General features: G+C 38.9%; 5 protein-coding genes across 5 annotated transcripts in view; 2 read left to right on the plus strand and 3 right to left on the minus strand.

Moving 5' to 3' along the window:
* The window catches only part of LOC145391024 (TWiK family of potassium channels protein 18-like), a 246046-nt gene extending 244890 nt beyond the window's left edge, over positions 1-1156 (plus strand). The window contains exon 5 of the mRNA XM_080265757.1: positions 63-1156. Within this exon, the coding sequence (XP_080121883.1) occupies positions 63-497 (435 nt within the window). The 3' untranslated portion in view covers positions 498-1156. The remainder of the gene's footprint in view (positions 1-62) is intronic.
* Positions 1157-17840: 16684 nt separating this feature from the next.
* Positions 17841-25752, minus strand: LOC145390917 (transmembrane protein 185B). Its single transcript, XM_080265649.1, has 7 exons — positions 25715-25752; positions 25022-25198; positions 22636-22843; positions 21849-21932; positions 20579-20755; positions 19850-19973; positions 17841-18073 (listed from the first exon to the last, which is right to left on the minus strand). Exons 1-7 carry the CDS (start codon positions 25750-25752, stop codon positions 17841-17843), a joined length of 1041 nt encoding a protein of 346 aa, XP_080121775.1.
* Positions 25753-31759: 6007 nt separating this feature from the next.
* PPP1R15 (Protein phosphatase 1 regulatory subunit 15) lies at positions 31760-34297 on the plus strand. Its single transcript, XM_080265650.1, has one exon. It carries the CDS (start codon positions 31816-31818, stop codon positions 34129-34131), a length of 2316 nt encoding a protein of 771 aa, XP_080121776.1. The 5' UTR covers positions 31760-31815; the 3' UTR covers positions 34132-34297.
* Positions 34298-40204: 5907 nt separating this feature from the next.
* Positions 40205-48537, minus strand: T3dh (Type III alcohol dehydrogenase). The gene is made up of 10 exons (XM_080265651.1): positions 48468-48537; positions 47335-47425; positions 45931-46139; positions 44654-44850; positions 43795-43963; positions 43170-43337; positions 42654-42812; positions 42226-42377; positions 41742-41863; positions 40205-40354 (listed from the first exon to the last, which is right to left on the minus strand). Exons 1-10 carry the CDS (start codon positions 48518-48520, stop codon positions 40271-40273), a joined length of 1404 nt encoding a protein of 467 aa, XP_080121777.1. The 5' UTR covers positions 48521-48537; the 3' UTR covers positions 40205-40270.
* A 12282-nt stretch (positions 48538-60819) lies between these two features.
* Sulf1 (Extracellular sulfatase Sulf1) overlaps positions 60820-72089 on the minus strand; it is a 44239-nt gene continuing 32969 nt past the window's right edge. Inside the window, exons 17-23 of the mRNA XM_080265758.1 lie at positions 69822-70089; positions 68858-69137; positions 66866-67083; positions 66484-66615; positions 63206-63333; positions 61824-62163; positions 60820-61056 (exon numbers count right to left, since the gene is read on the minus strand). Coding sequence (XP_080121884.1) covers positions 60866-61056; positions 61824-62163; positions 63206-63333; positions 66484-66615; positions 66866-67083; positions 68858-69137; positions 69822-70089 — 1557 coding nt within the window. The 3' untranslated portion in view covers positions 60820-60865. The remainder of the gene's footprint in view (positions 61057-61823; positions 62164-63205; positions 63334-66483; positions 66616-66865; positions 67084-68857; positions 69138-69821; positions 70090-72089) is intronic.

Here is a 72089-nt window from a genome sequence, read left to right on the forward strand (position 1 = left end):
AGTTAAATCATATACAGTATGCTTATGATAATACCGTACTGACTTTCAACATACCATTTCAGAGGAAGTGGGGTGGTGAATGTGGCGATGGGAGCAGCACAGGGGATGAATATGGGGATGGGGAAGGAGGGGCAGTACCAGTCACCCTTTGTCTCCTACTCATGGTCTCCTACATATGCGGTGGAGCTGCGGCTTTTGCATATGCCCACGACTGGTCTTTCCTCCAGGCCGTTTATTTCTGCTTCTCCTCCCTCACCACCATCGGATTTGGAGACCTCGTCCCAAACACCACACCAAATGTCAACACTGGAGTACAGGTCGCTCTTCTCGGTGCCGCATTTTACCTCCTGGTTGGAATGGCATTGATTGCGACTTGCTTTAACTTGATGCAGGAACAGATGACTAACCGCGGATATGGGCTTGGCAGACGTTTGGGGAATCTCATGGCTCCTAATAGCACTGGATCAAATCACCGCTTCCACCTTGATGATACCTGACATATGGAAACGATGGCCTTGTTCAGTTATGGGACTGGATGCACACCAAAGCATGCTGGTAACAAGCACCCACCGCCCCTCACTCAGCCATGCTTGGTCAATGCTGGATGTGGTCTTGCTAACAATACCTCTGTACGGGGAAACGCCACCCTTACCAACACCATCTACAAAGTCACACCCACCCTGGACGACGACAAGTTAATACCAAACAACACTCTTGTAGCAAATCCACGTGGAAGCCCCCTACACTCCCCTGCAGACATGGCCACAAGCCCTGCCAAAGTTATGAATGGTGATAAATGTGAAACGATTTACGGAACCCTACGCAAGGAAGTCCCAACCCTAAAAGCAGTTCCCCCACCAACTATCCCCCCCAGCTCGATCACCCCCACTCAGACCCCAATGCTCTCGATGCGCACAAAGAAAACAGTGACCATCTGTGACTCGGCCGATAAAGGAAGAGCCATAAGTCCATTATCGCCCGAAAGAATCTGACACGAGAATTAAAAGGCACCTAATCGTATGGGTCCGGACCCCCATTCACAATCTTTTTATGAGCCTATGATGTGTTTGTTTATGTTTTATCCTGACTCATGAGGCTACCAAACATTTCCGTCAGTGAATGATACACTAATGTGAAAAAAAATAAAAATGACTGATTCTTGGTCATATTTCACTGCTGTGGAGATTTGCTCTGTACATCATTAGAACTGGGTGCTACAGACTCTTGTTTATCATAAGAATTGGTTGCTATGCAGACCTGTTTATCACGAGACTTTGTATATCATAAGAAATGGCTACTAAAGACTTGTTTATTATAAGAACCTGTATATGTATATCTTAAAAATTGGTTTTATGGAGTCTTGCTTATTGTAAGAGCTTGTTTACAGCAAGAACTGGCTGTTACAGAGATTTGTTTATCATTAGAACTTGGTTACTGTAGGAATGAGTCGCTATGAAGATTGGTTTATCATGTGAAATTGTATGACGTATGGTTTGGCTTAGAATCTTTGTGAACGTGGGTCCTGATCACTTAGACATAGATGGTGGCTCAATCCAGCTTCAACTCTACCTGAAAACCAAAATAAACATTCTTAAGGTGTCCAGGAAAACATGCTTCAAGTTCAAGGATCATAAGTACGGGACACTGAGTTAGGAATGAGGCGCCACTGAAACTAAATACAGAAAATTACCTGTGTTTCACCAAATCACACGTACAATCACTATAGCTAAATGTTGTGTCTAAAATGGGCGATGATGCAGACTAAAGACTGTATTGAATTTTATGCGATATGAGCAGGAAAATGACTGTATATATGCGAGTGCTTTTGTATCATAATTCCAAACAATATTCCAAACTAAATAGAGACTAGCATTTCTACTAATTCAAAAGATGCATCCATTTTGGAGCAGACACTTGAGTGGAATACAGTGTTTGTATATCTAGTAATGGTGATGGTGGTCCTCCAGACTATAAAAAAAAAATATATATATATATATATATATATAAAAATCCATACATAAAAAAAATAACTAAATGTCTGAATTGCTAAGCCAAGTGTCCATAAATCAGAATTGGGGATGTTATGGGTTGTATTATGAAAACTGAGTACACATAGGAGTTGTCTGGCCCCTGATTTATTCATTTTGATACGCCTGTGAGCATAAGAATGGTTAGACTGAATGCAACTTTATGGAACGCAGCCAGCAAGGAGGTGGAAAAGTCAAGCTTAATTTGTTTTTCATAAAGTGTTTCAAAAATGATGCTTAATGACACGGAAAGGTCAAACTTCTTTTGCTTTCCATCATATGTTGCAATAATGATGCTTAATGAAGTAAAACGCTAAAACTGCTTTTGTTTTTCGGCATGTTTCCATGATGATGTTTAATGAGGAACAAATGTCAAGCTTCTTTTGTCTTCCATCATTTGTTTCAGTCATGCTGTAAAAAACTGTGGGTTTCACTTCCCCTTTGTGATCTCAAATTTCACAATACAGCCATAACTATTACCCAACATGTGTACTGTCTCTCATTCATGTTGCTCGGTGTTTTCCCCAACATTGTAAAATATATCTTGTATTATTTTTACACTGCTGTGAGAGTGAGTGGCTGGAGAAAGAGGATGCAAGTTGAGTGTTGACTTATATTACCTATGACAGTACGTTGTGTATGATGTATTAAGAGCATACATTACCTGTGGATGTATGTTTTTGTATAAGATCAGCGTGTGTGTCTGGAATAAACATTATCTGCAGCTGTCTCTATGTTTTGGATGAAATAAATGTATGTCTCAGTCAGAACATACATTACTTGTGACTGTATATTTTGTATGAGATATGTCTAGAACATACATCTCATGTGACTGTCTGATGCTCTATATGAGAAATGTGTGCTTAAACATACATTACCATTGACTATAGGTTCGGTATAAGGTAAATGTATGTTTAAAGCATGCATTACCTGTCTGTATGCTATGTATGAGATTAATGTGTGTCTATAAGAATGAAGACGCTGTATAATACTCTATACTGATTGTAAAAATATAAAAATGACTTGCAAAGCAGTTGGTGATGCTGTTGAGTGGAGTACCAGAAAGTGAAAGAAGTGTATAGATATTTTCACATTCTTTTGCCATGTCAGTTTTTTAAGATATGTATTAGGAAAACAGTGACCTGATAATGCTGTATAACTCATAACATTGTGTAACAGACAGAATGTTTATGACTCTGAATGGCGAAAAACAACACTAAATAACAATGCATTAAAGAAAGAACATAATATATGAGTATGAATAGTGCAAAAGTGCCGGAAAAAATAACATATACAAAAACCAATGAATGATGATATAGTTTCTTTAAAAATTAACCCCTTCAAACAGATGCTGTATTTTGTATTTACTGTATTCTTGCAACTTTCAGATAATTATATTTACCGTAGGAAACGCTTCTCATGTTCAAAGGATTCATATCGTTTATGATATCGTATTGTATTGTTTATAAAGACTCCAACATGCTGAAAAGGTTTGTTTACAGATACCACACACAGATTAAGAAGACTATATCTAACCCTTCCAGTATGAACTATCCCTCTTAAGCTGTGACAATTCATCGACAAATGGCAAGAATAAAATATATGTCATCATACTGAAGGGGTAAGACATCTCTCCGTGGGAAACAAAACTGAACAGATAACACACTTCCCAGCTTCAGTCAATCAACCTGACCATCTTGCAGTACTTTTTTCCAAGTCATCTCAAAAGTTTATATGCCAACTCATAATACTAGGAGACTTTAAAGACCTACTGCTAAAAAGAAGCTGCTGTAAAAAGATTATCAACCTAACGTCTAAAAATTTCTACGCTGCAAAACCTACTCATTCTCTTTTTAACCCTTTCCATCCAATAGTATATTTATTAGCTTATTTTACCTATCTTCAGAAGGTTTGTATTCAACTTATGGTGGATTTTTAAAAACTGGATGGGTTAGATATACCCCTCATTAACACCTTCACAAGGATCATTCCTAAGTTGAATACACTCATCTGATGGTCTATCTATCTATCTATCTATAGCCCGACGCCCTAATCCCGCAGAGGGTGGCCGCAGACAAAACGCCTCCAAGTCACTCTGTCACCCACCATTTGACTCCCCTCCTCCCAACTCACCCCCCCCTCCCTCATATACCTCTCAACTCCATCCCTCCACCTCATCCTCGGTCTACCCCTCCCTCTCCCTCCCTCCACCTCACCTACATACACCCTCTTAGTCAGTCTTTCATTCTCCATTCTCTCCACATGTCCAAACCACCTCAGTGTATTTCTCCTAATCTTTTCAACCACATCCACATCTACCCCACAACGTTCCTTCACTTCTTCATTCGTCAACCTGTCCCTCCACGTCACTCCACATGCTCCTCTCAAGTAACTCATTTCCACTGCTCTCACTCTTGACTTGTTACCCTCTTGCAAGGTCCACGCCTCGCTTCCATACGTCAGGGTAGGGATCACAATACCATCATGCAGTGACTTCTTAACTTCCATACTCACCTCCCTATTTCTCATCACTGCTTTCAGTGTACCAACAACCTTTCTTCCCTGCTGTACCCTTCCACGTACTTCATCCCCCAAAGTTCCATCCTTACGCATCACACTGGTACCAACAATAAAATTTACAGCACATCACTGGATTGGAGAGGTTAATGAAGTTACATACAGTTGTGTGTAGGTGATTAACAACATCACTATGATGAGGAAGCATTTTATATTCTATTCTCCCAATCTTTAGGTGTTTTTATTCAGCTCACAAAGAACGTTTTTAAACTGGATGAATTAGATACAGGTGTCAGCAACTCCTCCTCTACAAGGATGCTCTCCTCTACCAAATAAAATAACCTTCCAGAATTCCATCTCCACTATGGAGTTTTCCTAAGATGCATATGATGATCTGGGTATGGCAAGAATATAAAAATCATGTCATCATTGTGAAGGGATTACACCCTACACACTGCTTGCTTCGTCCTTTTTACTGACAGTATTACCAGTAATTAAACAATGAAAAATCAAAGCACTCAATAACAATCAGTAACTGTCCTTTTTATGAACAAAATTACCATCAGTTAAATAATAAAAACCTCAAGGTCAATAACAATCAGCTACTACCCTTTACAGGTGTGCAGTGCCATACGACCCAGTATATTACAAAAATAACACTCGTTGCAAAGCAGAACCACCCCTTCTGACAGACTTGTAAACAAGTCACTGCTATATATGTGCATGAAATGGGACCACAGGGAACTTAATGTAGAGATGTTATTGAATACTGAGATCCCTAAAATGAATAATATTTTGAAACACCAAAATTTTGAGAGATTATAAATATGATGTTTATAAATTAGTGTGGAACTCATCATTAACAGGAATAGCATTCCAATACTAACTACATGTGGTTTGTTTAAGTCATTACAGATATTTTCATAGCTAGGGATCCTGGTTCTGAATTACTCAGCATTACAGAACGGACAGGTGAGAATTTACTAATCATTATTCATTATTTACCCATTCATTACAATGCTGTATTTTTCATTTTATTCTTGGGACCACCAGATGATCGTATTCAAGTTACCAAGCACCTCTGATAGTGAAGGGGTTAATGAAGACCATAAGTGGCCCCATCTATTTTTTTAAAATCTATCATAAGGTGAATAAAACAGATATTATTCAAGTTCCAAAGCAACTATGATAGAGAAGGTGTTAATGAAAGCTATATCTAACCCTTCCAATTCAAAATGCCTACCTTAAGGTGAATAAAAGCATCTGGAGGTAGCAAGAATAAAATAAAAAGTAAAAGGATACAGGGAGTAAATCTTGTTCACAGTGAGGGCATTGACTTACAGAGGGGTTCCCAGGATGTAGGGTATTTAAGGCACTGTCACTGTATCTATTTCCCTGGCAATTTTTTTTCTGGCAACTCAATCTTGGTGACATTCTCGTGGCAACTTTTAACCTCTGGAATCCAGACAATGTCATTTATAGGTTATTCATCCTGCTATAAGATGACTTTATTCAACTCAGGAAAGTTCATGTACTGAAGGGGGTTATTTAGGCTACATAACTAACCCCTCAAGTTTGAAGAGTCTATCCTAACTGGAATAAAATCAGGAAAAAGGAAAAATAAATGAAAAAGCATTTCCTGACTCAGTATTACAGCAACGCTGTAAAACGAGCCTTTGCAGTCACCAACTTCGAGTTGCCTGGGAAATGTTGTCACAGAAACTGCTCATGTGACACTGCCTTTATAGGGAAAAGTTGTGATTGTTTCAGTGTTAAAAATGCATATTAACCTTTCTGTACATGACACTGCAAAAATTAGTCTAAATAAATACTTGAATTTTTCAGTTATCTTTACTTCCTGTTTTATGTGCATTACACCATATCTCCATCATATCTTAGGATAATAAAATATCTGAAAACCATCCAGACACAGATAATCACAGTGACAAAGTAATATGCTTGCTCAAGCTGGCCACCCACTTTAACCAACACAAACATAGATAAGCTTAAAAAAATACACACACACACACACACACACACACACACACACACACACACACACACACACACACACACACACACACAAAATAAAGCCTATAAATATCAATGGGATACAAAAATGGCTATAAATACAGATTACCTACATCAAGGAACAAAAATATTTCCAATCAAATATCACATGAATTTGTCAGGTACACAATTCATCACTTCAGTTAAAGACCCAACTCACTCCTGTAATTTTATGTCACATCCTCCTCCTCTACAGATAGATAAAAAACAAACAATCATATAACAGGAGTATTTCAATAACATAAACAAAGCCACCAAACCCATCCAAAACTTCCAACCAAACAACTCCTTCATGAACCATCACCAGACATCCACCCCTCTGAAACTACCCTACACTTCCCAGAGAGACATAAGAATACCCAGCCAGATTATAATGCTGCCATCATCCTTCCCTGCCCCCGTTCCAACACCAAATACTATAATGAAAAAATCCACTCTGTTCAGCCCCCCATACAACAAGCTTACCACGTGCATTTCACTGTCACAACATGGAACAACTTATACTCAACAAAAGATCTCTGGTAGCATTAACTTGATGCCAGTTTCCTGTAGTTTGCCAAGTTCATATCCAGATGAGCCTGGGGTACCAACAACAATCCAATGACAAACTTTCTAATATACTTTCAAGCTCCTCCCAAATAATTTTGTTAACCTTAGGGCACACTGCTCGTAGCACAGGAGTTCAGTACTAATTCCTCCAGTTCAAAGTGTCTCCACATCTGAATAAAGTTACCTTGAGATACAGTAATAAGAATAAATATAGAAACATACAATTGGAAAGACGTGGTTAATATAACTGAACAGGTACAGTCATGAGCAAAAGTCTACCAACATACCTCGGCCAGCACTGTGTCCTGCCCCCCATATTTCTCATTCTCGTCCACATGACAGAGAGCATCCTTCCTTTTCATTTTCATTGTTGTGTGGTTCATACTGTTAGCACATAAAAATAGCTCACATAACACCTTCCATTGCCTTAGGTGGCAGGTAACTGTTAACAAACTTTTGGCTCTACCATCCATCCATGATCCAATCATTTCTTGCACCATCAGGAGCATAGTGGTCCAGGGAGCTAAGCTACTCAGTCTAGACATTTACAGTGAAACTGAGCAGTCACTTCCCTATGTTGCATTCCGTGAGCAGTAAACCCAAGGGCTGCCATCAATATCCAGGAAGTCAATGGAACTTGACAATGGTTTCTGTCGAGTATCTGCACTGAAATGTGGCAGAATAATTTATTCATACCCTAAAATGCATACACACTTACAGGATTAGCTAAAAATGACAATTAACCCCATGAATTGGAAGCATTGTTAAAATTTCACAGCTACAAACTGCTCATGGGGCTGCAATCTTTGTTCTTGTCTTTTCTGGGAACACGTGCATGTGCAGCCAGCAACAGGAAAAAAAAAAAAAAAAAAAAAAGTTAAGCTTAACAGTGTGACTCATACTCAGCCACAAGTTCACAACATCCACTTTTTACTAATACAAGGCGGGTTACACCAAGAGTGCAGACTTGTACATGCAGCAAAATAATCAGAGCAAGCAGTTTTAGACAGTTCTTATCACCTACAACATAAAACAGAGTAAAAACCACCAGATATATAAGTGCAAAACGATCTATAATTACCCATCCTTTGTAAGTTCTGAAATATACTGAATAACTGATAAAACTGAAATACTTACAAAATTTTGACAGCCCATTAATAATAAACTCCAATATCCCTTACATTTAAACCTTCATCAACCACATCTAGTTGGAGACTATAACCCACTAGACCACCTGGCGTATCCTTCTGAAGGCATTATACTGAAAAACTTTTATTTGGGTTTTATATACATCTCTGATTATCATACATAACTTATTTATTATTCACCACAATTACATGTCAGCTTGGTCTGTTCTTTTGAACTACATTAAACCAGTACTTCTGAGTACAAGTAAAAAAACAGTACAGTACTGTTATGGTAGGTTACTACAAACTAATGCTTAGATAAACATTATATTCTGAAATGGTCAATACCACAGTCAGAATCAGCTAACTGCATCAACATGAGACAGGTACATAGAATATGCAGAAATCAAAAACTCAACAAGTGTCATGTTACATATTACAGTTAAACCCCCTCAGTGCCATGAAGTACTTGGTGTCTTGTTCTGAAAACTCCCTGAATGAAGGTTTACAGCATATACATTCATCCCTTCAGAATGACGTGTACACTCTGTATTCCTTCTGGCTGATACCAAACGACTTCATCCAACTTAAGAGACCTCTCAAACTAAATGGATTTAGACAAAGAATTTGGGAGCCAGGGAAAAATTAAAGCTTTAAATATACATCTTACTGCTTACATCAGTGAGTGTATATGCATTATTTTGCACTACTCCATACAATACAGTACATCTGAACCTGTAATGCTGCATACTTATTGTATATGAAAATGGAAATGCACAGACTACAGCACTGGATGCAGTCTTAATGTCCTCTAGATCACAGATGTAACACAGTCCTAATGACACAAGGCATGTAGCAATGATTTTTGTGTCATTATTTAAATTAAATTTGTGCTTCTGTGGGCTAACAAAGTTAGCAGAGAATATTATGATAAGCTACAGACTGACAAGCAAATGTGACTGCTGGATACATTACATATATTCAAATGTTTCACTTTAAAAAAATGTGTGACAGTCGAAACAGATCTGATGATGAGATGGAAGAGGAACAGAGACCAAGTCCTTCTAAACAACCCTTAGATGCTGAAGAGGGACACTTTCATATGATGGCACCAATATCACCAGGTAGTGGAGTTGCCTGGTTATTCAAACATCCCTTGATCCCCTCCATATGCCCCTAATAGAAGGATGATGGATTACTGAAAAAGGGAAAGTTTGGTCTGCGGTCCACCAAATTCATGTTCAAATGAGTCTAGGGTTGTAATTACTACCATTACTTCTGCATATCCCATCAGTACCAAACTTCCCTGTGACCCAGCACCCTCCAACACACACCAGATGACACCACACATCTTCACAAGTCACCATTTGGGCACCATACCCATCATCTATACCGAATACATGGTAGGATTGTCTCATTCAGGACTGGTGTGTTGGTATTATTAGGGATGTTTTTATGACATGGTGGGTCTCGCACAAGATTAATTTGGGATGTTTTAAAATTCAAAACCCCAAACTGTTCCCTGCCCCAGCCCAGGATCAACTATGGTTTCTTTTAGTTAGCAGTCCACTACCCTACTGCCTCACCACACCTCACAGGTATCAGGATACAATGGAATATGAGTCTACAGGAATATACTTTAACAGAATTAAGGCCAAAAAATAAATAAACAAATAAATAAATAAATAAAATGTAACAAAAGTAATGGTCAATCCCATGCCATCCCCTTTGCAGTGTATGGGTCTGAGGCTAAACTACCATATTCCAGATGATTTAAGGATACATGACCAGCCTACTCCCCTAAGTGGCATAACCAAAAAAATTCTCCTGTGGATCAAACCTATGCAATGCCATCACTCCAGCTGGGGCACTCTAACCACTAGGCCACCAGACACCTTTTAGTAAATAAATTTCTAAGTGTAAAGAGGCTACTGTATGCAACTATATATGACTTACTGATATGAAACATGCACATATTCTGTGTATGTATGTATGTACAGCAGGAAAAAGGGAGATTCAGTGAGATTCGCTGCTACATGAGAAACACATTCCTCCAACTCTAATTATATTTTGTTTAACCTAGAATGTGAATTTTTCTTCATTAAAAATGTCAGCCATAAGACAAACTAAAATAAAAGAGTCCAGAAATCAATAGTGCTTACTAATAAACATGATAAAAATGCAGTGCAGTCAGTTCTCGTCTTTTGCAGTACTTGACTATGCCAGCTTTTCTTTTTTTTTTCTTCTTTTTTTGGGGGGAAGGGGGGTGAGTAAGCCATCACAAAATGCACAAATCTAAGATGTACTTTTGGTTAACTTAATAAAAGGCTTTCATAAATAATCCTAAAATACACTTAGCAGATACAGTAGCTTCTCATGTCTGGTGGTGTTTGGGGGCATTACGAAGGGTTCTTAGGTTATTACTTTACATACTTAAATTATGGCCAAGGGAGCCCTTTCTTAAGGGTTTCATTACTACATGTAAATTTGTTTCCTGCAGATGTCCATTTAACATAACCCCACAAATGACAATGACTTAATATTCAGACAGCCCTCAACAGAAGTCACAATGAATGCATAAAAGGTACAGTATATATATGATTTTTACCCCAACTGACGTCTAAGACTACTACACCACCAAGCAACTACACTTACACTTCACTTAACTTTGTCTCATTCAAAGTTCTTTCATTTTTAGGGTGTTGACGAATCAACACCTTTTCTTAAATTGCTAATGATTCTTTGTAAAATTTTTGACATTCGAAATGAGTGTATTTAATAATAATTATTATTAAGCAACGTTGGGTCTGGTTAGAACTTGGATGAGTGACCACCTGGGAACACCAGATGCTGTTGGCATAATGTTCTCCCTACGTGTGTGGGGTTGGTGGAGGATTAGTGCCCCTCCCTGTAAAACAATTAACTCTAAGCCCTTGGCCACCCCGTTTGGGATACATGGCGTCTGGCAATGAATGAATGAATGAATGATTACGGTATTATTATTATTATTATTATCATTATAAAAATAACTACTATAATAATAATCCATTCTTCCGTTTCTCTTTTGCACCTTCAACCCTTCAACCATTAACCAGAAGCATATCTGATGCGAGAGGGATGTCTGTTGAGCAAGGAAGAGTGGCTGTGCATGACAGAAATAAATGGAGAGAAATTGTGAATGAATAAATGATGACGCAGCACTGAGGGGATATTCTCCCGCATTTGGTCTGATTAGCTAGTCAGGTCGGATGCAAGTAAGGGGATGGGTCTATTATGATGTGGCAGGGGTAAACCAGCTCTGCTGTCGGGCCCTGCTGCAGATGTCACTGATTGCACTGCGCAGTTGACCCATGTGTGGTGTGGTGCGGTGAGGATCTGCCCCTTCTCCCCTTTGGGGCTAAGATGCGAATGACTGTGTTTGAATGGATGAGTAAATGGGGAGTGTGTCGTCCTGTCTCGCCTACCTCCCTTTCCATGGGGGAAGCAGCCTGGGTATATAGATAGATAGATATCTGATTTAATGCTGTTCATGTATAGCTGCATTTCTGAAACTTTAGGTGAGAACTTAATATACTAGGTGAGCGTGCATATTGGTAATATCGGTGACAGACAAAACACACAATAAAAGCAGCAGGAAAAAGAAAATACAGTACAGTAATATAAAAATGACACCATACTTCCTCATATGGCCATAGTACAGCTGATGTTTTCTATGGACTACAAGCTAAACCAAGTGACAAAACCAGTTAATTATTTCTCTACAGTTAGTGGAAGCTGTTGGCAAAAAAAAAAAAAATATGAGAGTGTAATAAGATCTATAACAATGTGAGATGTCAACTTGGCCTCTGACTCTACATAAAGTCACTCAGAAAAAAAGATCTCTAGGTGAATGTACTGTGGTTGAATATTTCCTGCCGAAGGACGATGACTGAGTGGCTAATTACCAAGCTTGTAGCCACACTTCCTTCTCATGGGTCAATGGTAGCCATGTAGAGAAAATACATAGAGAAATATAAGTGCCAGAAGAATACATTGGTAGCCATATAGTGTAAATACATCAATAAAAATATAAGCAACAGGAAAATACATTAACTGATATAGATGTAAGTAAACATTAATTTCCCTATACCCAGAATATATTAGTCATGGCAATAACCTGAAAATTAGACATATTAACCCGTTCACTTTGATGGTATTTATCCTATTCTTACCACCATGTGGAGAGGATGGAGAGCCTGACTAGGAAAGTTTGTGAGTGAGGTGGAGAAGGAGAGAGGGAGGGGAAGGCCAAGGATGTGCTGAAGGGATGGAGTGCAGAGGTATATTAGATACAGGGTGTAAGCTGAAGGGAGGACAAGGCAACATGGAGGCAATATGTTTGTGACCACTCATTATGGAACTAAGACATCTGGCAATACGTCAATAGACAGATTACTACTCGATGCTCAGAACACACTTTTCAAAATGGAGGGGTCAGATATAGCCTTGATTAACCACTTGATCACTAAGGGTGCTGAAGACGGATGCCTTCATATGGTGGCATTGATATAACTAGGAGAATCAACTACACTACCTCTCTTCCATTTACTCTACTTCCCATCTATCCATCCATCCATCATCCAATCCTACGTTGCCCCAGGAGGAGCATAGAAGCCCAGGGCTAAGCAAATTGGTCCTGACATTTAAGATGAAAATGACCTGCCTCACTCATCCCTGCGTGGCAGTATGTGAGCAATAAACCCCAACCACCCCTTGGATATAAACTTTCACTGGCTCAATCCGACTGGAGCACCGTAATTCCCACTAAACCACCAGGTGCCAAAATTTGGTAATATGGTTACCACCCAGCAAAGTAAATGGTTTCCTGGTGTACAGGACACCATTTGGCTTGTCACTCAGTGCAGAGTCACCCACAGGCAAAAGGAAGAGGAAAGAATGAAGGAAAGAAAGACAGAGGAGGGAGCATAAAGTCACCCGGAGGCAGAAGGATGAGAAAGAAAGAAGGAAAGAAAAACAGAAGAGGATGAAAGGAAAGAAGGATGGAGGAGAGCAAAAGGCAGACACCTATTTCCCAAAATGAGGATGGTGGACTGCATGAGAAGAGGAACTTAAGCCTCCAGTCCATTAGGTTCAAATCCAATGAACCTGGCCTTGCAATTACTACAACCTGTGCTACTACTGCTGCTAAGAGATTCTCCTAAAAATGTTATATCAAGCCATCTAACAGCAACAAGAACAATACAAATAAGACACAAACCATCTACTGGCAGCAAGAATAACATAAATACGACATACTCAGGCTCCAGGTGTTACGATAAACAGAGGTAAGCATTGTATTAGTTATGTCATAACATGAAAATAAGAGATATACTATAATTCATCCATCCATCCATCATCCAGTCCTACATTGCCCCATGAGGAGCGTAGGAGCCCGGCGCTAGGCAGTTGGTCCTGACATTTAAGATGAGAGTGACCAGCCTCACTCATCCCTGAGTGGCATTTCATGAGCAATCAGTCCCAACCACCCCTTGGATATAAACCTACACCAGCTCAATCCGACTGGAGTGCAATAATTACCCACTAAACCACCAGGGGTCAAAATTTGGTTAAATGGTTACCACCCAGCATAGTAAATGGTTTCCTGGTGTGCAGGAAACCATTTGGCTTGTCACTCAGTGTAGAGTCACCCACAGGCAAAAGGAAAAGGAAAGAATGAAGGAAAGAAAGACAGAAGAGGGAGTGTAAAGTCACCTGTAGGCAGAAGGGCAAGGAAAGAATGAAGGAAAGATACTTCAAGAAATTCAGTAACAGGTTTGTTTTGCTGATAAAAGTACCAAAATTACCACAATCTGATAATTAGGAATACAATAAAGGATTACACAGACCAGAAAAGACATTAAAACTCAAAATAAAACAGCAAAGTCAATCTATCATGGAAGATATGGGTAGGAGTACAGTAAATAAAACTTGCAAAAACAGTAGACAGACAGATAAATAGATATAAATACAGACAGATACAGATAGACAGATAGATAAATAGATGGAGATAGACAAATAGACAGACAGAGAGACAGAGAAAGATACACAGATAGATACATAGATAGGGTGGCCCGTAAATAGCATTCCACGCACTCAGCAGCACCTTAAGTGTTGCAGGGATGCCTCAGTTTGCTGGTGTGGGTGTGGGTGTTGCAGTGGGTGTAGGATATGAATAAATGATGCAGGACAGACACTGATAATGCTGACTAAACTGTCCCTGCATAACACAAGGAAATGCATGGTGGAGCGGAAGAGGAATGTTATAAATGGACAACCCTATACATTTCCTACCTACTTTTCACAATGCCCGGAAAACAGCATCATAACTGCATACAATATTAATGAAAAAATAAACAGGTGTGACAACAATGTTCACTTTTGAAATCAGATCTTAGAACTTCTGAACAAAATAAAAAAAGCAAAAAAGATGAGGGACGTTATGATGCGTAATACTGCCCTACTTTAGAAAGCATATATATTATTACAGCATCATATGTTTGTACTTTAAGCATGGTTATGTGACCAGTATGTTAATGACATGTTAATTCACCCCCTTCAGCAGAATGACATATTCTTCTATTTTATTCCTACTGCTTCCAGAGTATTTTATTCAACTTGAGGAAGATCTGCTATACTGAACTGGTTAATAAGGCTGTATGTATCTCTTCCAGTTCAAAAAAATTTCTCCTAAGCTGAATAAAGTTGTCTGAAAGAGGCAATACTAAAATTTACAAGACATCATCAGACTGAGGGAGTTAATTCAAAATGAATGCATCCAGAATTTCCTTACAATGAATTGTCCTGAGGTTACAATGTGAATCAGTCTATCTGTATATACATATAAACTCTAGTCCACTCCAGATTAGAACTACACTTAGCTATGACTCACATCCCTCAACACTTGCCCAGTCTCCTTCACTCAAATGCCATCACCAGTAAATATAATTCTACAGTCTATCACATTCCTCCCAAACAACCATATCCAAGACCAAAAATAAGAGCAAATTTACATACAGCTGGAGGTGTGCTTTAGTGATTTAATAAAGTAACTCTGGTAAGTGAAGAACATTTACCACAACCTCATAATCTTTTCATTCACCAGGTAAAATCACACTGTCAGCCACTGAGAAGTGAGCCTTAATAACAGAACACAGGGCTACTTTTTAGGTGGCACTGGAGGCTTCATACCAGCTCTTCTTTAGTAACTTGTATGGCCCAGTACACCTTACCATTCTCTTGCATATTTAAATTATTTTTATATATTGTTCATGTGGTGAGGCTGGAGAATGAGAGATTGACTACAAGAGTGCAAATGTGAGTGAGGTGGAGGGGTAGAGGGGTGAGGAGAAGACCAAGAATGAGACTGAGGGATGGAGTGGAGAGATATATGAGAGAAGGTGTTGTAAGTTGGAGGAAGAGCAGCCAAATGGTGAAGAACAGAGCAATGTAGAGACAAAGTGTGGCCACCTCATAACACTTATGGGATTAAGGTATTTGGCTATGGGCAGATATATATTAACACAGTCTGCACCAATAACAGAGATAAGGATACAGGAATATAATGTGCAAACTAACTCGAAGGAAGATGTGTTATGAAATCTGCAACCACTCACAATGAAATCCATACAAATGTGCAGCCATTCCAGTTGATTCAGAAGTTTTTACAACACTCCTTTTTTGACTAATCTGCACTTTACAGTTTAATATCCTTTAGCATGCTACTAATACAAAGCCAGCCAATACTGACAAAATATAAACACCATTACCAAAGAATATTTAGAATCATAAAATAAATAAAACAATTAAGGAAGAGGTAATATAAAACTTCCCAAGTATAAGTAACAATTAATCCCATTTTACCCCCTTCAAGGTGCAGATGTCCAGTACACATAGGGATAAATGTACAGTCTACTTCCTTTGGTGGGACTACATGATCGAAATACTTCCAGTCACCTCTTGGGGATCCAACCTAAACAAGTCTGTCTCCACAACTACGGCATTCTAACCACTAAACCACCAGGAATGACTCAATATAATATGCAGAGATGGCTTCAAATACTTCTCTCTCCAAAACAACAGTGCCATGGATTAGTGATGGTATTAACTTTTCATATAAACAATTACCATACCATTATCATCATACACAACTCAATATGAAGAGGCCATCATTGGAAAATTTAAATATACTAAAATAAAGAAAACAACACGCTCACTTAGCAATGTTTCTTAACTCTATCCCAAGACACCACAGTTCTGTATGATATGAGATTAAGTCTAGGTCAGTTATTTAGAATGTTCCTGCAAATGATGACAAACTTGATGATGTTATTTTAAATCTAATTCTGAGTAAAAATACTGTATCAACATGGGTTGAATTTTTGGATGTTACGAAGCTACAGTTGCTGATAAATTTAGTGGTGAATTGTGAGGGAGACTTTTTACCAATACAGTCATCAGTTAATTGTAGAACATCAGTGGCTGTGACTTAAACCTACTGTATACTGACATATTATATGATGCTTAAAATTAGCCCAAAATAATCTCTTTAAGTTACTCACACATTTCCTGGTGGAGCAAATACTATGCAGGGCTATTCATACTATAAATCAGAATATTCTAAATATGGCAACTGTGGTTTTCATAAAGAGCTAAATTTTACTCTGAAATTATATAATGCTCTAACCTTACTCCTGAATAATAAAAGTTCCATCTACATACTACCACTAAGGTATTATTTACATTTCAACCCTGTACACAGGCATGCATATAACTGCTGCTTTTAAGGCTTAATCAGATATGTTAAGCCAATAGAGTTTGAAGTCACTAGTTAGAGACTGGATTCTGTACATTTGGAATGAAGCTGTAATAGAGTAAACCTTTTTTTTACATTGCCCTTTTTTTCATGTCCTATTCCTAATTCCTAAACAGTACATTAAAAATATATATATATACTGTATACAGGGAAATTTGTAAATCGGTTTCACAGAACAGATAACAGCGACATCCAGGGTAACTGGTATTCAGTTCAGAGATGAAATGAGAAGAGGCAGATGGAAGGTAAGATGGTAAGATGAGATTCTGATTTTTGCTGGAACTGGGTGGAACAGGCCAACACCCAATAGGTCAGAGTGGAAAAAAAATGGGAGAAGCCTTTGTCCTGCAGTGGACTGTCTCAGGCTGATGATGATGATGAGTAAATTAGCTTTAAAGAAACCCATGGAACTTTAATAGGGAATCTTTCTGTAATCTGCTGTAAACTTAACAGCAGAAAAGGACATGAAAAAGGCATCAGATAAAGAGGACTTACTATACAGAAGAAAGCAAATATTGGTATTCCACAACAGATAAAGCCATAAGCCAAAGAAGTCTCACCTTCCACTTATAAGCCCATCATCTCACTGTGAACATGTCCTCACTCTTACCCTCTTTTGGAGTCTTTTCACCCATACTGACCCATGTTTTAGTCTGCTGGGAGGGATACTAAGTACCGCTAATGAGTGTACATATCAAATTAATCGGGCACATCCAAGCTAAGAGCCGGCACTACCACCCTGTGTTCCAGTCGGCGGGAAGTAGATGCTGCATCCCTCTTTTCCCCCACAGCCAGCCCAGCCTCAGCAGCAGCTGGAGTGCGAGTGGCCCGGGGGTCTTGTGGCAGGCTGTACGAGATGTTAGCATACTCCTGCAATAGTGGACACACACCCAGGAGAAACTGGCATATGTCCTTCCGCAGTCCAAACCACCCTGAACAATATACAAGTCCTCATTATAAACAGTCTTTTTTTTTGGTTATCAAGTCCTTATATACACATACTGTGTATATATATATACCGGTATATATATATACAGTGGGTTCTCGATTTTCGATGGGAATGGGTACCTAAAAATCACTGCGAAATTCAAATCATCAAAATTTAAACTGAACTTCTTATGGAAAAAATTAGTTTGGGTCTGGGGCCTCTGAACCTAACTACGTAAAATCATGATTTTTTGCCCACACCCCCTGTAAACTTTATGAACTATAATTGTGGTTAAGTAACTGTAGTTCTGCATTGCATTGCCATACTGTCAACAAGCATATACTTGGTGTATTTCTGCCCTTTCCTGTATTGCCATTTCTCCTTTAGCTCCGAAGATTTAGAGGTGCCAGGCTGCTCTTGTCCATTACCAGTGCTACCCAAAGAACCACTCTTGCTTGGTAAGTTGCGATGAAAATACAAAGAAAATACATACAACTAAATTGCAGTGAAATGCATGTCCACACATGGAAGGTACAGGCTACTTTGCTGTAGATGGCTGGCTGCTGGCAGGACAGTCACACGATGGCCGCCGACAACTGAACATCACCTTGCACATGGCTTGTTGTTGTTGGTGCCTACTCCCATCCGGGAGCTCTTGTTCTTAAACAACATGACCTTTTTTTTTTTTTTTTTCTCAGTCTCCATTGTTTATTTTTATGTTGCTCCTTATATTCATAATTACTGTACTTCTCTTTGTTTCAGTATTCTGCCTACTGTATTTGCTACCACCTGTAATTCATTTTGTTTTAGTATTTCTATTATTGATTCTTCTCCTTTAATTCCTCTTGTTTATTAAAGTATTGATTAATTAATAATACTGTAAGTATATTTATAGAATGATGGGGAATAGTCCAGGGTGTAAATTGTCCTGACAGGAAATCGTCCACGTTTTGACGGGGAATTATCTGACGGCGAATTGACTTGATGGTGAATTGTCTCGGAACCTTATCATCATGAGTTCCACATATGAATAAATGATGTTGATTTTCATTCTCCTCTTAACACGTCACATACGATATTAGGTTAGGCTCATACTTTTCCTGATAATTTTCCTTTGTTTCTAGCATTTTGGTTTACATCAAAAATTTTATCTTTGCTTGTTTAGGTAGGGGTCTGGCCCTGAGAGCACATGTCACATACGATATTAGGTTAGGCTCATACTTTTTCTTATAATTTTCCTTCACTTCTAGCCTTCTGGTTTGCAAAAAAAAAAATATTATCTTTGCTTGTTTTGATTGGAGTCTGGCCCTGAGAGCATCGAAATAAGCGACTTTGCATCGAAAAGTGACATAGGCAGACCACTCCAAAATGCATCAAAATTTATTGATCGAATCTAATCTGTCGAAATTCGAGAATCCACTATATATATATATATACTGTATATACAGTATATATACTGTATATACAGTATATATACTGTATATATATATGTGTATATATATATATATATATATATATATATACACATATATATAAAATACAGTACACAATTAAGTTTAGTAGCTGCAGTACTGGTAGCCTCAGGTTTATCTAAAATATGAACCCAGTGGACCCCAGGCTAAAGTTGCCCTTCTCCCACAGACCACCCTTCTCTTGGGAGGACAGTGAGGCAGGTGAGGAATATTTGTATAACCAGGTAGCTCCACCACCTTGTTATATCAGAGCCACCACATGAAGGCATCCCCATCCACGACCAAATAATTACAAACTATGAACTTACACTGGTTTGCACGCTTGGTGGTGAAGGACATGAGTATTAGTGTGGTGTAGGAGATGTAGAGCGGCGACACAACTGATGTGTAGGTGGCACTGGTGTTGCCATTCATTTTGCTGGCCAGGGTTATCTGCAGAAATCATCATTATCATCATTCCAACCTCTTTTCCCACCCAAAGATGGAGTAAAGCATGGTTCAAAAAGCAAGAAAAGAGAAAAATATGGCCAAATGAAATGGGTCACACACTTATGCAATCACTATTCAAACCTCAAGAATCCTGACACAACCATCCACATATACTGTAATCACTCCTTCATTGTATTACTAAATTCTTTACAAACAATAATATTTTTTGCTCAATGAAACTGTGCTTAGTTTTAAATTTATTATATTATATTTATTTATTTACTTAGGACTGCTATCACTGAACAAATTTACTGAAATGATGAGGGAATTTTCAAAATGAAGGACTAAGATTATAGCAATCATTAATTCCTTAACTACTACAGGTCCCCTCAAAGCCCAACAGAGTTATATGGTGCTACCAAGAATAACATTGAAAAAGCAAAAATATGACGGCAATAATAATGAAGGATGGGAGTACTCACGTACAGCATTCCTACTTTTCCAACATCCACATACTGTATAGTTAAAAATGCTCAATGGCATTTTTTATTTATCATTATTATAACATAAGAAACCTGACAAGATAACTAAACAAAGAGAAAACTAACCAAAAATATTAAAAGTGGAGCAACAAGGCAGGTGTAGCCAATAGCAGAGTTCATGGATGTCCGTCTGCGATCTGGGTTGACATCATGCATGCGGAGCAGCAGCCCAGCAAAGATGATAGAGTACAACACCGCCACCACCGACACACACAGCAGGATCCACGCTGGCACCAGCACAATCTGAAATTTGGGGAACAAACTTACAATCAATTCCATCTCATAACTTTAATTTGTTTTTGTATGCAAAGCAAAATACTGAATTCCCCTTCCCATGTCCTTCCTGCAAAAAGATGATGGAGTAATGTACCAGCACCACTAACACAGCAGGAGCCATGCCAGCACCAGCACAATCTGAAATTGGCAAAACTATACTGAACTGTAACACTAAACACTGACATTTAGAGGCCACTGACCATAAGGATGTTCTTTTCATCAAATGGCTGCTCTCCATTTGTTGACATCTTGAGCCACATCCCTGCATAATCTACTAACCCAGAGGTCTCCACATAGCACCTCACCCCACATCTTTCTCGGGTCTCATTCACACCAAATGCTTGTTGGCATGGGTGGGGTTTTTGCATCACTGTAACTCATTCATGCAGCTCCAGTGGATGTGGGTGGATGTAAAAGGGAATTTCTATAGAGTGCAATGATGGAGAATTCCAAACACAAAGGCCTGTACCAGCAAGCATTTGGTGTGGATATGGCTTCAGTCTGCCTCTGGGCACTCTTCCTTCCACATTCATATCTGTGGCCCACCTTAGTCAGTCATCCTCCTCCATCCTCGCAATATATCTAAACCACTTCAACTTCCAGGTTTACCTTACTTTCTCTGATAATTCTTATGCCAAATCTCTCTCACAGAAAGAGAGACCCTACTTATCCACCTCAACATTTCATTTCTATGCATTCCAGTCTTCAAGCATCCTCCTTATTCACTGTCAGGGCAACTCTAGTACTGTACAATATTCCAATTCAGCTAGCGTTTGATGATTTTTTGCAGCTAAGAGTATATCAGAGAAGCCTGAGAGCATAAAAGTCAACAGTAGCCCTCTCATAGCTGGAACAAGTCTAGCATTCCATTCCAGATAATTCTAGATGATTTCATTTAACTTAGCAAGTATATGAACCTCAGCGTTAATAAAACAATCATTAACTCTCTTATGACTGGGTTCAATCTAGTTGGCTATTCCCTTCCAGTTAGCACCACTTGATTTTATTCTACTAAGTGAGCCATAGCAGCCTGAGAATTCATATTATCATCCAACCTCACCTCCCAAGGCCACCTGATGTATTCATCCAACCGCAGAGCAATGAAGATGAACTGCAGCAGGTTGACTGAACAGAAAAGCTCCAGCTGAAAATGAAAATAGCAAATAATGTCCTGGAAAGCCTTATCATGTCAGAGATGTGTTCTTATATATCTACCTAATCTACCTAATATTTTTTTGCCCAATCAGGAGTGTCAGGGTCCAGGGCATGGCTACTTAGCCCCAACACATAAGGCAAGGATAACCTGCCTCATTAGCCCCTGAGTGGCATTATGTAGGCAATAAACTGCAACCATTCCTTGGATGTAGACCCTTATGAACCCCATCCAGTTGGAGTGCCATAGCACACAAGACCCACAGACATTACATGGTTACCACCCAGCATAGATATGTGTCCAAAAATATCAAAACATCTTCCTTTCAACTAGTTCTGTAAACTGGGTGGGAAATGGAAAGGGATGCTTTCATGTAGTGGCATTCATGTAACTGGGCAGTGGAGATGCCGTTTTATAAAAAGAAAAAAAGAAAAGAAAAAAGACACACAGAGAGCTTGGAGAAAGTGACCAATTTACCATTCAAGCCTTTATTGCTCTCTAAGGAGTATAGGGACCCCAGGTTAAGATACTTGGATGAGACAGTTGAGGTGAGGGTGACCAGTTGCTTTCCTTGAGTGCCATAATATGAGCAACAAACAACAACCACCCCATTGATGAAGACCATTATGGGCCATATACAGCCAAGTGCCATGGACCATTAGACCACAAAGTATTTAAACAAGAAAATACTAACCTCAAATGAGCGATCGTGTTTAACAGCCCAGATACAGGCAGCTATAGACACGATGGATATGAGGATGAGTGGGGCAAAAACCGAGACCCACGCATGCCGATGGTTCTCTAACTTGTCAGCAGCCAAGACCTCGAACATGAGCAGGAAGAGGTGCAGTCCCAGGGAGATGAGGAGAGCACGGTACTGGATATATGACTGTCCCTCCAACCTGGTAAGTGGGAGGAAATACAATGCAGTACATCGTCATCATCATTATCATCACCATCATCATAACACAGAACAGTACTATATATGACTGACCCTCCAACCTGGCAAATAGGAGGAAATACAGTATGATATACCATAACCATACTGCATCATCTGAAGGAAAAAACTTGGTACATGGTCATTCAACAAGCAATCACACAATATACAGTATTAATATCACTAACTACTCCAGCCCAATGACATCTTATACATAATATTCATGCCCTCCATGCAATTATCTCCACATTATGAGAGATACGGTATTTTCAACTGGAAGGTTAAATGATAGCCTTCACTAACCCTTTCAGTACAGGAGGTCTTTCCTAATTTGAATGATATTGCTTGGTGGTTGACTGATTATAATGAATGTATCAGTGTAGTAAAGTAACTGGTAACCAACAAATTACCTATCACTGTAATGGAAAAAAAAAAAAAAAAATAGTATCATTAGGCTACTGTCTTAAGTTTGTCCCCCCAAAAAGGAGGGGGGGGAGGTCCATGAATGTAGGCTACAGCTTATCTTTTCATTTCTAAAAAATACTTCCTCAGCTAAATAAATTCAACCGGATAGAAAAATAAAATACTGGTGTAAAAGAAACCCTCAAGTAACACGGGTAAAATCCCAACAATAAGTCCCCTGAAAACCCTGGGATCTGACCCTGTTATCAGCATTATAAGATAAGTATTATGACCATGAGGCTATCATTATCAGACTGTTGTATATCTTTCTCACATGAAAATTACAAGTATTCAGAACTTTCTCTGGTTTACTGTTTTACCTTTAGAGGGTTGTACAGTATATCTTTATTAGATGGTTGCTAATCTTAATCAAATGCAATAACTCAAAATATCTTTTACATTACTGCATAACTTTATCAGATATAAGAGCCATGTACCTGTTTCCTTATCATATGCATTTGCTATGCTCAAAACATTCTCTGTTTTACCAGATATCCTTATCAGACAGTTGTATATTCACAAACGCAATCAAATAAATCATTCCAAACATTACAGTACTGCATATCTTTATCAGATAGAATTGCAGGTACTCATAATGTGTGTGTGTGTGTGTGTGTGTGTGTGTGTGTGTGTACAGTACAGTGATACATTCATAATCACCCTTTCCTTTCTGCCATCACAGACTGCCATTTGTTTTTCATAGTTTATCACTTCAATATCCACTCTAATTTGTTACTGAAGTGTTGGTAGCTATACAAGTGAAAACACACAGATACATGCAATTTCACACATACAGTAATCTAGGATTAGGAAGGTTTATAAGTAGAGATCAAAGGCCATCTGGTCCCTTGTGATAGGGATTAATTTACTTAATTGTATTATTTTTTTTTTTTGGGGGGGGGGGTTGATCCTTGGTTCAATCACTGTCTCCCTATTATCCTCCTCGACACAGGTAATAGAGGAGCAGTAATTTTCCCAACTAAACCCAGGAATAAGTTTTATTTTTAAACATCCAAGTGTTATGATATATGTACAGTATTTAATTGTCTTTATTTTTTGTATTCTGTTATTCAGTCTTTAAAATACAACACTGCAATATTATAGTACACTAATAATAATAATAAAAATAATAATATCATCACCATCATCATCATCATGTAATTTTCCCCATGAGGAGTGCAGGAGCCCAGGGCTAGGCAAGTTGGTCCTGACATTTCAGATAACAATGACCAGCCTCACTCATCCCTGAGTGGTATTACGTGCACAATAAACCCCTACCACCCCTTGGATATAAACCTGCACAGGCTCAATCTGACTGGAGTGCCTTAATTACCCACTAAACCACCAGGTGCCATAATTTGGCTATATGGTTATCACCCAGCATAGTAAATGGTTTCCTGGTGTACAGGAAACCATTTGGCTTGTCACTCAATGCAAAGTCATCCATACACAGAAGGAAGAGGAAAGAATGAAGGAAAGACAGAAAAGGAAAGATGGAAAAAGGAAGAGAGGAAAGGGCAGTCACCAGGGAGCTGCACATCTGTACATTGAGTGAGTGAATGGTGAGTGTCCCCACCTACCACTAATAATAATAATACCAATAATAATAATAATACCAATAATAATAATAATAATAATAATAATAACAACAACAATAGCAATAATAATAATGAAACCATACCGATACTGAGGGTTTTTCCACCAGACGATATTTCCAACCAGTGCCCCGAGGACAACCAAGCCTTTCCAGACCCATATGGGGGAGAACACAGCCCAGTAACTCCACTCCAGCTCCCCATCCAGTCTTAGGGCCAGCAGTGCAGTGAAGGTCCCCAGGCATACCCACACAATTAACTTCCTGAAAGACAAATTAAGTACCAATATCATGAGTGACAGTAATAAAGTGGGGCTGTCAAAAACTGTATAAGTGTTGCAGTTGCTTGAATAACAAATGAAGAAAAAATGGCTTGGAGCGAATAGTACAACAGAAAGAATGTAGAAAGGAAGAGACTAAGATGCTTTGGATACAGCTAGCTATTAAGAGGATGGGCTGGGAAGCATGGTGATTACAGAAGTACAGTAAACAGTTATGGGGCTACCGGACAGAAACATAAGAAAGAGATGGGACAAACTGTTGTAATGGGAAATCAGATTCTGAGGTCTTACTAGAGAACTGATACTACACACAGCAAGGTGGAGTGCATGAAGCATATGATGAAGCTACAATGGGTTTATATAACATTATTTTGTTGACAGCACTCTGAAATATGGGATGCAGGTTAATCCAATCTAATACACATAAATGTCTGTCAGAAACTGGGAGCCAGCCTTCCTCTTGACAATCTAAGTTTCCAGATTATGGTACAGTGCTTACCCTGGATTGAAGTCTCGAAACATTGATTGCAGATTCATCTCACTCGCACGCCAACATCTCAGGAAACCCCTCTCACAGGCACCTCTGGATTAACACGACACTTGCCCTCTTGACATTCTGCCTTTCTGTTAACTCTTCACAAATTTTCTGTTCCTTATTAATCCATCAGACATAATGTCAGGACAAGTAGATGTATTTTTTGGGTCTTCAATGTACTGTATATTTCTCTGTCTTCACAATTTTTCTTTTATTCTAAAGTACTTCATCAAGTATGTGTATTTTTTGGTCTTCAAAGTTTATTTCTGTGTTTATAATTTTTTTGTATACTAATTCATCAGTAATGACATAGGTAATTACTTTTCAGTTGTATACACTTCAATGACTCTAATAATGAGTTGATATATCCGTAAAAACAAGCAACAAAATTTCAATGCATATATAACTCAAAAAGATGGTATTTTTCCACAGACATGTCTATTACTGCAACTGCAACTCTTGGAAACATTTAGAGTAACTTCACCATCATGTTCAATCTGTAAATAAATCATGTATCATTCTACTGTAATAAAGTTTTAAATTCCTTATATAACTACTTCATACAGCACTATCTACCTCACCCAGCAACAGCCTTCACTATATTCCCTTCAGGAGTCCACCAAGAGTTCTCCTTTCAGGGGATGGGGACATTTGGGTAACTGGGCAATTCCACCAACAGGTTCCATCAATTACCATGTGACGTATCCCTCTCCAGTACCCATACTAAATGGAGTTCATTTTTGTAGCAACAATGTCTTACAAAGCATTGGTAAAAATGAATTGAAATATTTATTGTCGTAATGGATACACTGTACTTAATGACACAAAGGGAAACTGAAAATGAACAGTCACAAGCAGACAACTCATTCATCTGAGGTCTATTCAACGATGAGTATAAGGCACCGAACTGAGTATAAAAGACATCTCAACGAAAGGATATTGGGATAACAGTAGACTACTTCTTTGCAACAATTATGTAGCAGAAAGGTTTTGGCTTCAGCCGTATCTACATGGCTCCTTTTCAGTACTTTGTGCAATATGCACATTTTTCTTCTTTATAAACCCCACAGCGTCTTAAAATACAATATTTATTTACCCTTCGTCACGGGAGTCCACTGGTAAACAAAACAAGAATCAGCTGAGAGGAGTTTATTAGCGCGACCGTTCTGTATTCTCATCATGTACCGTAGCAGCGTAGCTTAATTTTGGTAGGAGTTCCTTCTGAGACTAGTTCTAGCCGTCAGATTAGTTCCGACCGCGAAATTAATCAAAGGCGACATTGCCTTGTGACCCTGACCTTTAATATATTGGTTTAAAAAACGGAGTTTTCGTCATGGGCTACCTCTCAACCCTACCATCAACTTCCGGGAAAACAGAATAAAAACTATTTCAATCTATCTACGATTCTCACGGGCGATCCTCCCATGAGCATTGGTCGTACGAGGCGGGGGCACAACCCTTGCCCTTTTTGTTGTAGCCTACCTCCCAAATGACATGTTGAGGTGTGTGGTATGTAGGACTGCTGGGCCTTGATAGCAGGCTGTGAAGCCTATGCCCGGAGTCGGACAAAAAATAAATAAATAAATAAATACATAAACAATAAGTGAAATGCTTTCCCGTACGATCTTGCCCGTGTGAATCATTCCGGACATGGTTTTTGTCGTATTCCTCAAGGAGAAATCCCCCTTCCCTTAAAATACCCTTGATTTACTAGGAAAGCAACTGGTTCAAGTCCGCGAAGGAAGAGTCAAGACATTTGGGCGCATTCGACGGGGTGCGTGAAGATTTTCAAAATAAAAAGTGAAAGTTACTACGTGAAGTGGACTTGATGAGCTGTGCTTTCATTAACAGATCGAAACAGTGAGTGAAGGTGCTCTAACTTGATATGAAAATCAGAAGGATATACATGCAAGGAAAAGATGTGGTTTTTATTCATACATACAGTACCTGCATTTCCGTGCTGTCATTTGACCGGGCACAACCAGTATCGACCGGTCTCAGGCTACCCAAGGCCAATAAGACTCTTATTGGCCTTGAGACTACCACTCAACGGAAGCGACCGATGGTTGACGTAGCACTCTGCGTTCCGTGATAAGGGAATAAAAGATTGGATGGTTGAAAAATAAAGTTTACCAAATGCAAAACGTTCCCCCAAATATTGATTGATTGACTGAAATGTTTGTTGGTGTAAATGCAGAGAACATATACCAAAAGAGGTAGTTGGTCTTGCCACACACCCCTTCAGCAGTAGTAGCATACATTTAGTAGGTAGCCTATAGTACAGAGGTATTAGCATGGCAGCACTTGCCATAGCCTGGGATGAGGACGTGACACTCGTATGGGGTCAGTGAAAGATGCAAAACAATCCCACGGGAAATATATAATGCGTCACAGGGTAAATTTTCCGTACGTGCAGCTCATGATTCCCGCGTAGGATTAACTGCGTTTTCCAAATGATACAAGTTATACGTGAAGTACCAAACTAAGAAAACTATGCCCATATATGGGATATTCATAAATATATGAGATATGGAAATGCACGCATTACTCATCGGAGTATTTTTTGTTTCTCATGACTCACGAGAATACTCCAGTTCGTACCAGGGGATACCACGGTATTCTCCGTTTTTCTACCATCTTAAGAGACTGTGTCAATTTATTATAATCTCTTGTTTTATTTGTCAATCTTATCTGACTCTGTTTCGCTCATATTTTATATTATTTCATTTATAAGGACGTGCAGTAAATGGATGACGATCATTCCAAACAAGGCGAAATTTTCCCAGCAGAGAGTATGGGCTGATGCAATTTTGTATTCATCCGCACCAGTGGATGGTGCTGTATTAGGGGTATCCAAAGAAATTTATTAATCAATTGTTACTCATATAAAAATTACAAAGCATAAACAACGTTGACCTCTAATCATACAACAATAAAAGCAATGTCGGTGGTAATGTGAAAAAGGAGACTACTTTTTAGGGAGGGCGGAAGACTATGCAGTAGCATAGCAAAGTTGCCAAGTTAACTCCATTCGCTTGATCTGGAGTTATTTCCCTCCGTTTAGCGATCACTTTAAAGGTTTTTTAACAAGAAATTTGGCACTATTATAGAGTTTTTGATAAAATATTGGCAATATTCTGGGGACTTGGGCACTTAACCTTAAGATATCCTGTAGTATTTATATTTTACCAAAAATCTAGCGACTTTCGAAAGAAAGTTTAGCAAAATTTGTGGGATTTTATTGGCAACTCTTACCCAAACACTATTTACGTCAGGACTCGAAGAAAGATGGACGCAGTTATGTTACTCTGAGATCTAAAATGGAGCAAAACCTCGACAGTCTTACCTTTGCCAGTGACTACATGATGTCTAACGGTGCCGTTGAATGTGCTTTCGAAAATAAGTGTTTGCGAGAGGCGAAGTATCTTGATTTTAATAGAAAAGAAGTGAAGATAGGTGTGGTGGTGGGTGGACACACTTTGGGGAAGCCCGATATTTTCCTCCATTGCTGCAACACACATTCCTGGACGAAGAGATAAGGATTATACATCTACCAACACATCACTTTAAGGTATGACTATCTTTTGGAAGTTGTATGTATGAGGAAATAAGACAAATATGTAACCAGCTATCGTACAAAATTTCCCCGTGTTCATGCTTGCGTTGGTCAAGGTTGTCCATACTCTTATTTATTTATTGACTTCCTTATTTTTGCTGTGTTTCGTACGTCACCAGAAAGCAGATTTGATACGTATATTTTGGGAATATTACCAGTATGGCGTTTTAGTTCTCCCCAAACCCGGATAAATTCGTTTGACGCAGCAGGACGTACAGGGTTATATAATTACTCACCCCTTAGCGGAACGAGAATAGTCATGATCCGTTTACTTCTTTGCCTGCTTTCCTTACACAAAGAGTTATGAGTTCAGCAACATTGTTGTGAGTTTGACACATCCTAAGTCATGGATGAGAACATTAGACACGGAAATTTTTATAAGGTAACTGTCGTCTGTTTTCCATAGAATATTGAGGAAAAATCTAGGATATGTCACAGGTATTGTAAAGTATATGACTGGGATTTTCATCATAGAGTATTTTGTATTATTCCCAAATTCTGTAGATATAGTCAATAGCTTGGGGCCTATATCAAGGTTAGCATTGATTCCTGATAGGCTTTGTGTACTGGAAAAGTTGGTGGTTCTGTAATTAAAGACTTGGAAATATGCATTTTACAGTTTTTAAGCTGATGGCTGATAGTTTTGAAGTTTTTTTGGTATTGATTATTAATTTATATAAACATAATTTAAACTTGTAGCAAGTATGCACGTTATGGCTTGTTACCTTGTTGACTTAGAAAGCTCGGAGTGCATTTTTTTCTTTTCCCCCACAATGTGCATTGAATTTAAATTAGCATAATTTGTAGTACGGTACAGAGTTTTGGAGAATGAAAAACCCGATAAAAAACTATTACGGGTACTGATATTGTCACCAATTCATATGAATGTTTCATACACTTCGGTTGTGTTTACTGCTTGTTTCTTACTCTTGGTGGTTTGTAAATTGAATGCATTTATACTGTCTTGCAGAAGTGAGCATGAACCTCTTCCAAGCCTGCCAGCCTGGGAGTTGGCCAAGCAGCAGCAAGATGAACCGTGGAGGCAACAAGGAGCGGGTCCAGCCTGTGATACTGGACATGCATTCCAACCCACCCATACTGGACACATCCCTCTTGGACCAGACACATCTTAAGACACACACAACACAGAGTAAGGCAGTTTTTTTTTTTTTTTTTTTTTTTTTTTTTTTTTATAAAGTACATTACCCAGTATATATTTCTTGTGTAGGGAAGTGACAATAAAATAGTAATGGAAGACAACTGGGTGGTGGTACAAGTAGTCAAGAAGACAGCTGCTATCCTAACATAACAAATTAGTTTTTTGTAAGCTCTTGGCATGGCATAAATGCAGGGGTCTTGCACTTTAATCAGATTGTGTGGCAGCAGCCAGGCTAAAATTCGTAAGCAGTAGTTAATGTTACCAGGGGAAGTAGATTGGTTGGTCATCCGTCCTTCAAAAAGCAACAGGAGACCCAGAAGCAGAAGTGCACTGGGTTTGCAAGAAAAATAGAGGATGTGATGATGTATGTAGAAATCAATATTAAGGTTGATATGTGCACGAATTTAGCAGCTACAGGGTTTTGAAATTTTTTGCTGTATATTGTGGCTTAGGAGTGTGGGGTGGGGTGGCAGCCGAAGAGGGAAGGTGGATAGGGTGAGGGGTCGCAGTGGAGGAGAGGGGTAATGGGGGGAGGGTGTGGGGTTGTTGGTAAGGTGGCATTGAGACATCAGTTGCAGTCTGCCTTATTGTGGTTCAAGATGTGAGTGGCAGGTAGTTCAAAGGATAGAAGCAATCTGCAATTATCTCTCTAGCCTGAGGACATCTTTTATTCTTCCTTTTGTACTGAGTGATTTGTGCAGTATAGGCAGCCTCTGTTAATGGAGGGAATATGATACTCTATCAGTTCCTAAATCTCTTAAGTTGAATAAAGTTCTGGAGATGGAATAAAGTGGACACTACTTCATATCATTTGCCATACATCCATCTAGGTTCAGCCAATTTATTTTAGATCTAGTTGGGCAACTTTTAAGTCCAGCTATACCAGATCAGGCTCATTTTTTGTCTGATATAAAGTACTGGGCCATTGTGTTTAATGAATGATGAGGCATATGGTGAATTTTGCATATTTTAATAACATTGGTTGACATTGGAACATCAGGTACTAAGGATAAAATTTCTAATGCTTATGTAGCCGCTTAATTCTTTGTCCCATCTCAAGATTTTGCAATCATAATAGTATCTTATAGTAATAGTATTATCAGTATGTTTTGTGTAGGATGAACTCATCGTAAGGTCATGTTTCGACTGTATAATATTCTTTAGTGAATAAGGCATGATGTCAGAGTTTTCAAGTATATATAAATGTTTCTTAACTTAGGAAAGCCCCCGAGTGAAGTGGGTGGACTGCTGTGGAGACAACTGAATACTGTGTATCAGACTTTCCATAAGATGTGGGCAGCACCTGTCACATGGGTCAACCCAGAGGTGATGGTTGACCCTCAGCTGCACCCTCTACAACACCTCAACTCTCAGCCTTACTACCCACCCATTACCAAGGCACTCAATCCTGACGCTCCCCTCTGGTTCCCAGCAGAACCAGGAGGGTCTCATCTAGATTTCATTGACCCCCTGATGTACCCTTACATGGATCCTCTTAATCTGATGCAGGAAAAAGGATTATACCCCTACCACATGGATCCCTCTAGTCTGAAGCAGTGCAAAGGCCCATACTCATACCAGACCTCTCACCACACACAACCAGGCAAGTTCACCAGTGTTAAAGTTGATAAGCCTCTTAATCCTGAAGCCAAGGAGTGGGTTCCCAATAATTACTCTTGCAGTTCACAAGCACCTGTTAGTAGTTTAACAAATTCCCACATGAATGAGAAAAGAATGGAAACCTCAGACATGAATGGGATCGGCACTTCTAATCCTGGAGAGATTCCTATCATTCCAAATGGCCTGAATTGTTCTGTTGTTCCAGAAGTATTAAATGATTTCTGTGAGATAACAGAGAATGAAATAAATGCTGTTCGTCGAAATTCCAGCACATATCCCATTGTCACTTCGAAAGATAAGGAGGAGTACAAAGTTGATGAGGAGAGTGAAATGGAATCCACAGACTTGGAAGAATCTTCACCAAAGGATAACCAAAGTAGTGAGAAGCATAACATATCTGAATCAGTGCCTTCTCAGAGTGACAAATTTACATCTCTCAGTCCTCCAGGAAGTACAAGCCAGCGAGTGAGAGAGGAAACAATGGATGATAGTGTTAGAACTGCAGTGGCAGTGAAGAATATGAGTTCAGATGGAGGCAGAGCTGTAGCTGTAATGAAGAATGAAAGTTTAAATGGTGGTACTACTGCAGCTGTAGAAAAGAGTGAAAGTTTAGACAACACAACTGCACGTGGAAAGAAGAATGAAAGGTTAAGAGACAGAACTGCTGCTGTAAAGAAGAATGAAAGTTTAAATGGAGACATTTCACTTCCAGTATCCAAGGACACAACAGTCTGTACTTCCGATAATTCGGTAAATGACAGCTCTTCCTTAAGTTATGCCAAGATTGTGGGCAGAGCTCCTCCCTCTCCACCACCTTCTCCAGAAAGCCCTGACAAATCTCAAGATAGCTCAGCAAAGTATGAGAAGGTGGTCCAACCTCTTCCTAAAATATTTATGAAGGATAAGGTATACCCCAAAGAGAAGGCACCTCCTGCAGTAGATAATAAGTGCAAGGCATCAGGGCTGTTTAAGACTGCAACCAAAACTCAGAAAGCCACTTCAAAGAACTTCCTAAAAGAGCTAAAAAGTTCAGTAAAGGCTAATGAGAATGGGATCAATGTAGACCTTATATGTATAGAATTGCCAGAATCACCACCTCTAACCTCCTCACCTAAAGAAGAAACTACACTACCTCTCCATTGCTCCTTTTCTATTTCCCAGAAAGCACATAATAACAGTGAGTGCAGTTCCTATGACTCAAGAATTCGCAGTGTCAGTGAGTCGAGCACCACTAGTGTTGATAGTCTTGATGTTGATTTTGTAGATGAAGTAGATAATTTTAAAGAATGTAAGATGCTAACATCTGACACTGTAGATGATTTAGATAAGGCAGTTGCTAAAGATAATTTCAAGGCATGTAAAAAGCCATCACCATCTAGTCCAAAGTTTAGTAATGTCCTTGCTTGCATTCTTGGTTATGATGAAAGTGAAAGTGATGAGTCAGAGGATGAGGATGAAGATGAAGATTTTGATGATGACTGGGACAAAGTGTGTGGTGAGAATGGACCCATTGATGACACATGGGAGACTTTTGAGTTTGGACTTATCATTTCAGGGGGTTCTGGAAAATTCCCTTGCACTCAGGTAGCTGTGAACCAATGTAACAAAAATATTTCCAAGAACCAGCATTGTGATAATATTCCTGAAAGTGTAGTCTGTGATAGTGCCAGTGATGAGGAGGATGTCCCAGTTTCGGATGTTTCGTTGGAGGAGATAAACAGAAAGTGGGAAGAGGAGATAGAGAAGGATGTGTTGGGTCAGAGTGAAAGGCGGGTTCGTTTTGGTGGAACAAGCATTCACCCCATGGTCACCTGGAATTTCGCACGCAGGGAGGCAAGAAGAGGACCGTGGGAGCAGTATGCCCGAGACCGAGCCAGGTTCTGCCAGCGTATTGCCAGCCTTGAACCCACCCTCTCCTTGGTCCTGAACCATGAGCATAGAGACTGTGTGTATAAGAAGATGCAACAGAACTCTTGGCCAAGCTAACAGTACCTTACTTCTAGTCCTTTGAGTTAGTTTCTTTTTCCCATTTTAAACTAGAGATAAGGTAAACACAGTCTGTGATGTTTTAAAGGAAGTCCTGTATGATTATTTGGGAGTTTTTATTTTCTTTGTCAGTTTATTTTTGCAGAGACCTTTCAGCCTTGCAGTATTTTGGGCATTCCATTACTCCATCAATGGGATCAACAAAATCATAGCTATATTGAAGTTTTCTGCATGGTGTAGTACAGTATATATGCATACCGTATGCTTGGTGTTAATGAACTTTGGCAGCCTGAATTGAAGAAAACTACGAGAGCTTGGAAATAACCCCCCCCCCACACACACACACACATTATTTTAGCATACAGTTTATTTCAAGCTCAGTTTACATTTAATTATTTCTTTGCCTGACAGAAATTTAGAAGTTAATCCTCATACTTTTTACGTTGGGTACAAGTAATGGCTATTTCCTTTTGGCTTTTATTTAACAGACATGAGAATACAGGATTGTAGGTACTTCCTTTAGTGTTAATATGCTTTTGTATTGTGAGTAATGTTTCAATGTGTGTTGTTGCTCTTAGACTATATGTGCATTAGTAGCACTGTTGTTTAAATATGTAAGTAATTTTTATTGTAGATACCATATTTATGTCAGATACTGTACTGTAAAAAATGAGAGAAGATATAGCCAGTTTATATTTTTATGTCAGTGATAAAGTTTTGTACTACCATAGTGGATCACTTGGCATTGTATTCCACATTTCCATTCTTAATCTTAACTCTTTCAGTATGATACGTGTTTTACTGCACTCTTGCCAGGTGCAGATGTTTTTGTTCGGGTACCGGTAAGTGGAAACCTTGTTGTGTCAGGATTAATAAAGGCTAAATCAAACCTCTTGTCTCCCGAGTAAAATAAAATTGCCTGGAGATAGCAACAGTAAAGCAATAAAAAATCAATAAGGATATCCTGGATTGAAGAGGTTTATGAATAATACATCTCACCCCTCAGGCTTTTAAAATGTCTTGTAAACTGAGTAAAATTGTCAGGTTTGTAGTAAAGTGAAAGATGTCACCATGCTGAAAGGGTTGATCTTAATGGGTCCAGACATTAAGTGGGCAGCGGGTTCAGGCTGTATGCAAGATGATATATCCATTTATTTTTATCAGCCATACGAGGCAGTTAAAATGGCATTGACTTGTCGTGATATGATGATTATAGATGATCATGCCTTAATATTGGGAGACCTCTCTGTATTGGAGTAAATGATGAATGACCACCAGTTTCACAAGTTGCACAAAGGCTGAATAAAACTATACGAAGGTACCAAGAGGACTTTTGAAAGACTTCACTGTATTCAGGGGATTAAAAACAGTCCATATGCTTTTGATGAAGTAGGTGTCAAGAAACAGGAAAAATAATATGAAAGAAAAATATGGTGCTTGAGAGAATGTGATGGGTTGACAGGTCACTGCCATTTTGAAGGTTTCATGCAAGTTTCCTTTATTCCATCCTCCAGAATTGTACTATTATACAGTATACAGTTCTTAGAACCGTTTGTAGATTGTTCTTGGGCTTGGATGTGCTTTCATACAGTAAACTTCTGATTGACAGGTATTATATGTGTTTCAGTTATTAGCGTGAGTTCTGAGAAGTAGGGTGGAATTTCATTTATAGTCTTTGCCTTTCAGTGGATTTATTGAGTATATTAAATCTTAAATATAATTTTGTAGAGCGAATGATTCAGTCAAACTGGGAAGTGTAAGTTGGGAGAGAGATTGTGACGCTGTCTTATTACTCTGTATTGTTTTAAAACATTTGTACCTAATAGAGAAGTTTGATGCATGGTACCAAATTCAAGCTGTTATATCATCATCGTTATCCTCTCTCCTTTTCTGTTGTAAGATGGAGTGAGTATGCTTAGTATTTTATGTAAAGATGTTTGGGATTATCTTATCTGTCATGTGGAGTATCATCTGATACAGCCTCTCCTTGAACCTACAGGTATTTCGCAATGGGAGCTTTCCCTTATAGCAGTAACAGTTACAGGGGTGTTTCATTTGTTCATTACTCCTTGTTAAGCTAATAAATATTGACATGCAATACAGTATGATTGCTATCCATGCAGAGTTGCCTTGGAAGTAAACAGCTAGATCCATGGTAATTAGCATGAACCACACTGTACTAGGTTAGGTGTTTCAGAGATGTTTCCTTTATAAAGCATGGTATTGGCCCTTTCCAGAATTGTCACATGCACATTTCTCACATCAACACCACCCCATGATCCTAAAACAGTGCTAATATTTACTCAATTGATGATACAAAAACTGCAAAAGCTGGAGCATCAGACCTTTGAAGTTACTCCAGAATTATACTAATTAAAAGTTGACAACTTATTTCAAGAATTTAGACTTGTAACAATAAATATCAATGAAACATTTGACCTAGTACTAAAATATATTGCCATTAACAGTATCTTGAACACATTTATTATAATGAAAAGAATGAATGAAAAAAAAAGTTACTGACTTGCAAACTTTTTTCACGTAAACCCAAATATTTTACCAGAATCAAAGATCTAATTTCAGAATTCTTCCTGATTGCATCCCACGGGATTCTGTTAAGAAAATAACAGACTTATATGATGTACTGTATATACGGTTGAGAGTAACATGTAATTTTGTATACTGTGCTGTATATAAGAATTGTCTCTCACAAGCAGAGGTATGTTTTTAATCAGTGTCATTTGTATAACCTGTCAGCTACACTGCTACCCAAGTCTGTTGTGTGTACAACTGGGTCTTTCTGAGACTGAATCTGTTTTAACATATTGCTGTTGTTGACATCAGTGATGGGTCACTAATTTTCCAGGCCAGATGTAGCAGGCTAGCAGAACTTAGCTCATCTCATGTATAGACAGACTTCTGAAATTTCAAGGAGTCACAGTGTATGCATTGCCTTTGTTTAACATCATCAATGCCAGGATCACTCTTAAGCTGAGGGCTATGAAAGCATATGCAGTCACAACATAATGACTGATAGGAAGAAACATTTCATCTGCATATCTGGACATTGCTACTCCTCACCCTGCCCTAGGGTGAGAAAGGAGGTCTGGATGATGATGATATCTAATTTTGCTGGCCCAAGTTGGACTTCCATATCAGCCATAAACATGGATAACAAAAGTCTTGCGAATACCAAGATGTATTAAATATGATTCATAGATCAAGTGGGGTTGGTGGAGGATTAGTGCCCCTCCCTATAAAACAATTAACTCTAAGCCCTTGGCCACCCCGTGTGGGATACATGGCGTCTGGCAATGAATGAATGATGAGATCACCCTCACTTAATAACAAAACATTCAGTCAAGGATCACTTAAGCTGAGAAGCACATAGTTTCTTGTTTCAGGATGAGATACACCTCAGCCCCTACGTTTATGCTTTACCACTTCCCACCGCAAAGAAGCAAATGATAACTTCTGTGCACTGTAAATATCCCCATCCCAAAGCCAACACTCTTGATATAATCTCTTTGAATATTAGTACTAAGGAGACAATGCTGTTATAAATATTTTGAATGAGAAATATTAAAACATCTTTATCATTTCATTACAAGATATTATATACAGTATGAGCTGCTGAGGTGGCATTGTTTCACAGTAATGTTAAACTAGCTACTGCACCTGACTACAGTATTCACTTTATCGTCAAATTGTCTACTTAAATTACAAAGCTAGTTGAACTGTCCTAAAGAAATGTAGCTAAAATTTGTTTATGTTGGATGGCAGCTCAGCAATTGAAAGATTTGTGTGTTATCCTAACCATGGTATACTCTGTTCAGTATGGTTTCTGGATCCTTTCTTTGTTATACAAGACAATAACACTGCATTGATTTAAAAATGTAAGTGACTGATAACATCAACCATTTTTGAAACTGCTGCTGCATATGGAGTTTAGTCTAATAAGTACCGTACTGTACATTCTATTTCTGTGTACTACTCAGGAAATAAAAGTATAAACTCTTCCCATTGTACTGTATGGAGAATTAGAATTTGTTAATAAACTTTGGATCTTTTACTGGTACTATAATTACATACCCTCTGATACATTCTTAAAATAACCTGCTAAAATTGAGCACATTCTACACTTTAACCTTTGCATGCAGTACAAAATTTATTGCAAGAGCCTGTTCATGATCTTTAAGTCATGAACTTGCACCTGTGGCTTCTTAAGAACTTTAATTTGTATACTAGACAACACAGATACGTACTCGGCTCACTCTTAAGTCAGGGATGTGTTCCAAAGTATAACCTTTCATTCAATAGTAGTTTAAAATGAAGGAAATTGGCAAGTCATCTTTACAGGTAGCCTAATAATGGATCTCTTATTAGTTGCGTCAAAAACGTGATTTATAACAGACTTAAATCATCTTAATAAAAACAGCCCTCAATAGGCAGAGGGAAAGTATGAGACATATTATAAAAGATTAATCCAACTACAGTATTACACTATGGTATTGGTATACACACAAACATTTAAATATTATCAACAAAATAATTACACAACCCACATTTATTATCACTTTAACCCCTTCCACATCAAGATTATTTTTTAAATTTACAGATATCTCTAGGTAAGTTTATTCAGTTTTGGAGACAAGCTGGAGGGGTTAGACAACTTCTTACTCCCTTCACTACAGGGGAGTGCTAAGCAGAACAAAACTAAGAGACCCTTGTGATGAAGGGATTATACGCAGTATTACATGTACTGTAATTACTGGATATACAGGATCATTAGCACCAAAATTGTTACGATAATTATGGCAGAGACTCGTACAGTACATAATCTTCCAATGTGTCTACAATGCCTACAAAAAGTATCTTTGCCCAAGTAGGGTATTTGATGGTATTGCAATGAGTGTAAATGCTGTTCACTTTTTATTTTTATTTATTTATTTATTTTTAAGGCAAATGTTTAGAAATACTGTACTATGAATTTCACATTACAGTTTCATCATATTCTCTGTTAACAGAAATAGCAAGAATACACACACCAGAGGTTTGGGGATAATATTTCTGAATTAAAACTTGGGAAATTAGAACATTTTCTGGATGCACTGTACAGCTGTGGAGAAAATGTTCGCCAAATATTTCACCTTGTCTCCTTATTTTCCTCTTCTGGCTAAACACACAATCTGGAAGAGGACTGATATGTCTCTCTGCCCAAAGGTGACAAATTGTTAGCCAAATATTTCATCTCATTTTCTTCCGGGCAAACACTCCAAGGCTGTGTAGGACTGATTTCTTGGCCCATAGATGGTTATGATATGATCCATCAGGAGGAAAGTGAAAGTCATACCTTAAGTGCGATGTAAATATAATGGAACAGTAGATGAAGTCATATCTGATTTACTAGCCTAAATCGCTGTTTACTTCACGCACTTAGTCAAAGTTGTAACGACTCTCTTGCAGCCATGTTCATACCAGTTAAGGAAGCTCCCTGGCATCTCATTCCTACCAGTTTATTTCTGTATGTGCTATGTTAATATCTTTGTCTAGGATACTTATACATTCTGTGTCAAACATCCTCATCATCATCATCCACTCCTACGCTGCCCCATGAGAAGCAGAGAAGCCCGGAGCTAGGCAAGTTGGTCCTGACATTTAAGATGAGAGTGACCAGCCTCAATCATCCCTGCGTGGCATTACATTAGTAATAAACCCCAACCATCCCTTAGATATAAACCTGCACCAGCTCAATCCGATTGGAGCGCCTTAATTACCCACTAAACCACCAGGAGCCATTAGTCGGTTATATGGTTACCATTCAGCATAGAAAATGGTTTCCTGGTGTAAAGGAAACCATTTGGCTTGTCAGTGTAGTCACCCATAGGCAGAAAGAAGAGGAAAGAAAGACAGAAGAGGGAGTGTTACGTCACCCGTAGGCAGAAGGACGAGGAAAGAATGAAGTAAAGAAAGACAGATGCGGAAGGAAGGAAATAAGGAAGGACAATACTGTACATCAAAAATATAGGCATACAAGAGAAAACAAAGGTGTATCATGAAAATACCTGTATATCACTAAGGAAGAGGTACTAAAAGCTCTCCAAAGTTGATGAGAATACAGAATTACCATGAAGACTGCTCATAACACAGTCATGGAATTTTCAAACATTGCAGCCAGATCCTCTTCACTCTGCTCACGAGATGCCAACTTGGTAACACGATGCTGGAGAAGGGAAGGTAAGTCCTTGTTATAATTATGAAGCCTTTATTATTATTATTATTATTATTCATCTTAAATGTCAGGACCAACTGCCTAGCCCCGGGCTCCTACGCTCCTCATGGGGCAACGTAGGATTGGATGATGGATGGATGGATGGATTATTATCCATCCATCCATCATCCAATCTTATGTTGCCCCAGGAAGAGCATAGGAGCCCGGGACTAGGCAGTTGGTCCTGAAATTTAAGATGAGAGTGACCAGCCTCACTCATCCCTGAGTGGCATTACGTGCACAATAAACCCCTACCACCCCTTGGATATAAACCTTCACCGGCTCAATGCAACTGGAGTGCCGTAATTACCCACTTAACCACCAGGCGCCATAATTTGGTTACATGGTTACCACCCAGCGTAATAAATGGTTTCCTGGTGTACAGGAAACCATTTTGCTTGTCACTCAGTGTAGAGTCACCCACAGGCAGAAAGAAGAGGAAAGAAAGACAGAAGAGGGAGTGTAAAGTCACCGGTAGGCAGAAGGATGAGGAAAGAATGAAGTAAAGAAAGACAGAAGAGGAAGTAAATAAGGAAGCAGGAGAGGAAAAAGCAGACACCTGAAAGCAGCACTACATCGTGTGAGTGGATGGTGGGCGCCCCCATTATTATTGTTAATAGTAGTAGTAGTATATCTTTCCTCTTCCTTCAGCCTGTGGGTGACTCTACAGTACGTGACAAGCCAAATGTTTTCGTGTACACCAGGAAACCATTTCCTATGCTGGGTGATAACCATAAAACCAAATTTTGGCGCCTGGTGGTTTAGTGGGCAATTACAGTGCTCCAATTGGATTGAGCCTGTGCAGGTTTATATCCAAGGGGTGGGCGGGGTTTATTACTCACGTAATGCTACTCAGGGATGAGTGAGGCTGGTCGCTCTCATCTTAAATTTCAGGACCAACTTGCCTAGCCCCGGGCTCCTACGCTCCTCAGGGGACAACATAGGATTGGATGATGGATGGGTGGATGGATTATTATTACTGTACTCACTGCTGGAAGTGGCAATTACGTAAGTACTCATGAGCTACGTGTCACTTTTTTTTTTTTTTTTAATGGATAATCCTTCACAGCTAATAAGTTGCTGATAAATTAACACATTTCTTCACTTAAAATTGTTTTTTTTTTTCCCTCCATCCAAGGATAGAGTGATGTAGAGTTCAAAACACAAGGCGAGATGCATAACAGCGGGTGAATTAAAAACAAAAATGGGGAAAATAAAAAATCCATCTATCCATCATCCAACTCAGTATTGTCTCATCAGGAACACAGGCCCAGGGCTAGGCTACTCAGTCCAAACATTTAAGGTAAGTGGAATAAAATAAACAGTACTACAAACTTACCTGGGGTAATGTTCCCTTCACCAATTCTGGTATATCGTCCTTTGTGAATCCTAAGGCACTAAGTCCATTGTCAACATTCATATCAGACATATATTTTCGCAACATGTCTGCTAGTATCAGGCCTGAGGGACAAAGGAGAGATTAATAGCACCTTCTCTCTCTCAGTATGTTCTGGTGTGATACAAAATACTGTACTGTACACATATTCCAAAGCATACATACATACTGCATGACTATAATTTTTCTTAGGTTACTACTGTTGTCTGTTTATAAGTACTTCTGAAAACTCTCAACATTTTCATTACAAATTGAAAAGTCATCAAAATGGAATACAGTATTAGTAACAAAAAGTGTTAAGGAAATGACAGAGGCACAGTACTATCATATGCTGCCAGAGCTAAAGCAAAAAGGCCAAAAAAAGATAAAAATCATATTAAGGTAGGCAAACTACAGTACTCAACTAAAAAAACCTAATATGTCTGACCTGCATCCTCCCTCTTGGCCTTGGACACATCAGCCCCCAAGAGCCGTGCTCCTTCAAGGTGACGGTCGGGGCAGGCTGGGGCGGTGAATGTAAACACTGCGGGAGCTGTCATTACCACTGATAGGCCATGTGGGATTATGGCATGGTCCACTCTGAAAATGAAACAGACAATAACTCTTAGTAAGTCTGTCTGCCTGGCTGACTATAGCTTTCACCAGTACTGACAACCCACAAAGGATGACAATAAGCTTGACTCTGAAAGAAGACAGGGACTAAAAGTGGAATTAAGTGTCAGGATTAGTTATACTGGTAGTTTCAGCCCACTATCTATCAGGTTTATTTGAAATTCAAATGAGCCAGGGGCTATGACAATAACAAGAGGAATAGAAAACATGACAGATGTATAGTGAACGAAAACTGCAACTTACTGATAATCATTTGGCTTAAAAGTCTTGACACATCCAGCAATGGGATATGACATGCCATGACACAGGTGCACCCCAGCATTACCAAACCCAACACCTGCAATCGTGCTGGCCAGGTGAATCTGTGACCGAGCCTCAACATCATCTGGGTTGTAGACTGACCTGTGTGTGGCATGACAGAATAAACTGAGGTGACGGCACCACATTATAAAAACACAAAACTTTATGTGACTGAGTTTTTATGGGATACAATATTGGGATTAATTCTGTTACCATTAAAAAAAAAAAAAAAATGACATACCAGGTACCATCAGTTTTACCCACTTAATGTTACTCCATAATTTCCATCATTTATGCACATTCAGTATCATTTTTATTGCCTCAAGTGGGGTTGTTATCTACCTAACACGTTTATTTCAAGTCAAGGCATACTGTACTGTATATAGAGTATACTGTATACGAGGCTGTACCAAGAAACATTTCCTTCCAAAAGAACAGAAAGTTTGGCACCAAACTGACCTCTTGAAATACTTGGCCAGAGATGCAAGGGCATGTGTGGCCCATACATCAGATATGGGGTTGGATCCCTGGTAAGCTGGGCGCAACTGCGGATGTTCAGGGCGAGGGGATCGCTTGGTGTAAGGGATTGCAGTGTAGGATTCCAGTGCATGACACAGTACATCAAAACTGGGGATAAGCCAACCCACTGTCATACTTTAGTAGTTTCCTAAGTTTCTGTTGATACTTGATTCATTTTTACATTTTCAATAATTCAGTCACATACAATGTATTTCCAAAGCATAACACAGCACATCAAAACTGGAGAGAGGAAAGCCCTCTGTAAATATTTCAGAATAATAGAAGTAGACATTAAGTGGCACAGAAGATGAATGTGGAGCAGTATACTGTACTGGTGTGCCAGATGGAAGGGGAAAAAGGAGTGTTTAAGAGAATCTGAGAGGTGTGTTATGATTAAGCAGCCTGGAGACAGTTCTGCTATGGCCATTCCTTACTGGTGGATTTCCAGCAGGGAGCAAGGCATCAAAGATGATTATGATTATTGTAATGCATTCAGTTTCTCTGGGTATTTACTTATTTTTCCACTCTCAATCATAGATGTGACTCCTTTATGAGTCAGCCTCACCCACTGTAAGTTGCAACCCTCTCCGGCATAAGGAGGCTGTGGAGGGGGTCAACGATGCCAAGGGTAGGACGCAATGCTCGGTTGGCTATGCCTGTCTTGGTTCTAAGGGCTTCTAAGTCAAACACAACCACGCCGGTTGTCTCACTTCCAGTTCCGGAGGTGGTTGGCACTATGAGGTTGAAAAAACATAAACAGAAAGTGACAGTGCTGTACTGTACTGTAAAGCAATTTATTTAACTCACTGACTGCTTCAATAGATTATGTGTACCATATATTCTGTCTAAATCAAGTCTGACATCTTACTGGAATGGAATACAAGAAAACTTTACTCCACAGTATGTTACTCCACTGTATGTTAGAAGTACTCTACTGTACATAATTTCACATCTTGAGCATCTACTAGCTTTACTAATAAGAACTGTATTATATTTCTGGAAGTGTAATCAGCTAACATGCTGCCTCGCTACAAATTCTTTCACGTTGTCTTGTCAATCAGTACAAAATTACTCAAAAAATACAGTAATTTTTCACTTAACGCTGCAGAAATTTCTTAAAACTACCGTGTCATGCAAAAATTGCTTTCACTGAGGGCTGTTCCAGCATGAAAGACTGTCTTCTCAAAAACATAAAAAATCCTATTCAAGACTGTGAGTATCAAAATGTCTTTGATGCTGTGACTGGGTGTATATAGATGTAATGTGTTAATATCCATTAGCAATTAAAGAAATACCAGTAAGTGATATACTGCAAACAATGCTAGTGCATGATGTACAGTATCAACCCCCCACTTTCACTGCACATCTTCACCACTGAATAATTGATAGTGGTATGGTAAGTACATCTATGCTTCTCTACTCACCAGCAATCAGTGGAGCCAGTTTTGCCGTGACGGGCAAGCCCTTGCCTATGGGTGCATTGACGTAGTCCATAAAATCAGCCTCAGGATCACTGGCATACAGGTTGGCAGCTTTACATGTGTCCATCACAGAGCCACCACCCACGGCGAGGTATGCATCAAAATTGCCCTTCTTGGCAAAGTCAATGGCAGCCTTCAAGCTGGTGAGGTTAGAGCAACACATTACCTAAATGCTTTACATCTGTTCATCACAAAGCCACCACCCACGGCAACATATTCATCAAAACCCTCTCTTCTTGGCAAAGAAAGGTGAGGTTAGAGTAACAGTGTTATCTAAGCATGTCCTTTCACATCTAGTCATCATCATGAATTTAAACCTTCTTCCCTTTTCAACATTATATATTTAACTCCCATTCCCTTTTCTACATAACATATACATATGAAACATTATGTGTCTGTGATTATATAAATACAGTATGAAAATAACTTTTTATATAACTGCACTAATAATGCTCAGGCACATTCACCCTTCTATCTCTTAACCTGCATTTATTCTATCTGTCTATTTATAGCCAGACACCACAATCGCAATAAGGGGTAGCCATCTGTCTTTGAGTTAGTGGTTTTATGGGGAGTGGCACTAACCCTCTGCCAACCCACTTGTTGACACATACGGAACACATGTGGGTTGGTTATATGGTTACCACCCCATGTTGTAAATGGTTTCCTGGCTTACAGGAAACCATTAGGCTTGTCACTCAATGTAAGGAAAGAAGAGTAATAAAAAGTGACATGAAAGCTGGGAGAAATAAGATGAGAGGAGGGCTGACACAGAAAATTAAATGATAAAGGTGAAGGAAGAAGTAGGTGGCCCTACATCAAGTGAGTGGATGATGACTGCCACCACCTTCTCAATCTATGAAATTTGATGAGCCTTAGTTATGAGGCAGGAATGAGTCTCCTTGGTTATAAAACCAGTTTGTTTCACCTGATGAAACTGAAGACTAAAGTCATGGTTACATGAAGTCTAATGAGCCTTGTTATGAGGTAGAAATAAGTCTCCTTAGTTACTAATTAAATTAACCCTCCATTCTGACAACAGTAGCCTACATTTGGCCATCAGCTAAGCTGGAAGTGGTTAGGAGTATTGTCAGGTTAGAGTAAATGTGCTGTAACTATGATCTTGGGCCTGTAAATTCAATCAAAATATCATTGAATATATCAAAGTTGACATCACAGCGACAAATAAGGTACTGTATATCCTACTAGCTGTGGCCTACCTTTTATCCGTAGGTTCAATCCTTATATCATCAAACACAGTAAAGTTGATTTTATTGCGTGTGAGTGAGTCAGCAACAGTGGCCATAGGTTTTAATCCTGCCAATATCTTGTCAGTCACCACCATGACATTCTTAGCACCTATCGCAGCCAAGTCCTGCCCAACCTCCTGTGTGACTCCTGGCCCGTAGCGCACTGTTGAGCAAGCCATCTGAGGGGAACACAATACAACATTCTTTGATACACATTTTTTTTGTTTTTTTCAACTAAGTCCATGATATATTAGCTCTCACTTGCAGCAAGTCTGCCAGGCATTTTGGGTGATTCCCAGCCCATAGCACACTGCTAAAGATTACATTAAGATAACATAAATGAACATTTATGAAAGCAGTGATAAGAAACAGGGAAGTGAGCATGGAAGTGAAAAAGTTACTACATGACAGGATTGTGATACCAACTCTAACGTATGGAAGTGAAGCTCGGACGTTGTTGGAAGGACACAAGTCAAGAATGAGAGCAGTGGAAATGAGTTATTTAAGAGGAGCCTGTGGAGACACATGGAGAGACAGGCTGACGAATGAGGATATAAAGGAGCGTTGTGGTGTGGATGTGGATGTGATAGGAAGTGTTATGAGGAACACACTGAGGTGGTTTGGCCATGTGGAGAGGATGGAGAGTGAAAGACTGAAGAAGAGAGTGTTATATGAGTGAGGTGGAGGGGGGAAGAGGGAGGGGGAGGCCGAGGATGAGATGGAGGGTTGGGGTGGACAGGTATATGAGAGAGGGAGGTGTAAGTTGGGAGCAGGGCAGTGAAATGGTGGGGGACAGGGCGACTTGGAGGCGATTTGTTTGTGGCCACCCCAAACGGGATTGAGGCGTCTGGCAATAGATAGATTGACAGAACATTTCAATCTTTGGCATATAATAAATCTACTCCTTTCAAGATGCTGTGGCTACTATAGTACAATATACTTATGGAAAGATGACCAGCCTACACTCAATGCCATTATTTGATGACAAAACCTCCAGTCACTTCCTGGTGACTGTACCTATGCAACAGAAGCTGCAACCACTAAAATCAGTGTCTTTCTAACTGAGGTCCTCAGTCTCAGACCACTTCAGATTTACAGATGATCCTAAGGGGTTCATGGTGGGATGACATTATGAAAAAAATAAAATAAATAAATAAAAAATAAAGGTATATAACAGTAAGCAGGTACCTGTAATATACTGTACAAAGATTGTGTCAAACATCGAAAAGTTTATTTCTGTATCTTTCTGGGCCTGTAGCTTAACACATTTAGGGGACCTTGATATACCACAGTTCTATATACCATCACAGCTGAAAAAAGGGAGTCTGGTCTATCCCTGGATCCAGCACTACACTGTACATCACAACTACCCACCTCAAAGGCATAGTCATAGGTGGGTGTGGCGCGGGTGGAGTGGGGGACGAAGGTATGGCCACCACCACATGAGTGAGCTGGGCACCGGCATCTGTGGAGTCAATACCATATTTTTCTATTACTGTTTATGTACTGCTGTCATTTACCATTGTACATGCAGTGGTGAGGTACAGCTTCCTACAGTGGCACCAACTTGCCCAGCTACACAAACATCCCTCAGCTAATTCCCTATCCTCCCAAAGGAGAATGGTTGGCTACAGGAAAGGGATAACTGCAGCTTGCATTCCAGTAGGTTCACATACTGTAAGTACTGTGGATATTTCAAAATACTGTACAGTGTAAGTACTCTATACAGTCTGAAGGTCAGAGCCATGTACAGTACTGGCAAAACTATGCTCTGATTTTGAAGATTGTTTGCCTTACCTATTTCTCACAAAGTCAATCTTTGATCCTAAAGGTGATGTAATTTACATAATGACATAAAATGCACCTACAGTAGGAATAAATACTGATGTCACTTTACAACAATGGTGCTGACATTTTATATTTAATGCACACCTGTTAACAGGGGAGCATTCTGAAAGAGGAGGAACACATATAGTAAGATTTTACTGTAATATAATTATGTGTTGTAAAAAGTGAATATATGTTGCAATGTTAAAAATCGGTGCAGCATATTACAGAGCTCAGTGTGTTCCAAGCATTGTATGTGCGTTGACAAAGTTGAATGACGTAAGAATTTATATAATCTACCAATAATCATTATACAAGTACTTTATTCTTGTTGTAAGGATGACTTTACACAGTTAAGGATAACTTATAAACTAAGGTGTTAAATTATTCCTAAATAACTCCTAAACTAAAAAAAAAAAAAAGTGCATTGAAAAGGTTTAACAGCTATATATGACTACTACATAATATGCATTAATAAACGTGTCTAGCACAAAACTATAGACTAGAATGACAGTATTCGTCTACTGCACGAGGTTGCATATTACATAAGGTAGCCCTGGATACAGTTAACATGTCCTGCACTTAACTCTTCGAATTTCATAATTTATTTGGGTGACAGACAGATAGCTTGATGCATATACTTAAGGAGATAGTACTCTAACAAATAACTCGGTTCTTACGAAGCCGAAGACACAGATTTCAGAAGATTAAAGGCTCTTTGCCGTCCAGGCATCCTTCCTCTCTCGTAGACCCTCGCGACCCGATCAGTTACATTTACCTGATAGAAGTGGAGATTGAAGTACCATTACCTCGGTGACACTGGAGGCTTTGTAGCAGGGCTAGCTTTGGAGGTTTCATAGCACAATTTTCTTATAAATTTATTACGCATTTTACATCTAGATAATTATGATCTTTCCTGTTTGACGTTAAATGTGAGAACCGTTGTGCCAAACGAATGTTCACATGCTGCTAAGCTACCTCTCGTAACCGCTAGACTGTCTCTAATAAGTAAAACTAAAAAAATAACGAGAGAAGTGCTTAAATATCTATAGTGTCTCTGATGATTTGTAAGAAAAAAACTATGAGATATCGTTAGATTACCCATGTCAGATGGTGAACATTGTTGCTAAGTATTTCTTGTGAATCAACGTTATATGGCACCTGTGTGCACTGCGAAGGTCGCGAGAGCCACTGGTTACAGAATTCGTCGCCGTATTCATTTCGTTTGCCGTGACGAATGTTAAGAGTAGATTATCTAGGCTGCAAATCAGACGCATCTAAAACGACCAGTGTGATAGAATCTTTCCTAGTAATTTCAATGGATAGTCTTCCCTAGTCATTTCATTTTGGGCCAAGTTTAAGCCGCAGGAGACTGTTGAAGTGTCACGGACCCATGAGTATCCTTAGACAGCTCTGTGGCTATGGTTAATGAGTGATGACAGTAAGCTTTTCACCATTAAAAATAACTATCAGGTTCGATATACTTAATTCCTACACAAATTTAATTAAATAGCCAAATGCTGCCGAAATGAGACATGGATACACACGGTCCTCCTTGGTCCATGGTCGTGCTATCTCCACATGATTATAGCATGAGAAGCTCGGAAGTTTAGTGGTAGGGTGTTGGGCTCTTATCGTGAGGTTGTGAGTTCGCGGCCCGCCCGGTGGCTGCTGTGCTGGGAGAAGTAGTGCTCTTCTGTGACCCTGGCAGGGCTATATGATCTGATAGATATAGCTCGGGGATTAATCCCTGTACAGTAAATTGCCTCAAAGTATCAGAAACTCCATGACAGCTGTCTTCTTATGACTCAGCTGTAACTACTGTAGTTCCTTCTGATGATGTATTTTGTATTTCAGTGTTACCACCAGATAATTTAATTCAGCTTTGGATAGGGGTTAGGTATAGCCTTCATTAACCCTCGTTTGATCAGGACAGGTCAAGCATTCTATATTATTTTATGCAGGTGAGAGAAACCTGCTGAGTGCTAGTACTGGTACCAATAACCCTCTCATGGATGGGACAACTCAGGTACTGGATTGCAAGATTTTTTTTCATTGGTTCTCATTCCAATTCTACATTCCATAATTTTTCATCTTCCACAAAGTTTTTGGACTGAAGTTTTTAAGAGTATGTAGTGTACTGTATTTTATTCCAGCTAATGACATACTTCAGGTAATGTCAAGTTCTAACTCTTTCTGTACTAGACACCTGTCCAAAGGTGAATAAAATCTTCTGGTATTAGCAGTGATACAATATACATGAAGGGAATGACTGATGACTACCTAATACAGCTAATGTTATAAAGTAATCCACATTGCCTATGCAAGCATATGTGGAAAACAGAAACACAATAGGCGTTTTTTGTAGCACCTCGGAAAGTCAAAGGGGTTTGAGATTCCGCTGTTGGAAAGTCAAACTCCTCACCGAGGAGTTTGCCTCTGCAGTGGTGCATATCCAAACTACCAATCAGCGTGTTGTGTAGCGGAGTATAGCCAGTTAGGGAGTTTAGCATGGTGTTTAATACGCAATATCAGAAGATAACTATTCATTTTTTATACTATAATGCATAACAAATAAACATGTTAATGATTATATGACAATAAGGAATTCTAACAATGTACTTTATTACGAAAATCAATCAATTTAAATGTTCCGTCTCGCACCAGCTCGCACCTCCAGCCCCAAAATGGCCGACGCGTCCAATGAATTGACTGTGGTTTTGGCTTCGTTCCAACGAAAGTACAAAATTACAAAATTCTTACGTAACGTCTCAGTCAGTCATAAGTATTTTCATGTTATGTGTTTTTTGAGGGATATAGATGCATTTCCAAAACGTGAAATGTGCTTGGATCCCAAAATTTTCCAGTTTATCATGTCTTACCGCAGGAACTGCAGCCATTGAAACAAGTTTACAAATCCACCGCGAGGTTGGGCTTACTTGAAAAAGAGTAAGAGTGTAAATGGTTTCTACTGGCCTTAATTTCTGCTTCGGAATGGAACGAAAATTGTAAGTAATGCTCCTACGTTTATCTTAGGAGCATAAAATGTCATTATGAAAAAGGTGTCATCTCATTTCCTTGCAGACTGGCTATGTACGACAGTTCTTCCCGGGCTCACAGTGCTCGTTCGTCTGGCTGTGCTATTGCTTAGCGTTTTGTAAACTCCAACAGCGGAAACCCAAACCCTTTTGACTTTCCGAGGTGCTACAAAAAACGCCTATTATCTGTATCATCCTATAAAAGTCATGAGATTCAGTGTTAATTTTCTTATTGTAAAGAGTACTTTAACCCCTTCAGTGCAGTGATGTCATTTTCATTATAACACTGTCACTACAAGGATGACCTCACTCTGTTCTTGATAACAATTTTCTTCAGCTTCAGAACATCTTGCAAGTTTGATAAGTCATACCAAAGCTTTATAAAACTGTCTGATAGTAGCAAGATACTAAAATAAGTATACATATATATATATACTGTATATATATATATATATATATATATATATATAGCAACGCCACTAGACGAAAAGAGTTAAGCAAGCCACCACCAGGTTTTATTCTGCGTGACGGAAACCTGTAACAAAGGAATTATTGAAGATTATATCTTATGCCTTCATTCATCATCTAATGCTGTGTCGCCCCATGAGGAGTGTAGGAGCCCGGGGCTAGGCAAGTTGGTCCTGACATTAAAGTTGAGTGACCAGCCTCACTCATCCCCGAGTGGCATTACGTGAGAAATAAACACCAACCATCCCTTGGACATTAACCTGCGCAGGTTCAATCCACCTAGAGTGCCTTAATTACCCACTAAACCACCAGACACCATAATTTGGTTATATGGTTACCACCCAGCATAGTAAATGGTTTCCTGGTGTATAGGAAACCATTTGGCTTGTCACTCAGTGTAGAGTCACCCATAGGCAGAGAGAAGAGGAAAGATTGAAGGAAAGAAAGACAGAAGAGGAAGGAAGGAATGAAAGAAGGAAGAGAGGAAAGGGCAGGCACCTGAGAGCAGCACTACATTGAGTGAGTGGATGGTGAGTGTCCCCACCTACCACCAATCTTATTCCTTCAGTTAAAAAAATATCTTCTAAACCATTTAAAATTGTTTGGAGGTAGGAAGAATAAGCTTAAAAACATGTCACCAGACTAAAGGGGTTAATGAGGGCTATATACAATTCCTCCAGGTTAAGTGTATTCTAAAGTGATTCAAAGTGTCTTGACACAGCATGAATGAAATGAAACAATCACAACTCAAGGTAAAGAATACACTTCCTTTTGTGCTATAATATATATTTTTTACAATGTTTCTGAATTTCACTATGATCACACATACTTTTCGTAATAGCATCTGTACAGAATGTAATGAATTATGGACAGTACTTATATGTTTTTGAGGAACAGTTCAAAAGCATAGGTCAGTAATAAAAAAATTCCTTCATTATGATGACAAAAATCTAGTTTATTTTTGCTGCTACTAGACAATTTTATTCACGTAAAGGAAGATTTGTTTTGAACCAGAGGGATTAGATATACTGTAGTCTTTATTAACCCCTACAGGTGGTCTCTCCTACATTAGATAAAATCAGAGGTAGCAAACACTAAACTGAGCTTGCGTGATGTCACCATACTCAAGTACTGTAGTTTATTATGGGGCCTGCTCTGACTGATTCACCACAGTACCTCTGACTTTTGATTACAAATTTCCAGGGAAATTCATCTATTCGTATATCTAACATCACACAATTTCAGCACAGACTAGCACACCATTTAACCTCTTGAATCCATGTTTCATCCTTTTTTGCATACTCTTCCTGCTAGCATCTAATTTCATTTAACTTATAAAGGACCTTTAACAGTGAAAAGATTAATTAATACCATATCTAACCCTCCTGTTTTGAACAATCTCACATAGGCTAAGCTGAATAAAACCACCTTGAGATGAAAACAAGAAAATATACAATATGTTCCCAGACTGAAGGGTTAAACTGTGTATGAGTCAGTTATGTTGTATGATATGACCATAAATGATGAAAAAGTGATGCTTACCATCATATTATTTATTTATAAAGACTTTGAGTGCATTTTTTCTTCAATTATTTGTGACTCATACGTCAGTGAAAATCAAATGCAAGTCCACTTAACCCACTCTAGCGATATAATCATCAGGCAATATGAAACTACACTAGAAAAAATACCTAATGGATTGTGAGTTATGCAAATGAAATGATTCATCTAGACACCAGTCAGTATGTAATGGGAGTATTAATGAAAGACTTGACGAAGAGAGAGGTTTACCCTATTAAAATACTGTATAATGTCCATAATTAAGCTTCTCATGGTCAGGATAACTCCAGTGCTTCTTTCCAACTAATGCCAGATGATTTCATTCAGCCAAGACAGAGTTTTAGGAGTCTGATAGTGTTAATATCATCAGTATTAACCTTATCACTTCTAGTATGCACTTCCAACTAATGCAAGATGATTTTGTTTCACCAAATGAGAGCCCTCAGAGCCATGAAATATCAAATACTACTACTAAGATCCATCCACCCATCCATTATCCAATCCTATTTTGCTCCATGAAGAGCAGAGGAGCCTGGGGTTAGGCAAGTTGGTCCTGACATTAAGATGAGAGTGACCAGCCTCACTCATCCCTGAGTGGCATTATGTGATCAATAAACCCCAACCACCCCTGTGGATATAAACCTACACAGGCTCAATCCAGTTGGAGCATATTAATTACCCACTAAACCACCAGGCACCATAAATTAGGTTATATGGTTACCACCCAGCATAGTACAGTAAATGGTTTCCTGGTGTACAGGAAACCATTTGGCTTGTCACTCGGTGTGGAGTCACCCACAGGCAGAAGGAAGTGAAAATAATGAGGGAAAGAAAGACAGAAAAGGAAGGAAGGACAAGAGGAAAGGGCAGACACCCAAAACAGCACTAAATCAAGTAAGTGGATGGTGAGCACCCCCACCTACCACATGAATAGCAGATTATACAGAAACCTCTGTGAATATCTGTGAATATCATATACATCAATGTAATAACAATATGGTGTACATTTAAATGGACATTCCCTACATAAGGTTAACTCCTTCAGTTAGATGACATACAGTATTCTGTATTGCATTTTTGCTAATTTTCCATCCATCAGTCATCTAATCCTTTGTTGTCCCACGAGGAGCATAGGAACCCAGGGCTAGGCAAGTTGGTCCTGACATTTAAGATGAGAGTGACCAGCCTCATTCATGTGCTATTATTAGCTTAGGAAGACTTCTCAAACTGGTGGAGGTAGATACAGCCTTCAGTAATCCCTAGAGATCTGTCCTAAGTTAAGAATAATTGTCTGGTGGTAGTAAGACTGGAAAAAAAATAAATAATAATAATAATAATAATAATAATAATAAAATACATCACTGGACTGGAAGGGTTAAAAGTCTAAATTTGTTTAACCATTACTTGGAATAGAAGGCTAAATGTAACCCACTCCAATATGTAATATGTTTTAATTTATATGCTAATTAAAACATATTACAGTATGCTGTAAATACATGTGGAGGTATTGCCCCATTGACCTGGGAATGGCATTTTCAATTTGTCTACCATCCCGAAATAATTTTCTTATTTTTAAAGGACTTTTCAAATGAGAGAGGTTAGATATAATGTTTTATAAGACTGTTCTTAAATTAAACTAAATAATCTGGTACCAGTAACAGTAGTAAAAAAAAAAAAAAAAAAAAAAATGGGGGAGAGGGACATGCCTCAGATTCAGAGTTAAAGGGAGGTAAGTTCTGAATGAGGAAATAATCTGGAAAAACATTAAAGTACTGTACATAGTTTTCTTTTCTCAGCCTAATTTTAATAATATCGAGCAAGACACTGTCTCTTGTTACAACCTATTAAGTTATTTGGAGAAAATAATAAGACATACAGTACTTAAAGCATCTTTAGCACTGCATTCAAGAATATCTTTAAAAATGAACCAAGTACCATAAAGCAAGTCACCACCTTCATTTATGACTCCTTGTTCTGTTGTATATACTTAACCCCTTTAATCTGATGACTTTTTATATTTTTATTCTATCTGTCTCCTAACAATTCTGTCCAACTTGGGCTTTTCAGATTGAAGGGATCTGACAATTTCTCTTAACCCCCTCCAGTGCAATGGAGCTCTGCTAAGCTGAGTACAGTATAATTATCTGGTGGTAGCAAGAATAAACTTAAAAAAAAAAAAAAAAAAATACAGGTACTTCACCAGATTCTAGGGGTTAAACTATACAAAGAATACAATAATACCCATTTTAATATAAGAATATAATAAAGTCACAATTTACGTGAATCTGATATGCAGAATATCATCTACGTAGTACGGTGCAGTTAGGAACAAGAGTCTGCCTATTCATCCATTGCGTCTACCTTACACTTAGGGCATGTCTGTCATTTTCCTTCCTGCATACCATATTACAGAGAATCACCAATGGACAGAGAAACATACAATGCCCCTCTCACCTTCGGAATACAGTATTACCAGTAGCCACCAGAGGAAAGTGAATGTACAGTACTGCATATGAGATGAAATTGTAGGTAAACTTTATCCCTAAACTGTACCACAGGAACCAAATAAACATTGTCAGGAACAACAATGGCACATGATGAAGAAAACCCATGTCTTGAGTCTCACTGCTCGGATACAATTGTCTGCGGTGATGGTACCGGTAGTTACTGAGAGATAATTATTATACTTTTGAAATGTGAATACACTAAAACCTCTTTCAGAATGTGTCAGGGATGTTAAAAATACCACAAATTATTGGCCAAAAAATATTTTGTGTCAAGAAACGTTTGCAACTTTTGTCATATTATCTGTACTGTAAATTACGGGAAACTGGTAAATCAGCTTTATAAGTAGCAAAGGAACTTTATAAAGCAATTTTTTTTTAAATATAATTACTGCAGACTTAATTGGAAAAAAGAACACATAAAAACGGCTACACATGGGAAGGACTTATTTTGCAACACATCATCCAGTACATGTCGTATAGCAAAGCTATTCAGTACTGTACAAGAAGTCTACCTGTATTTCTGTAATACACAGAAACATAAAATGTGGCCTCTGGTTCAGTGACATATTAATCACTCAGTCCCAGTTAGGAGATCATTTGGCAGTGGGTTTGAATCCTGATTAATACACCTGATGGACTAATATTGGCTGTGTTACTCTAGTGATAGCGGTGGGATAGTGGAGAGTAGCTTGATGTTACAGTTTATGATCAGTGCATGGAAGCAACAGTGAGTTTCTCTTTAGCCAATGGGTAACCTTGCATAAAGGAGGAAAAAGAATCAAATGATATGAACACTATAAATGATCATGATAAACCTTGGCCAGTTCTGTACTGTGCCCTAAATCAATTAATTGCAGCACCCTAATGAAAACTTCACCCTGAAGTCATTTCTAATATCACTGTTATAATACAACCACCCACATCATCATCATCATCATCAACAACCCAAATATGCTGTCATATATCCTCCTCTGAGACAGCACTAGGGTACAAGCTCTCATGTTTGTTTCTAACAAACTGCAGTTTAAAGTACAGGTAATTTTTCAAGATTACGTCTCTTAAATTTATCATAGTCTAGTCCTGTATTATAATCATATAACAACTACAGGACATTCTCACTGACATTTCCTATGCAGCTTTTAAATATTAAAAAGACCTCTTAGATATGGTTCCCTCAGCTGACTTGCAACAAATCTGGTCAAATATGGGGAGCTTCTGCAACAGGACTAAAAGTTTCTTGAAGTTAGAGTAACGGCAGCACTTATCATAATAAATAAGGGAATACATGCAATTATATGGCAAGTTCTTGTTATATGTCTTGGTAATACAGTATTCCTAAATATCACATTTTTATACACTCAAGTCTGCAAACTGGGGGAAACTGGCAAATCACCTTTACAGATGACAGTGCAATTTTAATAAGTAATCTTTCACAATTTACTTTGGAAATAAAAAATGCAGCAAAAAAGAACATAGTGAAAAATGGAACATATAACAAGGACTTACTATACTCCTAATGTGTCAGTGTCAAATGCATATTAGAGAGGCAAACCATAAGCACACAGAAACCTCAAATGCAACTGATGTAAACACAATCGCTGACTAAGATTTAGCCTCGACAGTATAACTCTTTAACCTCTTCTCACAGATGACCTGTTTTATTCTTACTCTTACTGATAACAAATGATATTATTAAGTATAGGAGAACCCCTGTTAGTGAAGGGGTTAATGAAGGCTACACTAACACCTCCAGTTACAAAAAAATCTCTCCTAAGCTGAATAAAAATGTCTCAGTACAGAAAGAATAGAAAAATTACATCCACTGGCTGATGGGGTTATTACTACTGTATAACATATATTTCATAACTTATCTATTTTTAAGTATAATCACTCTTTTCCTCTTGTTAGTGGACAGACAAACCTTCCTCACTTATAATGATTCCCTAATCAGGTAAACTCAGATTATGGACCTCATTTGCAGTTTTATACACAATACTGTTTATACTGTACATGAGCTTAACCTCTTTAAATGATATATTTTTCATTTTATTCCTTCTATCTCTGTATGATTCATTTCACCTAGGGAGAGAGATTTCTGAATGGAGGAATCAGGTACAGACAAAGACACAAGCATCTTTCCAAAGTTAGAAGAATACATAGCAGAGAATTTGCACCATCTGAAACTTGCACTAATAGAGATAGAATTTTCATTGTAGTCTGCCTGTTGTAAATTTTCTTCAGACAGAACGATTTTTTTTTTTTTTTTCAGTACAGCCTTCATTAACCACTTCAGAACAAGAAGTCTCTCCTATCTGTCTATCTACTGCCAGACGCTCTAATCCCATAAAGGGTCACTACAAACTAACTGCCTCCATGTCACCCCATTTCACTACCCTCCCCCCAGCCCACACCCCCCTCTCTCTCATACCTCTCCACTCCATCCCTCCATCTCATCCTCGGCTAGAATTACCCCCCAGAAAATCACCACCAGACTGAACAGGTTACAGAATAATTCATATAGTACCACTGAATCCTACTAAATTAGGGGTTCATATGCTTTTATATATAGATATAAATATATATATATATATATATATATATATATATATATATATATATATATATATACGTATATATATATATATATATATATATATATATATATATATATATATATATATATATATATATATATATATATATATATACAGTATATATATATATATATATATATATGCAGTATATATATATATATATATATATATATGCAGTATATATATATATATATATATATATATGCAGTATATATATGCTGTATATATATATATATATATATATATATATATATATACTGCATATATATATATATATATATATATATATATATATATATATATATATATATATATATATATATATATATATATATATATATATATATATATATATATATATATATATATATATATATATATATATATATATACAGTATATAGACAGATAGATAGATACAGTAAATATATCTATACATATACCTATATCTATGGTATCTATCTATCTATATATCTATCTATCTATATAGAGTATGTACCAGTATCTTTTTTTCACATTATATCCCATCATACTTCATTATCTACAAATATTTCATACAAAGCTAAATGATGCAAACTCACTGCATCCATTCTACTGTGATTAATTTAATGACACAATCATTTCACACATTCTAATTTCTGACTGACGATTTTTAGCTTATTACCTCAAATTATTCTGTAACTAAAAAAAAAAAAAAACTCACTTTTATATTTTGCAAGAAAACAGCTTGGCCATGTGCTTACAATTTAACTCCTTTAGTTTGGTGATGAACAGTATTTCATATTTTACTCTTGCTAGCTTATGATGGTTTTATACATTAGAACTGATTTTTCAAACTGGACGGGTTAGATCTAGCCTACATTAACCCCCTCACAAAAGTACAACCTCCAAAATTCAAAATGCCATGCCCACAATTTTTTTTTTTTAATGCGAAGAAGGAACCAAAGGCCACGAGCCTGCAATAACTGTTCCTTCCAAAAGAAAAACAAAATACAAGACAGAGCCAAGTTCAAGATCCGTTCATTTCGAGATGCCTGGACACACTGCGTTTGAAAGACTTTTCATGTGCTTTGCATTATGGGCTAACCAAGCTGTTGCGAAAATTCTCTGTTCCAATGTTTTCATAGTACAGCCATTGCTATGCATCTCTTGTAAATTGAGCTAATGTTAATTATGCCACTATAACAGTCAGTACTAACCATGAAGTACATTTCTCATTTCTTTCCACCCTTTCTGTAAGTCCACTTCTTTTCTTAAACACTTAGCAGCTGTATTCATATTTAACCTCCCCCAAATAACTGTAGGGGACAATATTTTGCATACAGTTGTTTCTTCAAGGTAAAAATACACAAATATGCATATTATTCACCACCATGTCGCACAATGGCTAGCAGATCATATGCTGACTATTGTTTACAACTTGCCAATACAGCTGTATTCATATTTAACCTCCCCCAAATAACTGTAGGGGACAATATTTTGCATACAGTTGTTTCTTCAAGGTAAAAATACACAAATATGCATATTATTCACCACCATGTCGCACAATGGCTAGCAGATCATATGCTGACTATTGTTTACAACTTGCCAATACATTTCTTGTGAACAAGAACACATCTTACACACTATTGCCTCTTCATTCCCCACATGATGTGCACACCTAAACCACTTAATGCTTTGTTTATTGATTATTAATGATGTGTTATGACAATGAAAACTGATAAATACTCACATTATTACAGTCTCATAGATATAGTGAAGTCTCAAACTGTGTGAGAGAGAGAGAGAGAGAGTGAGTGAAAGGACATGTTTAAGGGTGACCAAATGCCTACTAGTAAGGTCAAGTACCAGATACGGTAAGTGTCGTGGTCAGTTTTACAGGTTTGTCTCTGTGTTACTGAAAATGAAAACTGCAGTGATTTCAAATATTATGTAAATCAAATTTTTGATGTTTCCAAACTTCTGAGGTTTGATTTTTCAAGGCTGCACTGTCCTAGACTTCCTAAAAATTCTAGATTGCACTGTACTAGACATCTTTCCTAAGTAAAGTAATCAGGAGACAGCAAAAATAAAACTGAATAATACATCATTGGCCTGAAAGGAGTTAAATCACAAAGAGGAAGGCAAGCTCCTAATTTTCAGAGGATGTTTTTGGAATGTCTGTATTTACTAAATGTGATGAGCCTGTATCCAACATAGAAGTGAACAGACAGCTATGGTACAGGGAGGCTGGGAACATTTGATCTTCCTGCTGTGCTTCAGTTAACATCATAAAAAAGTGGGAGGCTTACCTTCCCTTTCACTATTTAATCCCTTCAGTGCAAAAGATGTCCTTTTTAGTCTGTTCTTGCTGCTACCAAATTATGACAGTCAACCCAGAAAAGACCCCTTGTAATGTAGTAGTATGGTAGTAGTTGCAACCCCACACTAATCTGATCATGAACCCAGTGGACTGCATGCTGAAGCTGCCCTTCTCCTGCAGTCTACCATCCCCCTTTTGGGGAACAAGGAGGGCACTGAGGGGCACTTGTATAGCCAAGCAGTGGAGAAACTTGGTTATATTAGTGCCACCATGTGAAGTCCTTCCTCTCCAGCACCCTCTCATAATAAACAGGTTTATCAAAGGTATACCTAACCCACCTAACCCTTCCAGTTCAATGCATCTTGTAAATAGAATAAAACCACCTTAAAAATAAAAAGTGAAAGAGTTAAGGCTTAAGCACACAGCCATAAGTCCTAAAAAACACACAAAGAGTATGATACATATAGCCTCACTTCCTGTTCAGCAACTTATTGTACTAACAGCTTTTAAAACATAACACTGACCACCAAGTTTTATATAAGTTATTTTTGCTATGGCATATGACATTAACAATATGGCAACATGAAGGTGATGATATAGTAAACTAATAATTAATTACTAAATGAAATCTTGCTCAATTTAGACTTCTTTCTCCTCTTGCGTTCTCTCCGTTTTTCACGTCTCCGTTCTTTTTTCTCCCTCCTCCGCTGCTGAATTCGGCTTTTTCTGGGCACCCGCACCCTCTGGCTCTCCCAGCCACTCCATGTATCTGCCCAACTCTCTCCTTCATATACCTGATTACCTGTCAGTGGAAAAAGATAAAATTAGTCTTCACTTTGGCCCTATCACTACCCCCTTCCCTCCAAAGAGTCACACCTCAGTATACGATGAGGTTATGTCTATGTGCTAACCCACTGCATAACAATTTAAGGTATACTAAGGTTGATATAACACAGATTCAATGGAGTGATCAGTTGCTTGTCCCCGAGTGACATTATGAGAACACCCTAACCACCCATCAAACATAAACTTTTAGGGGACTCATCCAACTGAGGCACCTAAACCCACTAATCACAAAACATCCATTTGTTATTACGCACCCAATGGACCTATAATCCAAATGGACGTACAAAGCAAGAAAAAGGTTTTGGGAAATAGAAAATATGCAACGCAGACACTGGAAATGTCTACTGAGCAATGCTGTCAGGCTATGAAGCAAGCTATAAGCTACAGTAAGTTCTTGTTATAAAGCACCTGTTTTGACATTATGTCTACTGTAATTGCTGTTAAGCTATATATCAAAAGCCTGTTCGTTCCGAAAAAGTTGATTTGCCAGTTTCCATTTCCCTTGGTTCTTATCATCAGTTGAGGGGGAAAAATTGTGATATTTTAGAATATTTCAATTACTTAACCTGTAATATGAAATGCCTGTTTAATAAAAAGCATTGCTCGAGTCTCCACCTCTGTTCTTTCCTGAGTCTGCATTTCACCCCAACCCCAACCATCCCACAGATGTAAACTCTTATGAGTCACATCCAGCATATGAATGATGATATGAGCATTACTCACGTCTCCATTTTTGCTCCTTCCTAAGTCTGCGTCTCTCCTCTCGCTGTCGCATCCTCTCCTCCCTCAGTCGCCATCTCTCTTCACGCTGCAGCAATATGTCTGCTCGGCTTCCTTGTGAAGTCACAGTGTTACTCAGCCCCATCTCACCACTGGCATCCATTCTGTCTTCTTCAGACTTATCTTTGCTTGTATCCTCCTCTCTCGTCTCTCCTTTGCCTTTACCCTTTGTTCCTCTTCTACTTTCACCCCTTACCTCATTCCTTGTCTCATCTCTTCCTTCATTGTTGTCTTCTCTCTCCTCATTTCGCTCATTATACGTCAACTGGTTCTTTTCATACTCCTGAAATAATAATCATCAACATTACAGTATTCTCAATCACTATCCTGAACTTCACATCACATTCATCATTATTCAACATCATCATCATCATCATCATCATAGCCATTATCATCATCTGCCTGGGTTTTTTTCTAACTTTTCATAAATCCTCTTTGAACCTTTGGATATCTTCTAAGTTTACTCATGCTACATCTAGATGATTTTATTTAAACTGGGAAGCATGTCTATTAGGGATAAGATTAACAAAGACAATACTGTATTTAACAACTACAGTTCCATTTCTCCTCCAAGGAATATATAATTATCTATAGGCAGAAAAAAGTGGATGGTGTGGGTGCTCACCATCCACTCATTCAATGTGGTGCTGCTCTCGGATGCCTGCCCTTTCCTCTCTTCCTTCTTTCCATTCTTCCTCTTCTCTCTTTCCTTCATTCATTCTTTCCTCTTCCTTCTGTCTACAGGTGACTCTACACTCAGTGACCTCCCAAATGGTTTCCTGTATACCAGGAAACCATTTACTATGCTGGGTGGTAACCATATGACCAAATTATGGCACCTGATGGTTTAGTGGACAGTTAAGGCACTCCAATCAGATTGTGCCAGTGCAGGTTTATATCCAGGGGGTGGTTGGGGTTTACTGCTCATGTAATGCCACTCAGGGATGAGTGACGCTGGTCACTCTCGTCTTAAATGACGGGACCAACTTGCCTAGCCCCAGGCTCCTCCACACCTCATGAGGCAACAATGGATTAGATAATGAATGAATGAATGAAGGTAGAAAAAGAAATCCTGCTGACTGTTTCCTTTAATAATTTTTCTTAATCTTTTGCATCTCATGTCATGGGAACCTACATAGCATAATGGTGATCACCATCTTTCAACAATAACTGCAGCAAAGGTGGATGGACACCTGAGCTGAGTGGCACAAGTTGCCTGCACCAGGATTCAAACCTCAGCATTAATGAGCCAGGGACTTTGTAACTAGTAACATTAACCACTCAGCCATCAAGCCAAAAATGTATGGGAATACTTTTATATTTACCTGACTCATGGGCATATTATCACACTGAGCAGCACCAGAACAAGTACGAAGACTCTCCAGACGGTGGTGGAGCTCTGCCAGTCGTTGGTTTGACAACGTAAAAGCAACATTGCGCAGCTGGTATGGATCTACAAGAGAAAGAGATGGTCCAGTGCAGTAATACCTCAATATACGATACCCCTAGATGCGATACTGCAGCTTAACCCTAGATTAGCAAGGTGGCACCAAAGTCAGTCCCACAGGCCTATTCAACTTTACCACGCCACCGCCTATGGGCGTCTGTGGCCGCCCTCCCCAGTATTCTCAGTTCAAGGTCTGCTGTGGTCGTGCATGGTGGGTAGGTTTTGGTCCTGTGTAAAATTTCGGTTTTATGCCTCTTGGTCCATTTTTCGGTACCACCTTGCCACTAATGTGAGGTCGAGGCTGCATACGCTTACTAGTTAGTATAATTATGTATTTATGTGTGTTATTTTGCAGCTAAAAGAGCGTTATACAAAACAAGGTAAGCAACAGAAACATTCAATATGGGGGGGGGGGAGTGGAGGAGGCGGAGGTGGATGTGTAACGGTGCCCCGGGATGTGTCCGATGTTCCCACTGTTGCTACATAGTTGCCCATTATTTATTTCATAAAAATTACACTTTTCTTTGTTTTTCAGTAGTTTTAGGTTAGAACTCTTGCAAATACATTGCATTACCTTGATAAAATTTTGTAATTATAATCTGTATCATTTTCATATTTATTTTCATTTTCCAAAGTTGGTACTGAATCAGGTACCACCTTGCCAGTCATATACAAATCCTGACCTTTCTAATCTAGGGTTAATGATCGGGGTAGAAATACCACCATACCCTGCCTAACAATGGCCAAACTCCAGTCTAACGATGGGTTTTGATATTTTTTTTAACCGATTTTGATATTTTACTAAATTTGTGTGTTTAGGTTGATTTATAAACTGTTTTTAGACTTAGATTAATGTGTTTTAGCCACAGGTGGGGTGAACATTGTCATTTTGGGTACAGTTTACTAAGCTTGATTTTTTTTCCAGACTTATATTTGACGATCTTCACATTTTATTTGGTGGTTTTAGTGAGTTAATTACAGGTGTTAGGCTCAGGTTATCTTCCTTAACAGCTGTTAGGCCATTTAGATTGGCTTTAAACTTGTTTTTGGGCTCATTTGGGTGGGTTTTGGGCTTGGTTTGGGGGGAAACCCAAGGCTGGTAAATGCTCCTCATTACATGTTAAAAGTACCCTGATATACAATACCCCGCCTAACAATGGGGTTTTACCTAACCAATCACATCATTAAACCGGAGTATGCGTGTATTACCATCACCATCATCCTCACCTATTTTTTTCCTACCTATGGATTGGGTAAGGCAGGGTCCTACTTCCCACCTAAGAACTGAGTAAGGAAGGGTTCATAATACAAGGAAACAGAAAAATATAAACGGAGAAGAACTTAACAACAGCATGCCCAATGAAATGGCCCACACATTTATTCACTCAATCTTCAAGTCCCTGGAATACTCTCTCTCTCTCTCTCTTTTTAAGATATGCTAAAAGATGGTCCTCATCTTACAAAGGAAACAAAAGTTCTTGGTTTATGTAATTTCTCCTCAGTCATTTTATCAGGAGTAATTCTAGAAGCAAAAAATATAACTAAATAAAACAATGGAAGAGTTATACCCTTACTTGGTAACCAAAAACAACCATTTCTATCTATGGGTATGACTTTTCCATTTGAACAGTTCATGGCAATGTGAAATAAAGAAGCATACAATTACATAATACTGCATAGTACTGTGTTTTCTTTGAAGGGTAACAGTTTTTATCTTCATTCCCATACAGATTTATTATGTACTGCCCTTAAACTTTCTAAGCTCACTACATAAAATCAAAGTACGATATTCCCATATTACTGAATGGTATATATGATGGAAAATATGATGCAACATGGCTTAATTCTTTCACGGTGAAGGTATCTTTTGTAGTTTCTTGCTGTCTGCAGACTATTTTATTCAGTTTTGGGAATATGTTTTGAACTGGAAAAATTAAATACAGTAGTGCACCAACTTTCGCTACAGCAGGATTCGCGGAATCCACTTTCGCGGCATGCACCAAATATTCCCTAACTTCCACTTTCGCTTGAAAAAAATCAATTTTCGCGCACAAATTTTGGGTTTGGGACAATATTTTGAACTTTGAATTTCCTGCACCGCCCGCCCGCAACCCACCGCCATCTTGAATGACGTCATGTCAACACTCTGTCCACCCATTCCCGCCATTGTGTACGAGCATGCTAGCTCCATTGTGTTGGATTCTCACAGTTCAATGGCCTCTACTATACCTGGTAGTGTGGGGAAAGGGCCTGGTGGTGTGGGGAAAGGGCCTGGTGGTGTGGGGGGAGAGCCTGGTGGTGTGGGGGGAGGGCCGGGAGGCAGTGGTGGTGATAAAAAGTGGCCGGGACATTCAAAGTCGGGAGGAAAGGCCAAGGCTAAAAGAGAGTATCGTGTTGGAGTGAAGAAACGGCAGTATAATAATGAAATGAAAAGGAAGATAGTTGAGCACATGGACAAGGGCGCAAAAAACAGTGAAATCTGCCGTATATTTAACATCCCAGAATCGACAGTGCGTAGTATGAGGAAACAGCATGGTGGTAGCGAGGCAGCAAGAGGTGGCACCAATACGTCTGGCGTGGCTAAATAAGCCCGCCACGCGCCTCGGACACTTACCCCCAACATCCATTAAACACCTCAACCTGGTCTCTGTGGTATGTTTCTCCTCATATTATGTGTACTGTACAGTTTTTATTGTTTGTATCTCACAATGCAATGTACAATAGTGATTTGATGTACTGTATTGCAAGTGAAAATGAAAATCTGATGTTACTTTAGGATAACCGGGAACCAATTAGCCTTTTTGCCATAAAGACAATGCCCCAACTTTCGCTAATTCCACTTTCGCGCATTATTTTTGGACCCAATTAGGTGCGAAAATTGGTGCCCCACTGTACACCTTTCATTAAACCCTTTACTATCAAAGGTTCTTCTTAACTTTAATAAAATTGTCTAGTAATGCCCTGAGTAACATTGAAATTCCATCTATATAATGTAGTTAAATTACTCTACTGTATCTACATCTCACCAATCATGCAATCCTTTAATGTCCTTCCAGGAGCATACAGTACACTATAGTACTTAGTTCTGACAATTAAGATAAGAATGACATTTGGTTATAGCCATCACATGGATCAAATGCTACAGGCTGCACTTACCAATGTTAAGGTCATAGTACGTAACAAGTCCAGTAATAAACTCGCAGTACAGGAAGTTGTGGGTCTGGTTGATTGTTCGTACACACCAGTATGTGTTGTTCACTGCATTCATGCAGAAACAAAACTTGCCATCTGAAAAAATATATATTCCTAGAAGGTACTGCAAGGTCTTATTATAAGCTGCAAGCTCCAAGAATTCTTTTACTAATGACAAAGTAAATAAAGATGAAAAGCCCATTAACACTGAATTCCTGTTTATGAAGTGGATATGCAAGATTCCACCAATTCACTACAAACTGCTTGGACTCAAAATTACTCTTGTAAGTTAATACTACAGTGCTGTCAGTTATGCTGTACCAACTACCGTGAAACTGATACAAACCATTCCAGAGTGGAGGGGTACGCCAGTGGTCATTGTCATGGGTGTAGCAGTTCAACATGGTGTAGTTGCATTGGGCTAGGTTGTTCTTAATTTTCCTCAGTTTTTTGCGTTCCTTCATTTCCCGCCTCTGCTGTTTAATACGCTGACGCTCTAATCGCAAACGCAGGCGGTCCTCACGCTTACGGGTCCTCTCTGCCTGTTTCATCTCCAATCTGTAACTGCAGTGTCATTTACATTGATCCATTCACTCCGGTGACATATGTCCCAATATTGCTACCATCAGATGATTTTATTCAGAATAAGAGACTTTTCAAACTGGGGATGTTAGATATAGCTTTTATTAATCCCATCAGTACTAGAGGTTTGTCCTAAGCTAAATAAAACCATTTGGTGACAACTAGTATACAAAGAATATATCATTAGATTGAAGGGATTACCCAGTCTAGCCTGAGGACATATTTTATTACATGTTATCTCCAGATTTCTTTTTAATACAAGATTTTTAAAAATAGAACGGCTAGTCATTTCCTTTATAACCTTTTAAGTACAAGAGTACTTTTGTAAATCTGATAAAATCATTTGGAAGTAGCAAGAATGAACCAAAGATATCAATTTACTGAAACTGTTAACATTACCCGGTACATAAATATGCACTTTTTTTTGCTATAAGCAATAAATTTTATACAATGTAGTACACACATATAGTGCACAGTTAAAAAAAAAAAAAAAACATGAAACAAACTGGTACAGCAAATGAAAGGTATGATAAAATGTCCAAATTCTATCTATCTATCTATCTATCTATACCCAGACACCATAATCCCTTAAGAGGTGGCCGTCTGAGTTAGTTTTATGGGGAGGGGCACTAACCCTTCACCAACCCACGTGCTGACACACAGGGAACACATATGGGTTGATTACATGGTTACCAGCTAGTACTGTAAATGGTTTCCTGGCTTACAGGAAACCACTAGGCTTGCCACTCAATGTCAGGCCACCTGAAGAGGATAGAAGATTGATGGAAAGTGACAAGAAAGATGGGAGAAATAAGAAGAGAGGGCAGACACTGAAAAAGAATGATAAAGGTGTATGAGGAAGTAGGCAGCACCACATCAAGAGAGTGGATGATGGTTGCCACCACCTCCTAATTCAATACAGGAATTAGTAAGTACAGTATACCTTTGATATACCCATTAACTCTCCAATGCATAATCCTGCTGTAGTCCTATTTGGCATCTGGCACACATTCACACTTACCATCTTTACTGACAGAGCTGGAACAATCTGTATGAAATTAAATGGACTCTCCTGTAACAATACTTTTTTTTTTTTCCTGTGTGCACATGATGATCCAAAGCAGTAAGGCTCTAGCACAGTGCCAATATACCCATTATCAATTAACTGACATTCAGTAAATGAATTTTTTAGCTGTGTAATAAAACTTATAATGCTGTAAAAGTCTCAGCTTGGAGTTTGTACACAGCAGAAGAATTCCCTTCCAGCAAACAATGACTGAGATTTTTTACTACATGTGTAGCAACATTTCATTCTTATGGTAATACTGTACTTCTCATGAGTCTGCTGTAGCACACATGCATGCACAAACAATGGAAGCACATGGGCACACACTTGCACACACACACACACACACACACACACACACACACACACACACACACACACACACACACACACCGCTCGCTGGTGCAGTGGTAACGTTCTCGCTTGCCAACTGGTGGACGGGAGTTCGTGCCTCGCTCAGGTTGCGAAAAGTTTCACTGACGAAGTGGGTGGTTACTGTCCCCCTCGAGCAAGGGGACAGGTGTGTGCGTGTGTGAAGGTCACAGCCTTGCCCTTAGATCGGACTATATGAGCTCTCAGCTTCCTTCCGGGAGGGTAAAAACTGACGATCACGACCATCAAGTGATCCTGACCGACCCGGTGAATTACACACACACACACACACACACACACACACACACACACACTTACTCAAGATCACACCAACAGCGGGGCCGAGCTGAGGTCTCATTATCAACAGGTGATGATGAAAGAAGAGGGTGCTGTGATGTGGATGGTGTTCGTGCAGGGAATAGATGATACTTCTTGTTGCCTTGCCCTGGTATCCCCATCACCCCAGATGGCCGTCCAATGTCTGCGATTGTCATGTCCCCTTGATTCACTCCAGCTTCACCTTCTTCTCCATCTTGTACCGTCCATTTCTGTCCATTTACATTTCCATCTTGCCGCACACTGGTGGCTGTTTCCCCGTCTATTAAGAAAACAACTAATGTAGTAAGATAAAAGTACATACACTTGACCCTCCTCCAACTCAGTAGGTATGTTCCTGAAGGCTGCATGTTGGCAAGGATCGTGTTCAATACAATGTATCCTATGGGAAAATAGGGGTTATGTTCCCAAGTTTTACAGAAAGAGGGAGGGGATTTATAGTTTACAAGATAAAATTCTGAAGCCTAAATATATAAGTTACATATTTATTCACAGCATTATCCACCTTTGTTGTTGCAATTAACTATCATGAAAAACTGGATTTTTCATTCTAAATGGTAATAACTCGTACATAAATACAGTAAAATCTCCCACACATAACCAAATACTGTAAAACCTGCCCTTTTTGCAGTGGCCCCTTGCCAGGACATAATTTATCCCACTTTGTTAAAACTTTAAGTATCTGCCTTGAATTGGTTCTCTGCTTGGCCTTGGCTTCTATAGTGTAGTATGTGAAGTGCACATGTAACTCTGTGCGGGAGCAGCTGTATTTATGAGAAGAGTCTATGTCACTATGGGAACCCTGACAGGGTGTGAATATGTATGAGCACATAAAAGGACATTTTACTACACCCTCTTCGATGTTAATAGCTGAGTAGAAAAATGTTTTGATATTCTGAAACACATCCCTGATTCCCTGACTTCAGACAAAGATTTTTGTACTTACCAATATCATAATCAGTCCCTATGATAATGATCCCATCATCATCATCATCATCACCATCATCATCATGGGTATTCATATCATGGTTCTCCTTCTCTTTTGCAGACTCGTCTTTGCTACCATCAGCTTCTGGCTGTGTATCTGGCAGCAGAGGGTGAGGGTCTTCGAAAAGTACATGAACATCACCCACCGCCTCATTGTCATACTCGCTATAGTCCTCAGTCACGGGAACAGAGTCCGGCCGAGATGCTCTCAGGTGCTTACGAATATCCTGTGGAGTCATTTGAAAATATATCATTCCAGTATGCTCATGTATGTTCAGTTTCTACAACCTATTTATTGCCACATGCCTTCATCCCAGAGGAGGGTGTCCTCAAACAGATTACCAGCACCTCCATGTCATTCTGTTCTCTCCTGTCAGGTTGCCCTCAGTCTACAGTGGAATCTCCTAAATCGCGCGGTCCTAAATAGTGGATTCATAATACGCAGCAACATCATGCAACAGTTTACAGTATCAGTAACTCGCGGAAATTATACGAAATTCGCGAATGCAGCCTCAAAAGTGACACTTTTCCAATTCCTCATGTAATACATGCCACCATTACCTCAAGCCCGCATGTCTAGCCAGGGGTAAACCAATCATGGTCAAGCATGGCAGTTGCTAAACCAATCATATTCAAGCATTGCACGTATTATAAGCCAAGTACAACACTTCCTTCCCTTGTCAAGCATGAAGGATGCGTGCACTTTACACCCTGGCACCCAACTCAGTGCACTGTCTCCTCCCCGTTGTTGGTGTATGGTTCTGGTGTGGTGAGGGGATTTTTTTTTTCCCCCCGTGCTTCCTTTGCCTGCTCAGTGTTACCATGGCCGATCAACCTTCTAAACCTACAACTTTTTCAAGGAAGGGGAAGAAGAAGAAGCCAACATTAACTTACATTCCAAAGTTAGATGTAATAAGGAGGACTGACAGCAATGAGAGGAAAGCCAGAGTTGTCCACCAATTACAACTCATTCAACAAGGTAATTCTTTACTAAATGGGTGTGGCAATTCCACCTATATTATAACAAACTCATAATTTCAAGTTAAGTAATTTTGGTACACATGCAACAAGATAGTTAACTGTTGAACTGTTAGTGCAAGAAATGAGTGGAAAAAGACAAAGTATATTCAATTTGGGGTATTTAAGGAAGCGGACAGGTTGCCCATGGCAATGTTTACTGATCTCTATGACTGGTTGCATTGTTTACCAACCACCATTTCAACTGGACGCATCAGTGTATCACACATTCTAAATCCCCATTAACAGCTTTCAGAGGTAAGTTTATAAAAATGCCCAGTAGCTGTGGTAATCCAGGAACAAGAACAAGTAATCTGTGAAAGACTTATTTCAATAGAAAATATGGAAAGGCCACGCCCGTCTGGTAAAGAATTAATCTCAACAAATCAGTGACTATTATGACAGCATGGAGGCAGCTGAGGGGTGACAATGACACTGCTTCTGTTGTCTCCACTATGAGGGGTTACTGAGGGAGACTGATGAGGAGGAAAGGGAAATGTTCTCCTGAGCTAGACCTTATTAGATCATATAGCCCTGCTAGGTGACTAGAGGGCACTACTCTTCCCATCATGGCAGCTACCAGGTGTGGCTCAAACTCACGACCCCCGGTCCTGAGTCCGACACTCTACCACCGAGCCCTCCTGCCCCCTGATGATGATGAGGAAGCAGCACAGAGGTGGCAGCATGAAGCAGCAGCACACTCGCCTCATGCCGAGAGGCCGTAGTCCACCTCAAGCCTCGGAACCCCTCCCCCCTCCCTCGTCCATTTAAACAATGTCGTCAGTCAGTCAGATAAGAATCTTACAACACTGTTCATTCCCACTGAATATGCTTTCCTAATTTCTTTTCCAGGACGTTAGTGTTCGCTGGTGACCAGTTTGATGTAGGTTTGTGGGTAAGGAGGGTAACTTTTCTGAGGTGACAGACTCATAAGTAATTTTCCCATAAGATTAGCTATTTCTAACTAGCAGAATTCTCAAATCGCAGTGCGTGCTCTAGAATTCTCAAATCGCAGTGCGTGCTCTAGAATTCTCAAATCGCAGTGCGTGCTCAGTCTCATAAAGCCGCAATTTAGGAGATTCCACTGTAATTCACACCTCTCTCATTCATATACTCTCCACTCATCCCTTCAACTAAATTTTAATAAAAGAGTAAAAGCCTGAAAAGAATACAGTATGATTCAAATACCGTATCTGAGACATTAACTGTG

This window comes from Coenobita brevimanus, chromosome 16 (assembly GCF_032717465.1).
Source record: "Coenobita brevimanus isolate Jiangsu-jjx chromosome 16, ASM3271746v2, whole genome shotgun sequence".
In the NCBI taxonomy this organism is placed as follows: Eukaryota; Metazoa; Arthropoda; class Malacostraca; order Decapoda; family Coenobitidae; genus Coenobita; species Coenobita brevimanus.

Coding starts and splice junctions, on each gene's coding strand:
- LOC145390917 (XM_080265649.1), bottom strand. CDS start 25,752: ATGAATCTGCAATCAATGTTTCGAGACTTCAATCCAGG. Junction 19,974..20,578: donor CTCCACTTTTAATATTTTTG/GTTAGTTTTCTC, acceptor TGATTTCTGCAG/ATAACCCTGGCCAGCAAAAT. Junction 18,074..19,849: donor CACCAAGCGTGCAAACCAGT/GTAAGTTCATAG, acceptor TATATTGTTCAG/GGTGGTTTGGACTGCGGAAG.
- PPP1R15 (XM_080265650.1), top strand. CDS start 31,816: ATGTGGGCAGCACCTGTCACATGGGTCAACCCAGAGGTGATGGTTGAC.
- T3dh (XM_080265651.1), bottom strand. CDS start 48,520: ATGCCTGGACGGCAAAGAGCCTTTAATCTTCTGAAATCTGTGTCTTCG. Junction 43,964..44,653: donor ACTGGCTCCACTGATTGCTG/GTGAGTAGAGAA, acceptor TCAACCTCATAG/TGCCAACCACCTCCGGAACT. Junction 40,355..41,741: donor TGAAGGGAACATTACCCCAG/GTAAGTTTGTAG, acceptor TCCCTTCTCCAG/CATCGTGTTACCAAGTTGGC.